Below are 72,089 nucleotides of genomic sequence, written 5' to 3'. Positions count from 1 at the left end.
TAATCTTGGATTATTAATTTTGCGTTTTCAATATTGTAATGCAAATTAATTTGAGGATTAAGGGCATAGTTGCAATTAAAGAATTACCCAAGTGAAACATAAATAAAATTAGAGTTTAAATATGTAATTTTTCTATTATTGATGTAGTATATAATGTTATATATATGTATATATATGGTTGTGCGCGTGTGCATGTGAAGCCATCTTCTTAGCCGAGATTTTGCTGCAAATTGGAAGAAAATGGTAGCAAGATTTGAGAAGATTGAGCATTAATGTGCTATGTACGAGTTCGTGATGGCCCTGCCTGCAAAAATCTTCATGGCCATGCCTCTACAAATCTTCTGCAAATGGGATGAGAGATTGGTGGAATGCAAGAGTGAGGGCCAAGGCAATTACCCCTATAAATTGAGATACATTTTGGCCAATTGAGAGCAACAAGCAAGTGGGAGATCGAGAGAGAGAGAGATTAGAGTGAGAGAGATGGAGATGACCGAAAACGGCCATGGCAGTAGCAGCAAGCTACTGTTTGGAGGCCATGGCCGCTGGCCTCAAGCTCGTCGAAGCTGGGCGACGCATGAACGGACCAAGGAGGCAGCGACGGAGGCCGGTGCAACTGCTGGCCAGGCCGAAGACAACCCAGGTTGGCCGCACAACAAGCGGCCATGGCAGCCACGGTTGTTGCAGCTGCGCGACTGCGTGCAGGCCGCGCACGGGAGGCCAGTGGATGGCCACGGTGGTGATAGTCGGCCGGTGCTTGCGGGCGGCAGCTAGTGAGGCCGGTGGCGACAACGGAGGCCCTGCGATGGTGCGAGGCGGCGGCAGGGCATGGCACAAGGGTCGTTCGTGCAGGAGCGGGGAGGAAGGAGGAAGGAGAAGGAAGGAAAGAAAAGAAGAAGAAGAAGAAGAAGAAGAAGAAGAAGAAGAAGAAGAAGAAGAAGAAGAAGAAGAAAGAATGAATGAAGAAGAAAGAAAGAAAGAAAAAAAAATAAGAAAGAAAAAGATGGAGTTCCAGGAGGAAGAAGAAGGAGGAGGAAGGAGAAGAAAAGAAAAGAAAAGAAAAGGGGAGAAAAGAAAAGAAATAGATAAAAAATAGAGAAAATCCTGAAAAAATCCCAGAAAATAGGAAATTATATTTCGGTAATATCTCAGAGATTTTGGCAAGAAAAACGGCCCAGACAAGCATTTCAAGATCAGGGCACGCATACCAAGGAAGCTGGAGAAGCTAAACTAAGGTAAGTAAAATTTCTTAGAAAATTTTTGAAATTCAAGAATATTATTTTATGAATTTCGTAGTAAAATATTTAAGAAAATATTTGAAAAATATTTAGTTTGGATTTATTGAGATAAAATAGGAAGAAATAGAGGAAAAAATAAAGAAAATGCAAGAAATTATGGAAAATAGGTTTTAATACTTATTTAATCAATTATGATGATTAGGATGCTTTGAGACTTAAAGTTGAAGTGACTTGTGCGAATTTTGAGGTTAGCACGCAAATCGAGACGATGCATGAATTTTGAGGCAATGCACGAATATCGAGGTATCCCGATAAGCTTGAGAAGGTAAGTGGTATTTCCCAACTGGATTTAGTTTTATAAAAAATGGTTGGTTGTAGGTGATTCATGTTTCAAAACCCGATTCTCGGGGATGCTTTCATCATATTGACATGCTTTGATATGTATCCATCACGTAGCTTGCATACATAACATGTTATGAAATGCATATGTACACGTAGATATCATTGATCATGCGCATTATGGCTGTAAGGAGTACGAACTGGCACCGCTGCTTTACCATTGGTGCACCCATACACCCCGGTTTCGAAATAGGTGGTCACAAAAATAGTGAGTAGTATGAAGGGTGCAGTTGACTCTTACGATGAGTAAGACATTACATTCATGCACAAAATATGTTTTCTATACCCTTACTTAGATTATTCATCATCTAACTTAGGTTTTGCCCCTGGAATATTCAAACGTTCCGAATGGAGATTGTAGCAGATACGAGGATAAATAAGGTATGAAATGGCACTTAACAGAGTGCATAAGCAATAAAATCTATGTTATGTAGCCTATGTATTTAAGTTCTGCTACTTTAAATTCTGAACATTTTAAGGAATGATGAAGTATAATCTTATTTAGAATTAATGTTAGTTGAAAACTTATGCTTATGATGTAAGATTTGAATTTCGATTTATGTTAAGATATCAGGTTTGATTCTTGCTTCCACATTTGATGTGTATAATGATTCTCTTTCGAGAAAAATAAATGAAAATTCTGCTACGAATTCGAGGAATGATGTGGTTTAGAATTAGTTTGAAAGAAAAAAAATATATATTATTATTCTAAAATTGTCCCAAGTTATAACGCGCCTGAAAAGCGGGGCGTTATAGGGGAGCAGAACTCTCAACTGTTTAAACTAAATTTTTTTGGCATTACTTAATTACTCCACATCTTTTTAATGTTGGAGGGCATAATAATTTGTCACCGCCATGGTAGTGTGGTACCAATGAATGCTAAAGATAAAAAACCAACACAAAGAAGAGAAAATTCTTGTGGCACCAAGACACCCAACACTACAAAAGATCTTTGTCATGGACAAATGACACTAATCAAATAAAAGTCTCATGATACCAACAACACCTAATTGATGAATGAAATTCTAAAATATATAAATTAATAACAAAAAATTTTCATGCAAATAGAAGGGAAAGAGATCGAAGGATATGTTTTCTTTCAAAGGTTGGGGGCAAATTTTACATCACATTCCACAAGATGTGGGGGTAAATTATTTTTATTTTATTATATATGTAGTTTTTTATAACAAAGAAGCCATACCCACAACCTTTCATTCACGGTTTTAACCATCCAGCTGGTAAATCTCGAGTGCGTGTAGTAGCGTGTACGCTATGCACACTAGAAAAGCCAACTAAAGGATGCAAACAAATAGAGCTAAGACCACATGCATGTCCTCTTTATTATTTTGCGAGTACAATACAAGAAAACAGTTAATTAGAGACTAATTTGGTGTTTGAAATGGACTTCATGCTGTTGAAAATTTGCTGGTCTCAAAATTTGAGATGAAATTTTCAGATAGATTTTAAAATAGATTTTTCCGTCGGTAATTATTATATATTTAATATATTTTTTTAATTTATAAAGTTTAAATTTATATATATTTAATTTTATGCTATATGCACATGAAATATATTTATGTATATATTTAGAATTTAAATAAATATTTATGTAGATTTTAATTTAAATAAATATGTTTAGTTTTGACTATATTTAAAAATAAAAATTTTAACTTTTATAAATTAATATTTTTAATTGATCAAAAGTTTGAGACGAATATAAAAATTTATTTCAAAATCTATCTCAATTTGAGACAAATAATTTTTTGTCTCAAAATTTATCACTAAGCAGAAGGAAATTATTTGTCTTAAAATCCATCTCTAATCTGGGACAAAGAGTTTTCCATCTCTAATTTGAAATAAATAATTTTTCATCTAAAATTTCAGGTAGAAAATTTTTTATTTCAAAATTTGTCTAAAATTTTTGGCTCAAATTAATCCTTGTTTTTTGGTAGATATATAATTTTGGTTGTCTGAATTATGTTTATGCTAGAGCGTATGCGTGTATATATATGTATAAGCATCAATGAATCATGATTGCACCTATGTTCTTGAACCATGATTCACGACAAAAATAAAACAGTACTAGCTAGCATGAAAACATCACATGTAAACTATAGCTTCATAAACGTATGCAATTGATTTTGAAGCAGTTTGAGGATATCAAACCTTGTAGCTTTAGTGCTTTATTACCCTTTAATCTGAGCACTTGAAACCCTCCAATGTGTGTTTCGAAAGCCAATTAGTCTCGACTTTCAGGACCTAATTAATCCAGCGAGTAATTCTCTAGCTAGAAGTTTGAGGATATCAAACCTTGTGGAGTATATATATTTAAAATATATATATATATATATATATAAAAATTTGACTTTTCTTGGTTGTCTGGTCTGCTTTAATTTCATTTCATGACATGATCCAAAAAACCTACAGTTGATAATTAAATGGTGACCGTTAGATGTATACCTTGCCGCGCGCCACTACACTTGCCTTCCAACTAGTTGCAAAGAATTTTACCACACAGAATTAATTAATTAATTTAATTAAAGATAGAGCATCCCTGAAGCAAGGTATCTATACATGCATGTTTAATTATATATATATGTGTGTGTGTGTGTGTGTGTGTATAAAGAGGCTATAATTTTTTTTTTTTTGTTATGTCTTTGGGGGTTGAATAAAACTTATTTTTAAGAGTATGTTTCTATAAGAACATTCCCTTTCGTTTTTTTTTTACAAATCTTTTTCCAAGCATACCATAATTTAAAAAAGAAAAGTTGGGTAGTTGTTATATCAATCAAAATAGTTGTTTTTTTATTGATTTTTTTATATACACGCAATAATATAAATGATAATACTTACAAAAAATTTGCACGTGATATATAAGTATATTCTCCACATATATAAGTATGCATGCAATAATGTGCAATAACTTATGAATTGACCCCTCTAAATGACAACTAAAGTTTCAAATCTTAATTATGTTTTGAAGGAATTAATGGGTCTTAAACGTGTGAATTGGATTGGAAGAGTTTCTAAATTGTAAAGTGTCCTTTAATGTGAGAAAATAATCCCTCATTGTAAATGCCTATTGGTGCGCTTTAGTCATTAAAGTTGACTTCCAAAATGGTGGAGTTGATTGATTGTCATTGAGTGGGAATTGACTGTCCAAAAGAGAGGCTCTCGACTCTACATAATATATAAGCTCTCAACTAGGTTGACTATAACTTTGCTATAATCAACTCTTGTACGCTAGAAGTCAACTCTGGCCACTAGGAGTCGACTCTTGCACACTAGGAGACAACTCTAGCCACTGGGAGTTGACTATGGATTTCAAAGAGTTGACTCCCAATTCAATTTTTGGAGAAAATGCTCCATAAATGCATGGTTAAGTGGTTCAAAGACATAGCAAGTAGACTGATGTGGCGATGATGTGACAAAGGCATCCAAGAGGCATGTTCGTGGCATGCTTTTGTGCAGTGGGGTGCTGAGTGGACACAACCGTTCATACAAATTGTGAATGAGTGGACATGTTCGAATTGAAACGTGCAAAGGAAGAGATACCTTTTATGAGATGATGTAATCTGGACCACTATATCGTAACCAAATCTAATAGGTGCGATCTAAAGATCCAGATTAATTTGGATCAAACAACATGATCTTTCACAGTTGGACACTTGAAAACTATAAATAGAACCCTTCTAGCTAATTCTATTTCAATAATCCAAAATCAATTCGAGTTTATTGATTTCATACATTCATTCTCTAATATACTTTTATAATCCTCTATTATTTTTAAAGAGATTCTAATATCTTTCCTCAAGTCAAAGAAGAGTACAATCAATTTTGGCTTCACCTCACAAATTTAGTATTGTGCTATACTAATTCTTGGAATAAGTGTTTAATCTTAGGAGAAAAATACCCATTGATCATTTAGCATCGTTGAGGGGGCGAAATTTGTCTTAAAAAGATTTACTTTGGCATACCTCACTTCAATTCGATTCTATATTTTTGTTCCAAATCTCCTTTCATTATACAATTGCATTTCAATTTTATTGTTAATGTCCATATTATCGTAGTCATATTCAAATTTAATTCAACATGTTTGTAAGCACACTTATTAGATGCATCAATCTCCATCCACCTATCATACATATTTAATTTAAATGTTACTATGAGGGTCATTTCGTGAATATATTAATTTTTAAGATTAACATATAAATTTAGTTTGATGGTAAATAAGAGCTCCACGCATAGTGCCATAAGATCGAACCTCTAATATGACGGGCTTGTCCCTTCATTCATGGACATATCAACCCCCCAGCAATCTATGCCTAATTAATTGCGACACCCTCTCTAATGGGCAATAGGCTCAAATGCATCACCTCACCACTAATCACTTGTTGAGAACATCTATCACATGTGCAATTTACTTAGAAGATTCGACCTAGCACAAATTAGGAAAATAAAGCAACGTGAAATCATGAAACGAGGAATGAGAGAGAATTGACAAGAATTAATGGTATCAACAATCCTAACAGTTTTGGGTACAATTTAATACTTAAGAGAGACTATCTTTCAAACCCTAGAGACAATTTTCTTTTGGGTTATAGGACTCAATTAACCTCACAAAGGCAATTCAAGTGATCATACATGCATGTCTTAAAGGTGCAATCTCACATCGTCAATATATTTTTGTTTATCACCTTATGCATTGCATGAATTATTTTGTTAGCATAACTCGAAAAAAAAAAAAAATAGAATGGTTAATTAAGGATATGGTTGATAAGAAAATTATCAAGAATCATTCTAGTGATGTATATGATTTTAGGTATATCCGAGAAGATTCTTAACTAATAAGATTGGATTCATTTTTTTTGTTTTAAAAAAATTTGTTATTGGGTCTAATTTTTCATGTTTAATTGGCATGAGATTAGATTCATTTAAATTAGAGGTTTTGAGAACTTGACTATTACCAGTACTAATTTTTTATTACATTGAAACACTAAAACTAAAATAAGAACCAATTTGTCACAGACAACATTTTGTGGAAGCTTTTTCTCTAAGCATTGACAAACAACTTCAGCTAAAATTTTGTTTGTTTGGATGGTGGGTGGGAGATGAAAAGAAGGAAGGGATAAGGGAAAATGTAAAAATTATTTTGGCTAAGAGCATATTTATGCCTCTAAATTTTGTGTGTGTGTGTGTGTGTTTTTTTTTTTTTTTTTTGCATCAATCTAATTTTTTCATAATTCTAAATGTACCTCTGAATTTAGGCCTAAAAGTATATTTATACCCTTGAACTTTTATATTTTTTTTTTCTAGAATTCTAAACCTTTTTGTAGTTTTAAATATATCCCTAAACTACATAAAATCACTCATTTAAACACCTGAACAACAAATGATATACATGCATGGTAATGTGATAGTTTTCAACGTCCCCTCAACACCATCTTTGTCTCTCTCTCTAGAGTCTCCTCAGCTTTCTTTCTTTCTCCGACGACATCTCCTCAGCTTCTTCTCTTTCTCTAGCCTCTCCTCAATTTTCCATCTCTTTGATTACGTCTCTTGCAATAAATGCAACCCCTATACTAGCCCTATCTTCGATCTCCCTAAATGGTAGGGTGATCATTAACTCAGGCAAGTTAATAATTTGTTTAATTCAACTGGCCTACGTAGCCTAATTAGAGGAAACGTAAGAAATGTTGAAAAGAGATGAGACACAGTCGGAGAGAAATAGTTAAAGAGAGAAGGGAAACTGAGGAGATACTAGAGATGGAAAATGGGTGGGCTGGGCTAGCCCGCATCCCGCTTGGACCACCCATTTGGTGGGCCGGGCCGAATTTGGCCCACGAGAGAGACGGGCCGGGCCGAGCCAAGGAAATGGAAACTTGGGCCCGGCACGGCCCTGTGGCCCTTAATAAATGGGCCAAAGTGGGACGGGCCGGCCCGTGGGCCTAGCTATTTGGCCCAGCCCTTGAGCCATTTATTTTTAATTTTTTATATATAATTTTGTAAATATATTTTTTTTATTTTTTTTCAAATATAATTAATATTTTTTAAAATATGTTTATTAATATTTACTTATAATTTTGATGTTTGTAAAATTATTATGTTTACTGTAAACATTATGTTTACAAAAATTACACTAAATTTATGTTTACAAACATAATAAACATTATGTTTATAAACATAATTATGTTTACAAACATTACAATAAAATTATGTTAACAAAAAAACATAATTTTTAAAATATTTTTTTATTTTTTGATGAGCCGGGCCAGGCCATTTTAGCGGGCCAGTTGGTGGGCGGCCCACGGGTCATTTTGGTGGGCCGGGCCCCGGGTCACATATTGTTGGCCCGACACAGCCCCCATTTTTCTAGGCGGGCTAGCCCGGCCCGTTTGCTACAGTAACGGGCCGGGCTATGAGGCGGGCCGGCCCATTTCCCATCTCTAGGAGATACTAAAAATTTTCAACTATATTTTTAGTCAAAATATTTTAATTGTTGTTAATACAATGTTTTCATTATGAAATTTTAAAATTTTGAATTTATTTATTTATTTTAAAAGTAATAAAATATAATTATTATTTTATTTTTTACTCTCTTATTTCTTCCCATTTTTCATTTAAACAAAGTCATATTATTCTGATTTATTAAGTTTTATTTTTCTCAAATAATAGAAAAATAAAAAGCTTACTTTATTTCCAACTATCCGGGCATAGATAGATACAAGGATTAAAGGCGATTGCAGTGGGCCGGGACCGGGAGGGAAGAAGATTGATTGGGCAGTGGGCGGGCGCTATATGATAGGGATACGGTGTTCACTCATCTGTGCTATCAAAGGGATACGAAGTTGATGTTTGCCGCCTCCTTCCGTACGCTACTGAGAAAGCTCAACTCCATTTTGTGCGTCCCAGTTCCATTTCCCTTCCGTATAAACGACCGCTCCCTCACTTCTAGTTTTAGCTGCCTTTTGAACTCCTGTTCTTCTCTCTCAGACCTTGAACGAATCCACGCTCTCATCCTTGTAAATGGGTCCCACCGTAACCTTCTGTTATCGACCAAACTCATCACCTTGGCTTCTTCTTTAGCTCCTTCGAAGGACTATGCCCGCAAACTGTTTGATTTAATGCCTGACAGGGATGTGTTCATCTGGAACACCGTGATTCGGGGTTATGCTAATCTGGGTCCTTGTGAAGATGCCATAAATTTATTCAGAGACATGCATCAAGCTGGAATGTTGCCCCACAGCTATACTTTTCCTGCCGTTGTTCGATCTTGTGCTGTCCTCTCAGTCTGAGGGTAGGGCGACAAGTCCACTGTAAGTCTGTAACATAATTAAGACTGGGTTTACTTTGGATGTTTTTACGCAGAGTTCTTTGGTTACAATGTACTCTCAGAGTGGTGAAATTTTGTGTTCCGAATTAGTTTTTGGTGAAATCGAGGTCAGGAACATAGTTTCTTGGACTTCAATGATCACGGGGTATGTACAAAATGGATTTTTTGAACGAGGCTTGGGTACTTTTCTACAGATGGTAGCACTAGGGACTCAACCGAATGCAGTTACACTTGTGACTATTCTTCCTGCCTGCGCTCATTTGGAGTTTTTGACCTTGGGAAAGTTGTTCGTGGTTATGCTGTTAAATTGGGGGTGGATTCTATTATTTCACTAGCTAACGCTTTGATTGCTTTGTATGGTGAGTGTGGAAATGTTGATACTGCCAGATCTTTGTTCGGTAAGATGTCAGTCCGAAACCTGGTGTCATGGAATGCCACGTTTGCTGCTTATGAGCAGAACAGTGATGGTGAAAATGCTATTAAGCTCTTCCGTAGAATGCAAGCTGAAAAGGTAGAATTTGATTACATCACTATGGTTAGTGTTATATCAGCTTGTGCTAATCTGGGCTCACTCAATAACGGGAAATGGATAAATGATATTGTGAGAAGCAAAGGTCTTGAAACCAACAGTTCAATTGCAAATGCTTTAATTGACATGTATGCAAAATCTGGTAACCTGGATTTGGCGAGGGATGCTTTCAATAGGTTGCCATATAAAAGTGTTGTGTCATGGACTTCAATTATGGGAGCTTGTGCATCCCATGGTCATGTGGATGAAGCTCTGGATCTCTTCTCAGAGATGAAAAAAGAAGAAGTAAGGCCAAATAGTTTTACCTTCATTGCTGTCTTGACAGCAGCTTGTAGACATTCTGGTTTAGTAGAAGAAGGAAGGAATCACTTTGAGAGCATGACAAAAGAGTACTCAATAATGCCTCGTTTAGAGCACTGTGCTTGTGTGGTGGATCTTCTTTGTCCAGTAGGCCAACTTGTGGAGGCTTTTGAGTTTATTGAGAGCATGCCAGTTGAATCAGATGCCAGTGTTTGGGGAGCTCTACTCAGTTCTTGCAGAATCCATGGTAATGTTGAGCTAGCTGAGCTTGTTGCTGAAAGATGGTATCAATTTGATTCACAAACTGTTAGTTCCTGTGTGTGTCCTTATGGCAAATATCTATGCTGAAGCTGGTAAGTGGGATAATGTAACTAGACTGAGAGAGTTAATGGAAGCAAAAGAGTTGAAAAAGATTCCTGGCCATAGCGTGGTGGAGGTAAATCGAAGATTTCATACATTTTTATCAGGTTCAAAATCACGGCGTCCCTGAGGGGCATATTTAATCTCATTAATCTCAAGAACTGTAGTTCATGCTTCATAATCACGGTATTCCTAAGAGCATATTAGATTGCATTAGTCTCAAACAGTGCACTTCAAGCATTTCTCAATGCTAATATGCTCCTATTATGCTAGAAGCACTCTTGTCCTGGTAAAAATACAATAAGAATTCTCCTTTGCATATTTCTAAATATGGATACCTGCCTCTTGTGTGGGAAGATTGAAAAGTTGCTCGCCAAAAAGATTGACCTAGCTTAGTGGATTGACTTATTATACTCTACACGAGAATTGAGAAGGATGTCAAAGGAATGTTATTCAGATGGTCAAGTTTTTGGAGAAAATATATGTATATATATATATATTGGAGGGAAAAAATTCCGGTTGCTGGTGGGTAAATACTTGAAGTGGCAATAGCCAGTAAACTGTCAAACAAGTGGAGATTTCTAAGTTTTTGTCTTAACGATGATTCTCTGTACCTGTATCACTGAATAACATCAGAAAGTTGCTACCTCAAAAGATCGAGCTGGTTGCAGTTGACTTACTCTCTATTCAAGAATTGAGGTATGGCCTGATGAATGTTATCCTGAATCGCAATGGTCAAGATGAAGTTGTAATACAAAACATTTATTCCGAGGAGTAAAATTCCTGTTGCTCGCGGCTACATACAATAGCCAATTAAGATGTCAATCAAGTGAAGATTTCTTGGTCTTTTTTGGTGTCTCAAAGATGATTCTCAGTGCTTTTATCACTGCATAAGATGATTCTGGTAGTAACCAAGGATCATTTTTATGTAAAATAGATAGCTATCATTCATAGCATATTACGGAATTTTATGATGTATTTTAAATAGTTTTCAGAGCTACAAAAACTTGTTGCTAAAATTCGGACAGCTAAAAAATATAATCGCATAACTATTTCCTTTATTGCACCAGGTATGTCCAGCCAGGGGTGCTAGAACACCATTGTGTGTAAATAAAAATACAATAACAAATAAGTTGTTCCAGTTGTGCTGAAGCTGAGAATGCAGTATTCCTTCTTCCTGGATGAGATATAATTTGATCTTGATTTAAATATCTTTTGTCTTCTGGGTGGTTCCATATCACCCATACCTTACAACTTCTATTCATTAGTTCAAGGCATATTTTACTCTTTACTGGATATAGTGTTTTTTCTCTCTTAATTTGAGATGAGTAGAAAATAAAAGTATTTTACTTTTTAAAAAAAAAAAATGAAGAATTTGACTAAAACCATTTTGTTATATATCCTTCAATGTTTGGAGCAATCTGGTTTTTGCTACATTTTTTTTAATTGGAATATTAATCTGCCAATGTTCAGGAATCTGAACCTTTCGAATTTGTTCTTTACAAGTTATTAACAGTAAGTAGCGAAAGCTCCCTGTTTGTACCTATAAACTCTCAGTAAATTAGTAAACAGGCTTGGACAGTCTTGGCTAAAGTTTATGGATCAGGGATTAATATTTAAGTTCTATTAGTGATGTATTTATTTCTTTCTCTCTTTTTTAGTTTCTTTTGACAATCAGTTCTGCCTAGAATTTGAGTAGAAATCTGAAGTACATTACATTGTTTCTCTTGATGTGCCATTTTGGTTTGTTTCCGTAACTCCTCACAGGGTTGGTTTGCAACTTATATTTTCTTAATATTGCTGTTCTTTCTGCAACAACATTCAAAAGCCTTAATCCCACAAAGCATCGGATTACTATTGTAATCTAGGAAAATACTGCTTGTCAATGGCGTTCCTTGACTGCATCCTTTTCATTCTGATTGAAGAATCGCTATTTACAAATGAATTCATGTCACTTTTTCTTTTGGGGCTCCAAACCTGTGATACTTTCTGTTGTAGTTCTTCCTTCCCACATTCTCTCTCTATCTGGCATTCATCTGTACTTTATGAATACCAATGCACAAGGTTCTGACAAGGAAACCAGCCATACTTTGTTGCATTTTTGCTCACACTTTCAGTTTTTTCATTGCCATCGTAGGATTAAAGGGTGGTGATCAGGGGCGGATCTCTGGGGGGGGGGGCAGCCCGTGCCTGCTCCAGTCCTCCCCCAAATCTGTCATGGGATTTGGACCATTGGAGGCCGAAATGGCTTCTGGATCTGGGGGCCAGCCCTCCCCCAGATCCATCACTGGATCCGCCCCTGGTGGTGATTACTTCTTTTGATGACTGACATCATTGGCCCACGAGGTATTGTGTTTGGAACTTGTTCTTAGAGTTTACTATTCCAACAAGGAACCTTTTTCTGGAGAAGTTAAGGGCCTATTTAGTTGTAGCAAACATTTTCTGTTTTCAAACTCCAATTTTCTATTGAAAGAATTGAACCTCCCATTAGAAAAGAGAAAAGTCAGTTTTCTAGTTGTTCAACTTTATACTATGAATTAGAAAACATCCTTTTTGATGTTTTCTTAAATTTTCTGAAATGAATGCTATGACTTTCTGGAACAGAAAATGTTAGGACATCTTTAGTTATAAAATTGGAGTATAAAACTAAAAAAAGTTTTCTGAAACTGAACGGGACCTAACCTTTTTTTTTTTTTTGGGCTTAGTGAAAAGTTAACATTCTGTAAATCTTGTCAAATCTATTTTCTATAACACTTCTAATAATTAATGCATCAGATAATTTTTTCTTCATAAGTTATACTTTCTAGATACTTTCCAGAAATTTGTTTGCACTTGTATGATATCTTCTGAATTTACATTTAACTTATTCTCCATTTCTTAATAATCTATGGTGCAACTTTAATTTGATTTTTTTCACTCGTACACGTTGCTACTCCATCTATATTACACTCTTGGTCTCCTCATTTTTCCTTCACATAATCTCCTGTCTTCATGCTGGGGACTTTACATAGTTTTATGTCTCTTTTCTGTTTTTTTTTCAATGCATAATTCTGTCATACATCAGCATTTATTCATATCCAATGATACAGATTGTAGTTTTTCTATCGCTATCTATCTTCCTGAAAACTTAAATAAATAAATATGCTCTGGTTCTTCTACTGACTCTGTGTAGTTGACCCCATCTAGCAGGAATAAGGGTTGATATGTTTTTATTTTTTATTTTTTATGTTTTATTTTTTATTTCTAGAGAAGAAAAACAAAATTGCACCTGAGGTCAATTCCCTTGTTATACATAAATTACCTGCAGGTATTGGTTGGAATTTTTATTTGTGGATCACAACAGTTGGACCTGCCAAAACGCTAATATGTATTAACCTTTTCTTCCTTTTTCTTTTTTTCTGGAAGCTGTCCTTTGTTCATTCAGTATCGGCCTTCCTTGATAGTTACTTTGGAGTGCAAGAATTTCTGGTATGCTTTCACAAAATTTAGAGATAATCTTTTGTCTTCATCATGCCCTGTTCTGGGGTGAGCTACTGAGCTGTTATGGTCTCTGAGCATGACAGATTTCTTTCCATGTAATCAATAAAGTTAAACCATATACGTTTACAATCCTAAGCAAAGCAAGTAAGTTTGCTCTTTTGACAATTGGGAGGTTGCCATTTCAACGACCTGATCATGTAGAGGGTAAAAGTTGCATCAGCTCTCAATGATTAAGCACAAGCCTGCAGGTGCAGTCAGAAATGCACGGTTAACTACATTGTGCTTACCTGAAAGCCCATCTTTCTGTAAAGTCCCAATGCAGGTATGTTCTTTTTATGTACATGCACAAATACCTGTTCTGCACCTGCCATTGAAATTCCCAGATTCAGGATGGATGTTATGCTGTTAGTCAATAGAAACCCTGTAACGAATGCACGTATGATCTTACCATTTGATTTAGCTAATTTTACAGCAAAATACAACATGTTGGTTCCAATGCCCTGGCGGCGGGCAGTTTTGGCAACACACAGGTTTGCAATGTAACCATATCTGCTTTGGCTTGTCCTGTCAATGCTGCAAAAGAGAGGGGCTTTCACCCTTTCCTGAGAGATGACACATTTCCAATTGAGGCAAGAGAAGCATATAATTATACTTATTTACTGGTTTGACACTAGAAATCCAAATTTGGCAATCATAACACATACCCCAGGACAGGTTTCTCTAGGCAACAAGCAGCGGATGCTCAAATCTAGGGTCCCCACTACACTCTTCAGTACAGTACTGTTATGAATAAATAGATAGCAAATCTTCTTAAATAGTCAAAATCAAACACTGATGATATTATTATTAACTAAAACTGGCCGAGAGAATATAAACACAGCACAACAAATATTAAAACCATAAACGAATCAAGAGGCACACGATTTATAGTGGTTCACCCCCAAATAGGGGTTATGTCCACTTGAGATTCGGTGAGAAGAGTTCACTCTACTATATATAATCAATCCGATCACAACCATACACGAAATCAAAAAACAGAAACAACTTTGGTTCTCTATACAAAATGCTCACAGCCACTAAACAGATTAGGAGCTTACCTAGAATAAAAAAAATCAGAGAATACAAGAGGAAGACGAAAACTGTACAGATTTACACAGAGAGAGAGAGTAAAAACCCTAAAATGAATGTCTCTCGGCCAAACCCCTCTATTTTCTTTCGCCTATCTCGATCCCTTCATCAATCTCGAGGCGAGGATAAATAAGGCAACTGGATGGTTGTGATGACACGCGATAAAGGAAGCAGCAATGGCTCAGATGAAATCATGCAAGAGAGATCAGATGCAGACTACACGACAAAAGCAAAAAGCCAAAGGGCTTGGGCTGGGCCAATGGTGGCTGCTAAATGGCCCCCCAGTGGGCGCCCAAAGGCAGCCCATGGTTGCCAAGTGGCCCCCAAACCATTGGGCCTCTTTTGATGTTTCACAAAATATAACAAACTCCACCTTGAAGCATCAAAAGACTAAGTAATTAGATATGATATATATAAGTGCAGCATGCTACAATTCTCACATTCACTGCTCTAGATGACTAAAGTAATTTAGCCATCATCAATATGCAACAAATTCAGCAATGCTTGAATTTGGTTGCAGTCAATATCTTGGTGCTCATGTTAGCAGGATTATTAGCTGTAGAAACTTTCTGGATGCCCACAGTTTCATTGGCTATCATTTCCCTTACATAATGATATTTCACATCCACATGTTTGGTTCTATCATGATACACAGAATTTTTGGACAGGTGGATAGCACTTTGGCTATCTGAGAAAATCACCACTTTGCTTTGAAGCAAATGGATTTTCTTGAGAATATCTTGAAGCCATATGGCTTCCTTGAAGGTATCAGTTATAGCCACGTACTCTGCCTCAGTAAAGGACAGAGCAACAAGTGGCTGCAGCTGAGACTTCCAGCTAATACAATTTCCACCCAAGGTAAAATAAAAGGCAGTGGTGGATTTTTTGGAGTCTCTATCCCCTGCAAAATCAGAGTCAACATACCCAACAAGATCAAGTGTATTAAACCTTTTCTTAAAATTTAAACCTATGCATACAGAACCATTTATGTACCTAAGCAAATATTTTAAAGCATCCTAATGTATTTTCCCAGGGTTTGACATATATCGACTGAGTAATGAAATTGAATATGCAAGGTCGGGCTTGGTACTTATCATTGAATACATAATTGTTCCTATTACATTTGCATAAGAGACATTTTTCATTTCTACAATTTCAGAATTGGATGTGCGATACTGTAATTTAGATAAAATAAAATGTCAAACCAAGGGAACTATAACAGTTTTACAATTTTGTATTCCAAATTTATGAACAGCTTTTACCAGATAATCATGTTGATGTATTTTGAGGCTATTGTTGCTTCTATTTCTCTCAATTTTCATTCCTAAAATTTTCTTAGCAGGGCCTAAGTCTTTCATATCAAATGTTGCATTTAACATTGATTTTAGCTCCTTAATCTTTGACTTAGACTTGCTAATAAGTAGGATATCATCTACATACAACAATAGATAAATAAGAATATCGGTGAACATAAAATAAAAGCAATTGTTATATTGACTTTCAACAAAACCAACCCTTAGAACAAAATTATCAAATTTTTTGTACCATTGTTTTTGGGCTTGTTTTAAGCTATATAAAGATTTTTTCAACAAACTGACATGATCAAATTTTTTAGAAACAAGATAACCAGTGGGCTGAACCATGTAAATGTGTTCATTAAGATCTCCATGCAGAAATGTAGTTTTAACATCTAACTGTTCAAGTTCTAAATCAAATTGAACTACAACTGCAAGCATCATGCGAATTGTCTTAAATTTAACCATAGGAGAGAAAATTTCAGTATAATCTATTCCTTCCCTTTGTGTAAATCCCTTAGCTATTAGTCTTGCTTTATATCTAATAGGGTCATTAGAAGACATACCTTCTTTTAATTTGAACAGTCACTTACATTGGATCAACTTCTGATTTCTTGGATGAGGGACAAGAACCTAAGTTCTATTGGCCATCAGAGAGGCCATTTCTTCGTCCATGGCTTGCTACCATTTTTGAATTTCCTTTGAGCTAGCAGCCTCCTCATAAGAGGAAGGCTCACTGCATCTCATTTCAACACCTGTCACCAAGGCACAAAATACTAAATCTGAAAAAGCATACCTAGCAGGTGATCTTACAGTCCTCCTGCTTCTATCTCGGGCAAGTTGGCAGTCACCAAGATCATGTTGAGGGAAGTCATGTTGCTCCACCTCAATCTCAGTTTCACCATTTTGTTCCTCATGATCAATTTCATGATCAAAGGTCTGGTTTAAGTTTGATATGGGTGAGGGATCACCTCTGGTTGAGGTTTTGGTATAACTGGAGCACTAGGAGGGTTATCATTTATAACTGGGTGCTCCACCTCTATTTGAGTTCCTCCTAAGCTGATAAAATTATCTAGGTTACTATGTTGGTTTGATTATTCAGTGTTAGATAATTTGCAAGGGAAGACAGTTTCATTAAATATAACATCATGGCTAATGATAATTTTTACACCCTTAAACTGTCTTTCCCATAGCCTATATCCATTGGTTCCTTCCTAATACCCAACAAAAACACACGTTGTGGATCTAGGTTCCAACTTACCTTCTGACTAGTGAGCATAGGCTTCACAGCCAAAAGTTCTCAAGTAATTTAAGTTTAATTTTCTTTTAGTCCACTTTTCTTCAAGGTACTTAAAATTAAAGGCAGTAGAAGGACTTCGATTTACTAGGTGTGAGGCTATAGCTAAGGCCTCTCCCCAAAAGGATTTAGGCAAACCAGATATGAAGAGAAGGCACCTCATTTTTTCAAGGAGGGTTCGGTTCATTCTTTCAGCTACCCCATTTTGTTAGGGTATGTTCCTAACAGTTTTATGCCTAATTATACCATGGGAGTTGCAATATTCATCAAATTCTTTGTTATAGAATTCTAACCTATTATCTGTTTTAAGAGTTTTAATTTTCCTGTCAGCTTGGTTTTCTATTAAGATCTTCCATATTTTGAATTTCTCTAATGTTTGATTTTTAGTTTTTAATAGAAAAACCCACACCTTCCTAGTAAAATCATCTATAATGGAGAGAAAATATCTGTTACCGCCATGGGTGGAAACCTGGGAAGGTCCTCACAGATTTACATGTAAGTACTCAATGCATGCCTTCGCCAGGTGAGTTCCCTTATGGAAACTCATCATGTGTTGCTTGCCTAGCACACATGGTTCACAAAAATCGAGGGTTTCAGCAGACACGAAACCAAGGTATCCTTGGTTTGACAGTGCCTGCAAACCTTTCAGGCTCATGTGACCAAGTCTCAAGTGCCATAGTTCTGTCTTATCAGTGGTAACATAGCATGCAGAGTTTGATATAACAGAGGAGTGAAAACAACCATTTAAAACATATAAATCATTTTTCTTTAAACCAGTTAGGATTAAATCTTCTTCTTTAAAAACATTCATAAAACCATTTTCAACTTTGTAAGAAAATCATAACTCATCAAAAGTACTGAGAGAAATCAAATTTCTTTTAAGACTAGGTACATATCTTACATCAATGAGTGTTCTTACTTTGTTATCATGCAACTTAAGAGTTATATCACCTTTCCCCTAAACACTACATGAATGGTTGTTACCCATATATACTATTCCACTTTCTTTGTTATTAAAGTTATGAAACCAGTCAATATTATGGCACATATGAAAAGAGCAGCCAGAGTCCATGATCCATTCATTTTTAACAGAATTAGTAGATACATTTAGCACCTCAGCTAAACAGTTAGAACTACTAGCTGCTACTGTTGCATTGCTCCATTGTTTTTGTTTTTTCAAATAATCATAACAGTATTTTTTTATATGTCCCTCTTTCCCATAGTGGTAACACTTCCATTTTTGTTTTTGTTTTCCCTTTTTATCTTTCTTTTTTCCCTTCTGCCATGACCTATTAAGTTGTTCAGTATTCATAGTATAATTTCTTTTATCAGCATTTCCTTTTACAAACAAATTATTGCCCATTTTATTAGTTGTACTAAGTTCTAGTTCTCTAGCCTTAATACCAAAAATAACAAATTCCATATTAGGGACTATACCTGTATAACGTAAAGCATGCTTCACTACATCATAATCATCAGGTAATGAATTTAACAAAATCATGGCTTCACTAGTATCACCTAAAGCCTGATCAGTACCTCTTAATAGCAAAATAAGTCTAGTAAATTCATCTATGTTTTCATCCATAGGCTTAGAGGTATTCATCTTAAATTTAAACAACATGCCTTTTAAATAAACCAAATTTGGAGCAGACATTACAGAATATAAAGATTCTAATCTATTCCAAATATCAAGGGATAGAGATATACCGTTAACCTTACGAATTATAGAATCACCGAGATGAAAAAATATCAAATTAAAAGCCTCTTCTCTGATTTCATCAGTTCAAGCTAGCTGCTTAGGTGACTAATTGATGTCATCTGGCTCGAGTGCTGTAAGCACTTTGTGATGAGAGAGAAAAACCCCCATCTTCTTTTTCCAACTTCTGAAATCCCCCTTTCCATCAAATGTACTAATTTCAAATCGAGTTGTTATCATTCTCGAGTTGCATGAAAAATGCCCAAAAATAAACCCTAGATTATTGACTAAGAATTGTACAGCAAACTCCCGCTGATAGAGTCTCTTCAGAAAATCCTAGGATTTTTTAAAAACAACATCGACATAGAGAAAGAAAGGAAACCTTAGATTTTGGGGAAAAGAATTGAACACGATTTTGACTCAACAACTTTGGATATGCAAACTAGAGGCTGTGATTCCACTGTTACGAATAAACAGGGATATCAAATCTCCTTAAATAGTCAAAATCAAACACTAATGATATCAACTAAAACTGACCGAGAGAATATAAACACAACACAATAGATATTAAAACCATAAACGAATCAAGAGGCACACGATTTATAGTGGTTTACCCCAAATAGGGGCTACGTCCACTTGAGCTCCGGTGAGAAGAGCTTACTCCGCTATATATAATCAATCTGATTACAACCATACACGAAATCAAAAAACAGAAACAACTCTGGTTCTCTATACAAAATGCTCACAACCACTAAATAGATTAGGAGCTTACCTAGAATCAAAAACCCTAAAATGAATGTCTCTCGGCCAAACCCCTCTATTTTCTTTCGCCTATCTCGATCCCTTCATCAATCTCGAGGCGAGGATAAATAAGGCAACTGGACGGCTGCAATGACATGCGATAAAGGAAGCAACAATGGCTTAGATGAAATCGTGCAAGAGAGATCAAATGTAGACTACGCGACAAAAGCCAAAAAGCCAAAGGGCTTGGGCTAGGCCAATGGTGGCTGCCAAATGGCCCTCTAGTGGGCCCCCAAAGGCAGCCCACGGTTGCCAAGTAGCCCCCAAACCTTTGGGCCTCTTTTGATGTTTCACAAAATATAACAACATTTCACACTCTTGTCTTCCTTCTTGACCTATAAATTTAGAGAATATTGTATTAGAATGTAAAGATAAAAAAAAAAAAAAAAACTAAATTAATTAATTTAATTAAATTATATATATAATAATTAATTAAAAAAAACGAAAATATAAAAAGAAAAGGGGGAGGCGCTCGGCAGCCCCCCCCAAATCAGAAAAATATCTCTCTCTCTCTCTTTTATTCTCGCTTGCTCCCTCTTGGATTTCCTTCGATTTCAAACGATCGAACCGTTCGATCGACGATCCGACTTCGTTTTCACCATCAAAGTGCCCCCGATCTTCAAGGAGGTAAGTGTTTTGTCTTCATTTTTTTTCTGTTTTGCTTGTGTTTTCGTGAAATGAGGGTTGAGGAGCGATGGGGTTTGTTGGCCGAATGTTTGAGGTTAGATCTACGAAGATCCAACCGTTGGATTTCTATGATTTTTGGATATGATGGTCGGTTTGCTTGAGGGAGTTGGGTGGCGGTCTTGGATCGCCAGAAATCACCGGCCACGGTGGCCGGCGACGTTGGCAGTGTTTTGTCCCATTTTGGCCGAGACTTTGACTCTAGATCTACAAAGATCTAGCCGTCCGATCTTTCTCATTTTTGGGTATGTTGCTCTCCTTAGCGCACCTCGGGGTAGTTTCTGATCGTCGAAAAAATGGCCGGCGGCCGGCGAACAGCGACGGCCAGATTTGCCCCTATTTTCGGACGAAAATTAATTTTCAGATCTATTAAGATCTGACCGTTCGATGGGTTTCATTTTAATATATGTTGTTATTCGTGGCGAGGGCTTTGTATCGGTATATTGGTCGGCCGTTTTTGGCTGGCCGGTGGCAGTCGCCGGCGGCGGCAGTTTGATGGCAAGGAAAAAAAAAGAAAGAAAAGAAAAGAAAAAGAAAGAAAAGAAGAAAATAAAATAAAAATAAAAATAAATAAAATATAAGGAAAAAAAAAAATGAGGGCTTTTGGGGTTGGGCATGTCGGGTTAGGTTTTAGCCTAGGATGGCGGGGCCCGATTGGGTTTTAGGATGGCCCAATGTGTTGGGAATGACTGACCCAGTTGTGGCAGCCCTTGGGCTAGCCCACTCGGCTTGTTCTCCCTTGTCGCTTGTCCGTGGACCTAGGATGACTTGGTTAGGTTGGTCTTACTTAGAATATCGAGATTGGTCTAATTTGGGTTCTCTTTAGGTCTCCTAGAATTGGCGATATGATTGGCGAGTCATTTTGTTGATCGGAGTCCTAAGGACGAAGCCCTATTAGATGACTCGAGACCGAGTAAGATTGACCCCGAGTGCGTTCTAGGCTAGCCTATGATGATGACGTGAGTTTATTTCGAATCTTGATTTCTAATGGATTCCTTTTATTCTGAGGCTAGAATATTGCAATTTATTCCTTTTAAACCATTTATTAAATTATTAATTAATTATTAAGTTTTTAAGAAAATTTATCAATTTAGTTATAAATATATATATATGTATGTATTTTTGATAAAGGAGGAATTTAGATAAAAAAATATATTATCTATATTAAAAGAAAACTAGTTTATGGGTAAATATATATATATATTATGTTATTGCAGCCTATAAGTGGGTGTGTAGTTCCACTATACACTTACGCGTAGCATGCAAGGCGAGGCATGATGACATAGTCGATGGCTTAGCTCGATGAATTCTATGACGCCAGATTTGAATATTGCGCGAGCCAAGGTATTAAATAATCAATTCAAGGTGTTAGGTAATGGTTAGGGTAATTCCATTTCATCATTACTCTTGTTACCTAAATGTGACCACCCCATTCTATTTATTGTAGGCTCAGATTCTCAGGATTTTGTTCGGTCTTCTCCCCAAACTCGGACTTGAGTCATCATTTCCCAGGCGAGTAGATAGGATATGTTATGTTTACCTTATATTATGCACGTATATATTGTTTCATTCATAAATATTATAAACTTGTATAAATTTTTATATGCATAACTCGTACATGATTTTTATATGCGGATCATAGAAAAATACCCTTAAATGTTTCTAACTTGCATGAAATATTTTCATCCTATTGGGAGAGACATAAACTGAAAGATACTCTAATTGATTTCTTGTTTTGAGAATGTGAAATATTGAATGATATGGTGTATTTTAGGCACCACATGAAATGATGAATGATTATGACTTGTGCATAAATTAGGGTATCATTTGTATTATTATTAGAGAACTATCTAGTAGATTCCCTGGTGACTCACAGCAGGAAAAGATCATGGTACTGTGAGGCTTGGCATGCCAAGGCCATGAGAGACACGGATAGTATGTTTCAGCACTACTATCACGTGGGCCTTTATGATGATATTGTGTGATGATGATGTATGTGCCGATATATATACTTGTGTGCATGTGTATATAGGCGTTAGTTTCTACTAGTGTGTCCTCAGAAATCAGTGCATGCATCTCATACAAAAGTTTGGGGGATTTAGGTGGTTAGGGAACAACTTATGGGGGTTGTCTTTAGGCACCTATTTTTCCTACACTATGTTTTCCTTTGAAACCTCAAATTATTTAAACTTATGGTTCATATATCCACTGTTTATACTGTTATTACGTTATTATACTCATGATGATCATCCTAGCATTTTATTGTATACTCTCTTAGTGGGCATGATATACCTTATACTCGCGAGTCCACAAGACTCACCCCGTTTTATTAAAAATATTTTCAGGGAATTCTCCCTTTAATTATTGGTCCAGCAAATCTTCTGGTATAATATCATACCCTCTTTTGATTCCGGATGTATTATAGGATGCTCTGTGGAGACATACACGTGTTGTAGAGTCTGATGTTTTGTCTTTATTTTTGTTAGCACATAATTGTGCCAAGGGCCCGAGATACGGGATCGGGTACGTATTATTGACAGCAGTGTGATAGATATTCTTATTTTGTATAGCTGCTGTATATGAAATATTGAGATATTATGTTAAAAGGTGAATTGGTATTTTATTCATGTTCTATATCTTGTCAGTAATATTGTTTTATTCAAATCGAGCTAGAGAAGAGGCTTACTAGTCCATTTTGGGACTGCTGGGCCTAGGGATTAGTGCCGGTCATGACATACCAAATTTCGGGTCGTGACATAGAATGCTATCCAGGAGTATGTTTTGTGAAAATGAAAATCATACCACAACAATACAGGTGCATTTATGCTTATCTTGCTTTTTGCACCGCCTTTTCAAAGCATTGAATTCCTGTAAATATAGGGCATTAAATTTTATTGATGATAAGCGTGTTAGTTGTGTTTTCTCAATTAAGCAATAATGGAATTTAGCCCTACCTGCTCTGTGAATTTAGCCGCTATCGTTGCTGCCATCAAAGCTTCCATCGCCATTCTCCTCTCTTGTGCCTTTCTTCTTCTTCTTCTACACATTTACAGCAATTGTATGGGCGACAGATCTAGTTGCCGGAGGCATGAGAGGCGAGCGATTGATCAATCGCCTACCTTCCTCGTGCTACTGTCGCCACCATGAAGGTACATTGACGTAGGTTTCTATGACTTGCACTGTTCAAGCGTCATCGATGGCCAGTGGGATGGTCCAATCTTTCATGGAGTTATGGGTTTCTACTGCTGTAGATCGATTGGTCTTCTCTACCATGGTCGATATGGTTGCCTCTTTACTGCCATTGTCGATCAATTTGCTTCTTTTTGGCCATGGCGATTAAGCTTCTTCTTCCTTCTTCCTCTCTATCAGTAGCCCTAATGGCCGCCATTAAGGAAGATGGTCATCACCACCAGCACCAGGAAGGTGAGAGGTCGTCGGCAACAAGGAAGGCGAGAAATCGTCGACATTGGGAATAAGGAAGAAAAAGATGATGGTGTTGCCTTTATTCACTTCAACCACTCGTGTAATTCACGCACGATACTGACTGAATAGTGAGGTGTATGATGGGTCCAAAATTGAAACTTGAGGTGTCTAATAGGTCCCAAATTGAAACTTGAGGGACACAATAGATCCCCTTTTTAAGTTCAGGGGCATAATTGGTTAAACGGGCAAAGTTGTGTCTTTAGTTGTAAATTAATTGCGACAACCTCTCCAATGGGTAATAGGTTCAAATGCATCACCACTAATCACTTGTTGAGAGCATCTTCGCATGTGTAATTTACTTAGAAAATTCAACCAAGCACAAATTAAGATTTAGCTAGCGAATCTATTGAGTACAGATTAGGAAAATCAAGCAACTTGAAATCATGAAATGAGGAATGAGTGAGAATAGATTTTGGGCAAGAATGATATGAACAATCCCAAACTCATTCTTTCAATTTTCATTTTTAAGCTTTCCTAACAATCAAGGGATACGATTTAATATTTAGAGAGACTATCTTTCAAATCCTAGAGACAGTTTTTCTTTTGGGTTATAGGACTCAATTAACCTCACAAAGGCAATTCAAGTGTTACATGCATGTCTTAAAGGTGCAATCTCACATCATCAATATATTTTGTTTATCACCTTATGCATTGCATGGATTATTTTGTTAGCATAACTTAAAAAAAAAAAAAATAGAATGGCTATAACTAAGGATATTGTTGATTATTATAGCATTTTGTTAGTATACAATTTTAGGTATATTCCAGAATATTCTTAACTAATAAGATTGGATTCATTTTTTTATTTTTTTTTGTTTCAAAAAAATTTGTTATGGGTCTAGTTTTCCAAGTTTAATTGGTGGCATCAGATTAGATTCATTTAAATCACAGTCTGAGAACTCGACTATCATCAGCATTAATTTTTTATTCCATTAAAGCATTAAAACTAAAATAAGAACCAATTTGTCACAGACAACATTTTGTGGAAGCTTTTTATCTAAGCATTGACAAACTTCAGCAATAGTTGCTGAAATTTAGTTTGTTTGGATGGTGGGTGGGAGATGAAAGGACGAAAGGGATAAGAGGGGAATATGTAAAAAATATTTTAGCTAAAAGTATATTTATCTCTCTAAACTTTTGTGTTTTTTTTTTTTTGAATCTTAAAGGCTTGTTCTCTTTGTTATTTTTAATCCGTTTTGAGTTTTCAATTTTTTAAAACATTGAAAATGCGTTCTCTTTTCTGTTTTCAAAAACACGTTTTCGAAAATAAGAAAAAAAATTGTAAAGCAAGCCCAAAAATGTTACACACTCAAAATACCAAAACATGAAAAACGCATGCAACACCCCCACCCCCACCCACCCACTTTGCAGACCCATAGAACTAGAGCTCTCATCTCTCTTCTCTCTTCTCCACTTTTTCCTCTCTCCTCTTTTGATTGTCAACCGCCACTATCATCGCCATCGCCATCGTCGACTGCTTCCACCACCACCATCGCAACCGTCGCCGTCAACGACCCCTCATCGCAAACCCTTGTATTGCGTTCGTCGTCGACCGCCCCTCGTCTCATTTCTCCTCTCTGAGCTTCTGGCCTGCCATTGCCATCCCCGCTGCCACCACCACCACAACCACCACTGTCAACCACCCCCCATCGCAAACCCTCGCATCGCGAGTGATGTCATTGCCCCCCGCTATTGATCGCCCTCCGTCTCCTTTCTCCTCTTTTTTCTTCTGGCCCCCCACCGCCCACCACCATTGATCGAATCCCAAGCATTGCGCTCGCCACTACCCACTGCAGAGCTGCTGAGCATCGCCTCCCCTTCACCATGGTTTCTTCCTGCTTGTTGCGACTCTTCTCCTTTATGTGATTTGATTTTTTTTATTTTTTTAATATTAAATTAAATATGTAATATAATTTTTTTGTATTAATTTTTTTTAAAATTTTGGATTATAACTGTGATGATGTTATGTTATTTTGTAATTTATAATTATTTTCTTTTGTTTCTAAAATTAGATTATCAATTATCTCTTGAATTATTGTTTAAAGTCTTTGAATCAAATTTATAATGTATTTATAAATGTTTATAATTTATTTTAAATCAAATTTATTTAATAAAATATTATAAAATAAATTTTCTTAAAATTTTAAAGTAAACGTGTTTTCCAGCCTTCTATTTTAAGAAACAGTTTTTCAAAATAATAAAAAGAACGATTTCTTAAAAATCTTAAAATAGATACTCAAAACACAAAATTAAAAATGAATTCAAAACTCAAAACTCAAAATTGAAATACAAAGAGAGCACCACCTAAGTTTTTTATGGTTCCAAATGTACCCTTGAAATTAGGCCCAAAAGTATATTTATATCTCTGAGCTTGTTTTTTATGGTTCCAAATGTACCCTTGAAATTAAGCCAAAAGTAGATTTATATCTCTGAACTTTTGTATTTTTTCTTGTAAAACTTTAAACTTTTTTGTAATTTTAAATATGTCCCTAAACTATATAAAATCATTCATTTAAACACCTGCCCAATAAGTGATATGCATTCATGCTGTCGTGGTAGTTTTTTAGCATCTCCTCAGTTTTATTTATGTTTCTCTTTCTAGAGTCTCCCCAGCTCTCTTTATCTCTCTAACGACATCTCCTCAACTTCATTTCTCTCTCTCTCTGGCGTCTCCTCAACTCTACATCTCTCATTGACTATGTCTTTTGCAAGAAATGCTACCCCTAAATTGGTCCCATCTTTGATCACCCTAAATGACAAGGTAATTATTGACTTGGGCACATCAGTGACTCGTCTAACCCAACCAACTTACGTAGCCCAATTAGAGGAAATGTAAGAGATTTTGAAGAGAGAGGAGACACGGCCAGAGGATGCATAGTTGGAGAGAGAGAAAGAAGGAACTGAGAAGATACTGAAAAACTGTAACATTAGTGTGCATGTGTATCACTTGTTAGTTAGATATTTAAATATGTGATTTTGCACAATTCTTGAACATATTCGAAATCACAAAAAGTTTATAACATAAATATACTTTTAGTCTAAATTTAGGCGCACATTTGAAACTAAGAAACGTGTAAACTTTCACAAAAAAAAAAAAACAAAAATGTAAAAGTTAAGGAATATAAATATACTTTTGGCTCAAATATTTTTATTATTGTTAATGATATGTTTTTATTATGAAATTTTAAATTTTGGAATTTTTTTATTTATTTTAAAAGTAATAAAATATAATTATTATTTTATTTTTTCATTTTTTACTCTTATGTTTCTTTCTATTTTTTATTACAAAAAACTCATAATATTCTCATTTATTAAGTTTTGTTTTTCACAAATAATAGAAAAATAACAAGCTTACTTTATTTCCAAGTTCCAACTATCAGCAGATAGATAGATACACGGATGTTGGCGCCTCCTTTTGGCCATCGATAAAGGCGAGTGCAGTGGGCCGGCGCCGGGAAGGAAGAAGATTGATTGGGCAGTGGGCGGGCGCTATATGATCAAAGGGATACGGTGTGCACTCATCCGTGCTATCAAACGGGTCCGGAGTTGATGTTTGCCGCCTCCTTCCGTACGCTACTGAGAAAGCTCGACACCATTTTGTGTGTCCCAGTTCCATTTCCCTTCCGTCTAAACGACCACTCCCTCACTTTTAGCTGCCTTTTGAATTCCTGTTCTTCTCTCTCAGACCTTGAACGAATCCACGCTCTCATTCTCGTAAATGGGTCCCACCGTAACCTTCTGTTATCGACCAAACTCATCACCTTGGCTTCTTCTTTATCTCCTTCGATGGACTATGCCCGCAAACTGTTTGATTTACTGCCTGACAGGGATGTGTTCGTCTGGAACACCGTGATTCGGGGTTATGCTAATCTGGGTCCTTGTGAAGATGCGATAGATTTATTCAGAGACATGCATCAAGCTGGAATGTTGCCCGACAGCTATACTTTTCCTGCCGTTGTTCGATCTTGTGCTGTCCTCGCAGCTCTGAGGGAAGGGCGACAAGTCCACTGTAACGTAGTTAAGACTGGGTTTAATTTGGATGTTTTTACGTAGAGTTCTTTGGTTACAATGTACTCTCAGAGTGGTGAAATTTTGTGTTCCGAATTAGTTTTTGGTGAAATCGAGGTCGGGAACATAGTTTCTTGGACTTCAATGATTGCGGGGTATGTACTGTTGGAAATTAAAAGATAGGGGAAGTGGGTCACTGCTAATGAGCCTTGTTTCGATCACCGTCAAATCAAAAGTAAAAACAACAGCCTATTATATAGGCTTAGAAAGTAACAAACAGTCCTAATTTTAAACAAATAATTAAAGATAATAGACTACTAACTCACTCAATAAATCTTAATAAAAAAAATTAATAATTAAATCCTAAAATATGAAACCACGTCCACAATTTTGGAGCACTACTAACACTCCCCTTTGCTTCAAAATTTATTACTCCTATCTACAACCTGAAGTAACCATGTTTGACACTTGAAAGAGACTTTGTGAGAACATCTGCCACTTGCTCATTTGTGCCACAATGCTTCAAGACTATTTCTCGCTTGCAATCAGATTACGAATGTAATGATATCGGATGTTAATGTGTTTTGTCCGGCTGTGAAATGCTGGATTCTTTGTCATTGCAATTGTTGCTTTGTTGTCACAAAAGATTTATGTTGCAACTGCCTGCTCTTGTAGAAGATCAGTCAATAACCTTCTTAGCCAAACTGCTTGACAAGCTGATGCCGTTGCAGCAACATATTCAGCTTCTGATGATGACAGGGCTACAATTTCTTACTTCTTTGAACTCCATGAAATAGCACTTGAACCAAGGGAGAAAATATAACCGAAAGTGCTCTTTCTATCATTCAAACAACCTACCCAATCACTGTCAGTAAAACCAAATAGTCTGAAATCTGATACTTTTGTGTACCAAAGTCCAAATTCAACAGTTCCGACAACATATTGCAGGATCCGTTTTACTGCACCAAGATGATGCTTCGTTGGGTTATGCATGAATCTTGAAACCACACTAACAGAAAATGCTATGTCAAGTCTTGTATGAGATAAATAATTCAGCCCACCAACCATGCTTCTATAACATTTTGCATTTGCCATACCCGTACCATCATCAACAACAAGCTTCTCATTCACATTCATTGGAGTCAAAGCTGGTTTACAATTCAGCATGTTAAACCTTTTAAGTAAATCAATTGCATATTTTTTTTTGTGAAATGAAAATTCCATCTACACTTTGGTTCACCTCAAGTCCAAGAAAATAATATAGCAGACCCAAGTTTGACATCTCAAACTTGTCCATCATAGAAGACTTAAATTCAGCAACAAAATATTCACAAGACCCCATATAAATCATATCATCAACACAAAGACATACCACCAAAATATCAGAGGTACCTTGCCTCTTCATATAAAGGGTTGGCTCATTGGGACTTCTTTCAAATCCATTTTGTTGAAAATATGAGTTGATTTTACTGTACTAGGCTCGCGAGGCTTGCTTTAGGCCATATAAAGCCTTCTTTAGCTTGTAAACCTTGCTACCATCAGCACTAAAAAAACCTTCAGGTTGAGCTACATACACCTATTCTTTCAACTCACCATTCAAAAAGGCAGATTTAACATCAAATTGATACACAAACCAATTTAATTGTACAGCCAAGGCCAAAAAAGTCCTTACTGTTTCAAAGCGTGCCACCAGAGAAAAAGTTTCTTCGAAATCAATGCCTTGCTGTTGCGAGTACCCTTTCGCCACCAACTGAGCTTTGTGTTTCTGTATAGTACCATCAGCATGATACTTTGTTCTATAAACCCACTTGAGCCCAATAACATTCTTGCCTTCCGGTAGATCAACCAACTCCCAAGTCTCATTTTTTTGTATGGCTGAAATTTCCTCATGCATTGCATCTTGCCACACTTGACTTTCTGTTGCTTCATCATAACAAGTGGGGTCAGAAACATATAAAGCAAAACTACAAGAAGCGTATACCTCTCTCAAGGAGCGGGTTTTGTGTGGAGAAGTATCTGAAGAAGAGCTTGAGGGGGATTGAGGACTTGCTAGAGTGGATGGGCTACTAGATAGAGTAGAGTGGCTAGATGTTGTGCTGCTATCACCCTGTACATCAAGAGGTTGTGCTGTAGGAATTTCAGGATCTTCAAGAATTAAAGCTGCTGATGTTGCGTTACTACTGCTCCATGTCCACTTTTCTTCCTCATTAAACTTCACATCCCTGCTAATAATCACCTTGCCACTTATGGGGTTATACAACCTATATGCTTTGGATTGAGGGCTGTAGCCAACAAAAACACATTTTTCTGATTTTTTATCAAGTTTATGACGTGATGGAGAAGTATCCAACGCAGAGGCTATACAACCAAAAATTTTTAAGTGGCTTACTCGTGGCTTCCTACCTTTCCAAGCTTCATATGGAGTTCTGTTCATGACTACCTTTGTAGGTGAAATGTTGAGAAGATACACTGCTGTTGCTACTCCTTCTGCCCAAAACTCTGTAGGAACATCATTTGCTGTCATTATGCTTCTAGCCATTTCAACCACAGTTCTATTTTTTCGTTCAACCACTCCGTTTTGCTCTGGTGTGTGTGGTGCTGATAGTTCCCTATGAATACCATTTTCCTCACAAAAAACATTAAATTCGTTAGAGGTAAATTCACCACCCCTATCTGAACGTAGAGCCTTTATGTTGCTTCCACTCTGCTTCTCTACTAATGCCTTGATTTTCTTGAATTTCTCAAAAGTTTCTGACTTGTTTTTCAAGAAGTAAACCCAACTCATGCGACTATAATCATCGATAAACAACAAAAAATATCTACTCCCACCAAAGGATTCAACAGACATTGGACCACAAACATCAGCATGAATTAATTCAAGACATGTAGAATCCCTCCAAGACTTGTTTATAGGAAATGTGTTTCTACTTTGTTTCCCATATACACACCCTTCACAAAAGTCAAGTGCATCAATTTTTGGCAAGCCAACAACCATATTTTTCTGACTCAAAAATTTCAGCCCATTCACATTCAAATGCCCATAACGCAAATGCCATATTTTTGCATCACTAGCTCTAGTAATCAAAGCACACTTTTTCACATCAGAAACTTCTAAAGGAAACATTCTATTTTGTGCCATAGGAATGCTAACAATTATCTGACCTGATTTCTTATCTTGAACGAAGCAAGAATTATCATCAAACAAAATAGAGTATCCACCATCCATCAATTGCCCAACACTCAACAAATTATGAGCTAGATTAGGGGCATATTGCACATCATGGAGAAGTTTTACATTACCCTGTGAGATTTTGATGGCAATTGTACCTTTCCCTTCAACTTGCATCTGGTTGTTGTCACCAAGTCGAACTTCACTTCTTTGTGACTCGTCAAGTTCTCTAAATAGCGACTTTGTGCCGGACATATGATTAGAGCATCCACTGTCCAAAAACCACACACTACTGAGAGTATCAACAATAGGAGAATTTGCCATAAAAAGCTTACTTTCTTCATCAATTTTCTCGGTAAAATTGGCTTGCTTCTGCTCATCCCTCTGCTTGGCCCAACAATCAGCTTCTTTGTGGCCAAACTTCTTGCAGTAACGACACTGAATGTTACTTTTATGCTGGCGTTGATCACCAGATTGGCCTCTTCTTCTACCTCCACCACGACCTCGACCACGAAAGCCACCTCTGCTCTGTCCGCGGCCTCCTGAATTTTCTGACTTTCCTTTGTAAGGAGACTCCCCCTTCACCTGAAACGCCTTCTCCTCAACCTTTTCATGGGACCTGTTAAGCCTACCTTCATGGGCTAACAAAGAACCCATTAATTCATCAAAAGTATAAGTTGTCAAGTCCTTAATTCTTCAATTGCAGCAACAACATGATCAAATTTGGAGGTTAAACTCCTCAAAACCTTGCTGACAACAGTCTCATTACTAATATTTTCACCATAAGACTTCATCTGATTAACAATTCCAGACACACGGGACAGAAACTCTTGCACAGATTCTTTCTCTTTCATAGCTAGCGTTTCAAAATCACGACGAAAGGTTTGTAGTTTTACTGCAATTACCTTTTTGTCACCCAAATATTCTTTTTTCAGAATCTCCCATGCCTGATTGGAGGTGCTAGCTGATGCGATTCGGGAGAATAGATCATCATCCAATGCCGATTGAATAAGAAACAAGGCCTTCGCATCTTTCTTCCGAGTGTCCCGCAACTGTTGGTTGGGCTGTGCCGGATTTGGATCTACAAACCCTTTTTCCACCAAGTCCCAAAGCTCCTGAGACTTGAACATGGTCGTCATTTTGAGACTCCAGAGGTGATACTTTTCCCCTTTGAAGATTGGAATTAGGGGCTGCTACAATGATGAGTTTGCTCCGTTGCTTGCCATCAACACTCTGTTACTGCCCTGCTTTTTGTTTTTTTTTTTGTGCTGTACACTTTGCCCAGTTTTAACCGTCCCTGGGTGGTTTTGTGTTTGAGTGAGGAAATAAAAAAGCTCTGATACCAAGATTTTGTTGGAAATTAAAAGATAGGGGAAGTGGATCACTGCTAATGAGCCTTGTTTCGATCACCGTCAAATCAAAAGAAAAAACAACAGCCTATTATATAGGCTTACAAAGTAACAAACAGTCCTAATTTTAAGCAAATAACTAAAGATAATGGACCACTAACTCAATGAATCTTAACAGAAAAAATCAATAATTAAATCCTAAAATATGAAACCACGTCCACAATTTTGGAGCACTACTCAACATGTACAAAATGGATTTTTTGAACAAGGCTTGGGTACTTTTCAACAGATGGTAGCACTAGGGACTCAACCGAATGCAGTTACACTTGTGACTATTCTTCCTGCCTGCGCTCATTTGGAGTTTTTGACCTTGGGAAAGTTCTTCGTGGCTATGCTGTTAAATTGGGGGTGGATTCTATTATTTCACTAGCTAACGCTTTGATTGCTTTGTATGGTGAGTGTGGAAATGTTGATACTGCCAGATCTTTGTTCGGTAAGATGTCAGTCCGAAACCTGGTGTCATGGAATGCCACGTTTGCTGCTTATGAGCAGAACAGTGATGGTGAAAATGCTATTAAGCTCTTCCGTAGAATGCAAGCTGAAAAGGTAGAATTTGATTACATCACTATGGTTAGTGTTATATCAGCTTGTGCTAATCTGGGCTCACTCAATAACGGGAAATGGATAAATGATATTGTGAGAAGCAAAGGTCTTGAAACCAACAGTTCAATTGCAAATGCTTTAATTGACATGTATGCAAAATCTGGTAACCTGGATTTGGCGAGGGATGTTTTCAGTAGGTTGCCATATAAAAGTGTTGTGTCATGGACTTCAATTATAGGAGCTTGTGCATCCCATGGGCATGTGGATGAAGCTCTGGATCTCTTCTCAGAGATGAAAAAAGAAGTAAGGCCAAATAGCTTTACCTTCATTGCTGTCTTGACAGCTTGTAGACATTCCGGTTTAGTAGAAGAAGGAAGGAATCACTTTGAGAGCATGACAAAAGAGTACTCAATAATGCCTCGTTTAGAGCACTGTGTTTGTGTAGTGGATCTTCTTGGTAGAGTATGCCAACTTGTGGAGGCTTTTGAGTTTATTGAGAACATGCCAGTTGAGCCAGATGCTAGTGTTTGGGGAGCTCTACTCAGTGCTTGCAGAATCCATGGTAATGTTGAGCTAGCTGAGCTTGTTGCCGAAAAATGGTATCATTTTGATCCACAGACGGTTAGGTCCTGTGCCCTTATGGCAAATATCTATGCTGAAGCTGGAAAGTGGGATGATGTAACAAGACTGAGAGAGTTGATGGAAGAGAAAGAGTTGAAAAAGATTCCTGGCCATAGTGTGGTGGAGATAAATCTAAGATTTCATACATTTTTATCAGGTTCAAAATCACGGCGTCCCTAAGGGGCATATTTAATCGCATTAATCACAAAAACTGTAGTTCATGCTTCATAATCATGGTATTCCTAAGAGCATATTAGATTGCATTAGTCTCAAACAGTTGCTAATATGCTCGTATTATGCTAGAAGCACTCTTGTCCTGGTAAAAATTCAATAAGTATTCTCCTTTGCATATTTCTAAATATGGATACCTGCCTCTTGTGTGGGAAGATAGGAAAGTTGCTCGCCAAAAAGATTGACCTAGCTTAGTGGATTGACTTGTACTCTACACGAGAATTGAGAAGGATGTCAAAGGAATGTTATTCTATGGTCATGTTTTTGGAGAATATATATATTTATATATTGGAGGGGAAAAATTCCGGTTGCTGGTGGCTAAATACTTGAAGTGGCAATAGCCAGTAAACTGTCAAACAAGTGGAGATTTCTAAGTTTGTCTTAACGATGATTCTCTGTATCTGTATCACTGAATAACATCAGAAAGTTGCTGCCTCAGAAGATAGAACTGGCTGAATCAGTTGACTTACTCTTTATTCAAGAATTGAGGTATGGCCTGATGAATGTTATCCTGAATCGCGATGGTCAAGATGAAGTTGTACAAAACATTTATTCTGAGGAGCAAAATTCCTGTTGCTGGCGGCTACATACAATAGCCAGTTAAGATGTCAATCAAGTGAAGAATTTTTAGTCTTTTTTGGTGTCTCAAAGATGATTCTCTGTGCTATCATTCATAGGATATTGTGGAATTTTATGATGTATTTTTTTATAGTTTTCAGAGCTACAAAAACTTGTAGCCAAAATTTGGGCAGCTAAAAAAATATAATCACATAATTATTTCCTTTATTACACCAGGTATGTCCAGCCAGGGGTGCTAGAACACCATTGTGGGTAAATAAAAATACAACACCAAATAAGTTGTTCCAGTTGTGCTGAAGCTTAGAATGCAGTATTCCTTCTTCCTGGATGAGATATAATTTGATCTTGATTTAACTAGCTTTTGTCTTCTAGGTGGTTTCAGATCACCCATACCTTACAACTTCTATTCATTAGTTCAAGGCATATTTTACTCTTTATTGGATATAGTGGTTTTTCTTTCTTATTTTGAGATGAGTAGAAAATAAAAGTATTTTCCTTTTTAAAAAAAAATTAAGAATATGACAAAAACCATTTTGTTATACATCCTTCAATGTTTGGAGCAATCTGGTTGTTGCTACATTTGTTTTAATTGGAATATTAATCTGCCCATGTTCAGGAATCTGGACCTCTAGAATTTGTTCTTTAGAAGTTATAACAGTAAGTTATAACAGGAATATAAATCTTGTCAAATCTTTTTTCTGTAACACTTCTAATAATTAATGCATCAGATAATTTTTTCTTCATAAGTTATACTTTCCAGAAATTTGTTTGCACTTGTATGATATCTTCTGAATTTACATTTAATTTGTTCTACATTTCTTAACAATCTATGGTGCAACTTTAATTTGTTTTTTTTTACACTTGGTACACATTGCTACTCCATCTATATGACACTCTTAGTGTCATCATTTTTCCTTCACATAATCTCCTATCTTCATTCAGGGGACTTTACAAAGTTTTATGTCTCTTTTCAATTTTTTTTTTCTCAATGCATAATTCTGTCATATGTCAGAATTTATTCATATCTAACTATCTATTTTCCTGAAAACTTAAATAAATAAATATGCATTGATTCTTCAAAAGTGAAGTCCTTCACCTTAAGGGCCCCTTCTCCGCCAGCGCCACAGAGAGAAGGGGAGGTCAATCATAGAACCCAACGGCCAATGATCGAACATGAACCCCTCATCGGCTATATAGCGATTACAGTCTAAATCTTTTTAACTCGTGTCCGTCTTCAACTGTTGGGGTATGTCCGCGGAGGCTATTCTAGTTCTTCTACTGAATCTGTGTAGTTGACCCCATTTAATAGGAATAAGGGTTGATAGGTTTTTATTTTTTATTTTTTATTTTTTATTTCTAGAGAAGAAAAACAAAATTGCACCTGAGGTCAATTCCCTTGTTATGCATAAATTGCCTGCAGGTATTGGTTGGAATTTTTATTTGTGGATGACAATAGTTGGACCTGCCCAAACGCTAATATGTATTATCTTTTTCTTCCTTCTCCTTGTTTCTGAAAGCTGTCTTTTGTTCATTCAGTATCTGCCTTCCTATTTCTGGTATGCTTTCACAAAACTTAACTAATAGGAGTACAAAACTTAACTAATATGAGTACAAGAAAAAGGATTAGCCGTTTTCATAAATATATATATTCTCCGGCCAAGACAATTGTGATATTTGAACAATTATGAATATGTATATATATATGAAGTAATAATTTCTCATATAGGACATGAAATAATATTAAGTTGAGGTACAGTGAGATGTTTCATCATATTGAAACTAAAGACTCTCTTATGAATATTTTGCTCCTATTTTTTCTCAATTATACCTCACAGACCACATGGCCCATTTTATCGTATAAAACTCTACTCTAATAAGAGAGGTTATACTCATACTTAGGGTATTAGTTGACTCATCATACTCGAGTGAGAGATGTAGATAAATATTATAATTAATATTCAAAAGCAATGAAGATGAGTGAATCTAATCAGGATTAAAGCAAGATGATATGAGTTTCATCCTAAAATAAAATTATCCCTAAGTGAGATAATTTTAAAATTTGAATTCTAGTTGATTTTCATCTCATAAACCTTATCAGATAAGATTTTATAGAAATTCACTGAGTATCATATTTTATGAGTGTTTTTATTAGAAGAGTGGGTATTTGAGTTGCGAGTAGAGTGCACTTTTCGTCCTGCGAGTGTGCACCTGATCTGAAAGTCTGATGAGGTTTGTGGCAAAATAAATTTTAAATATTTGAAATTTTTCACTGCTAATTAGGTATTTATCTTTATGATATTTATCATTTATGTATAAATTAACTAACATTTCATAGTATACAAACTAACATGAAGCCATACAAATTTCATGATCTTGTTTATGTTTAATGTCTATGAAACATAGAAATTTTCGATTACAAAACAGACCCAACCTTATCAATGCCCCTGCCAAACAGTGACCATATCTAATGGAGGAGGTATGAATACTAGGACTATTTGCCAAAAATGGTACCATATGTGGAATAGATTAGATCCAAGAGGAGGGGGAACTGCAAGGACGTGAAAATATAGATTGGAACACTAGCTACTACTGTTGCAGGAATTAGTATCCTTTCCTCGTATTTGCCCACCACAAGATAGAGAGTAGCAGTGAAGGCTACCATCATGGTTGTTATGGAGAGAAACAAGGTGACAAGACCAATTATCAGTCTCTTGGGAAGAACATAAAGAAAATCGTCTTCTTGATATCGTGAAGTCAAGATGGACAAGAACATCAATAGAGAAGAGGCGGAAGTGAATAAAGATAATGCATTTGAAATGGAAAAGATGGTGAATGCACCTTCTTTAGAGAAAATCGGGAGGCCAGTACTATCCTCATTGCCGCCAGGACAAGTGATTGCAGCTGCAAACGCTATAGTGGCAATCAGGGATGCCACAATTGTGCATGAATTTGCTGCATTTTTCATCCATTTCTCCCCTTCACGTACTAGGTCCTTGTGTTCTGTAGTAAATAGTATTGCGGGAATTTTTCCATCCCTGTTTCTCTGCAGTCTATATTTGGGTGGCACAAATTTCTCGATTTCCTGATTGAGAAGTGTAATTAAAAAAGTGTTTTGTCTTCTTTAATCATCAGTAAGCTCAAATTTAAGATTGATCGTCGTGCATGTAAGATTCTAAGTCATGCTTTCCTAAATAATCATTAAACCAAATTAAAATGAGTTAATTACCTTATACCATTGCAACTCACGTTGCATTTGAAGTGCTGCGCCAGGAATACGATTTAGTTTGCTTGGAGGTGCCAGTCTCGCCGCCAAGTGCAGCATATTGTTGTTTTCATTGTCAACTTCGTGGAACAGGACATGTTTACATTGATCCATCTGATATATGATGTTGAAAACTTTTTCCTGACGATGTAAAATTGCCAATTGGAATACAGAATGAGATTCATCATCGGAAAACCAAACTGCATTCGGAAACGAATCCAACATTTCTTCCACCACCTCTTTAACTCCTAATTTTGCTGCGAGAAGCAATGAACCTATCACAATTGATTCGTAAGTCTTGTAGTCATTTAGAGTTGAAATTTGCTGGCACGACAATTTCACGAGCCGAGCTGCCTGATAATGCGCTTGTTTTTTCTCCCCGATGTGTTTAATGTGAGGGACTAGAGTTGCAAAATTAAGTCAAGAATGAATGCGGTAATTAAATTTCAGCCAAAATCAATTGTTACAACTAATTAAACTAGAAATTAATCCATGTGTAAGTTGAATTAATAACGTTACCTAAGAACGCCAAGACTTTGTAAAGCATGGCTTGGAATCTTTGGCTCACTGCAAGTTATCATCAAAGCAATTAAATCAATTAGGAAAACTAATTTATCTGAGCAGAATTTGAAACGTGCCCTTGCACAAACTAGTTTAATTTTTTGTACAATTAAAAAACCTGGAATGTAGAAACTTCGCACAAAAGTTTGAGCCAAATTATGTTTTGGTAGTGGGTTCTCAATGTCAGTTCTGCTACCTTCTTTAGCATACTTGTCCAACTTCACTGGAACACCTTGAATAAAAGCACATAATTTAATTAATTAAGCTTCTTGCACAAACAGCTGAAAGAAGAGGATTTATTGAAAAAGTGATATCCTTACAAGAATAGATAGCATTTTCCCAAAAGGATAAATGACTCCCACTTTTGAACGCCGACTCCATCAAAGCAATTGCTGATAAAACACCATCACCGCTGGGAAGTTTTACTTTTGCCAGTTCGGGATACCGATCAATCAATTTTAGGGCCTCGTCTACTTGATTAAACAAATTAAATTAACAAGCATTACAAGAGATGATATATATATATAGTTAAACAAATAAATCAGTTGTAAGAGTAACATTATACATATATTTATTTGTTTGACTATTTATTTATATATATATATATATATATATATACAAATAGATAGATGCATGTGAGAGTACTGTTGTAGGTTCTCACCGTAGTATCCGGAAAATATTACTTGTCTAACAAGCTCAACCCCGGATTCACCTGCAAAGGGCCTAACACCATCATTCTCGTCTTGAGTCTTTGACAACAAGTATTGAAAAGTATCCTTGCGATCATATGAGGCGGCCATGTGGACCGGTAGAGTCCCATCGTCGTCGCAAATATACAACAATCGGGGATGTTTTTCCACCAGAATAACCGCAGCACGCGTGTTACCAGCACCAGCAGCGTACATAAGTACAGTTTGGCGAGAAACATTTTTATGTTCGAGGTCCTCAATTGTCATTTCTTCCACCAAATTCTTCACGAAATCGATTGCCTTGTTTCCTCCTGCTTGGATTGCTACGTGTAGGGCATTCTCCAGGTCCGAGTTGATATTGGCAGTGACTGCTTCTTGGTTTTTCTCGAAGAATTTCTTGGCCTTCTCCCAATCGCCTTCCACAGCAGCTTTGTGCAATGCTATGTATTTACAGTACTCATCCTTCTTGTCATCTGCATTTTTATGTGTTCATGGATCAAATAATATTTTAAAGTTTTTTTATAGGAAAAATGATTCGTTTTTCTTTCTTGGGGTAATTAAACTGCATCGTCATTTTGTAGTGTCTAACCAAAGAATAAAGTAATAAAGAAAAATTCTTAACTTGTTGGGATAATTAATTAATTGTTAGGAATAAAGTAAAACAAAGAAATCTAAATAATTGACTAAAACTATACATATTTAAATAAAGTAATATATTATACTCATCATTTATCTTAAATAAATGACGACTATAATATGCATAGTTTTAATTCTAAACTATGCATATTTAAATAAAGTAATAAAGTAATACTATAATAGAATAAGGATTCGTCTATCCTCGTCATTTATCTTAAATAAAGTAATATATTATATGCTAAATAATTAGATCATTGTTATCAAAAATCTATTTGTAATTGAGAAAACTATGCATATTTAAATTGACAATCTTATCTCATTAAAGATAATTAATAATAATATTCACAGTTATCATTGAAATCAAATTTCTAAAATTGTCTGCCTTCTTTATTTTTGCTTAGTATTTTCTTCATTCTTCAAATTGATAAAAATGTACCTTGTGTCAATGAGATTTTGAATACCAACCACTGTGTAATAATCACATCTATCTAGGATTGTAACTGTGAGATCTTTATCCTTTCCAACAAAAAACCAAGCAATATCAAGGAATAAATCTTTGTCGTGGTTATCTTGTAAAGAGTTACAACTTAGTTTGAGTTTTTCAAAAATTTTAGAGTCAGGAATTGTTTTCAATTTTTGTAGTTGGCTTCTCCAAACATCTTTGCTTGTCTGAATAGCTAACGAAAGCCCTTTGCAAAACACTACTACCTTTTCTTAGTCCACCAAATAACCATCAATAGGATGGTTTTGTCCAAAGACATACCAACTGAAAAGCTCTAAGGATTAATGGTGGTCCAACTCCTCTACCCTGTATACTTTGCAATATTCACGAGTTTTTAGCAAACCTCATGTCTAGTGATTATGACCATTTTACTACCTAGAGAAAGCCACTACTGCATTCCAAAGACTGCATCTAATTGCTCTGTTTATTTACATCATCAAGAACTATAAAAACCTTTTAGAACCAATAATCTCTTTAATCTTAACAATCCATTCATCAACACTGTTTATTTTTTGCTTTCTGCCTCTTAAAATATCTGAAAGAAGTTGCATTTGTAAACGAATTAAGCCATTCTGTTGTCTGAAAATTTCTCTTATATCTGCCAAGAAGCTGCTACCTTCAAAATATCTTAAAGAAGTTGCCTTTGTAAATGAATTAACCCATTCTGCTGTCTGGAAATTTCTCTTGTATCTGCCAAGAAGTTGCTACAATCAAATTTTGAGAAATTTAAGTTGTATATAAATTTGGCAATGATTGTCTTGCCAATTCCACCCATCCCAGAAATGATGACAATTCTAACATCACTCTCTCCATCTTGTAACCAAAAATTAATACTTCAAATTGATGAAGATGTACCTTGAATAGGAGAAATGCATATTCCTTTATTTTTGCTTGATACTTCAAATTTCTCTTAATACTTCAAATTTCTAAAATTATCCGCCTTCTTTATTTTTGCTTAGTATTTTCCATATTCTTCAAATTGATGAAGATGTACCTTGAATAGGAGGCGCAGGTTGATGATTCTCTTCAGTGAAGATTTGCATCGATATTTGAGGCTCTCTGTAGTCTGGGTCAGCTACAAAAATTAAGAAAGGTAAACAATAATTAATTAGGAGAAATGCATGATGCTGCAAATTAGTTAACCAGCTAATTATTAATCACTTGAGAGCTTAATTACCAAAACGAGTGACCATCAAGTCTATGTAATCGAGCTCAGCATCATAAGGAGCTTGTACTGATGCCATGCTTAATTACGTTGCCACAACCAACTAATTATGTAGTCTGCCTTCTTTGTTTTTGTTTAGTATTTTTCACATTCTTCAAATTGATGAAAATGTACCTTGAACGGGAGGCTCAGGTTGAAGATTCCCTTCAGAGCAGAATTGGTTCAATGCGTCCCGCTTAATGTAGCCTCGGTCAACTACAAAAATTAAGAAAGGTAAATAATAATCAAGGAGAAAATACATGGTGATGCAAATTAACTAACCAACTAATTATTAATGACTTTGAGAGCTTAATTACCAAGACGAGTGACCATGCAGTCTATGAAATCGAGCTCGGCATCATAATTAGCTTGTAATGAATTAGTTGATGCCATGCTTTATTACGTTGCCACAATCTGCACTCCAATCAAAGCCACTTCTCTGAATTATGCATCTATTTAATTGGAAAAGTTTGGTTAGATATCTTATAATTTGAATTTGAGTCACATACATAGCACCCCACATAATTTATTTTGTTTTTGAATTTTTTTTTTTAATTTTTAACACAGACAACATCAATCAACTTAGCCAAATAGGAGTAGAGTTAATTGGATTTCCCCTCTCCTGTCAAGGCCACCCCTATTGTTAAAAAAATTCTCAATGTAAATTGATTATTTTTTTTCCTTAAGAGTTCACTTCTCTCTTTATCTAAACTTTATACATAATGGAAGTAATTGTCTATTGGAGACCTAATGGAAGTGGGGGTGACAAGTAGAAATAGGAGATGCTTGATAAGCACTTTTATTGGAGATGTAGCTTTTGTCTGGAGATGTTGAACCTTTTGCCGGAGAATGAGCTTTGGATCGCTTTAGAAGTGTTTATTCATTTTGATTGATTTTAAATTGAGACAATTTAGGATCGAACTTTCTAAAAATTTTGGATCCAATATTAGAGTAATTGACCAGACTAGTTTGGCCCTAACTTGTCCAAACTCTTTTTCTTCTTTGTTTTTAATATAAAATTTAATAAAAATGTATACATATTTAAATATATATATATATATATTGTCCAAACAACATTTTTTATAAAACAAAATACAAATAAGAATCAATATAATGCAACATTCTAAATTTAACTTTTAACTCCATAAAGTGAATTAAAAAATAAATAAATTAGACATTCTTATTAATAACTCTTAACCAATTTATTAATATTCAGTATTATTTATTATTATAAACAATAGTTTAAAATTATTTATACTCATAATCAATTTTTAGTTCTGGACTGGTATTGGATCGAAAACTAGTTATCTCCAACACTAGGACTAAGGACTTAATCAAGGTCCACCCAATATTGGACTGGATCAATTATAGTGCAAATCAATTTTTTTGGTTTGGATCAAAATTTAAACACCATTGGATGTCATTTACAAGAGAAAGAAGAGGCATTAGAGAATTTAGGAGAGAGAAGAAAAAGTATGGAAAAGGAAGAAGTGAAAAAAAAAACACACAAATTTGCATATTAAGGAAAGGGAAAAGTAGAATTAGTGATGAAGAAAAATGAAGAAGATTTGTAACATTCTGGAATTTTTGGAATAAATAATAATTATTAATTTTAGTATTTGAGGATTTAAGGGAAAATTTTAATTCATATTATTTTGAGAAAATTGACAAATATTTGATAAAATCAGAGCATAAATGTAATTATTAATATGGAGTGTAAGTGATAGTCTTCAGAAATTGTGGGGTTAAAAAGTACATTTGAGGAAGTGGAAGTTAGTTTTAAGTATTAACAGGTTGCTTATATATAAAATAAGCAGGGATGTGGCTGAATTTTTTGGAGGGATTATGCTACATGAACTAACAACTAGACAAACAGGTGGACAACTCTAAATTATTGCGATATTTTGAAAGTCAAATTATCGCGATAATTTGAAAGTAAAATAATTTGAATCCCCGCCCACTTATTCCCTCCACCCTCTTTCTTTCTCTTCAAACGACCCAATTTGTTCCTCTCACTCTCTCCATCGAAAATCTCTTTCTCTATATCTCCACTGCTTGAAAACCTCTAGCATGACATTATGGTGTTGCCGCCGTCAGTCCTCACTAGCAAGATGGTCCCATTCACCCGCCCCTTCACCTACTCTGTCTCTCTCACTCTGTTTCTCCACAACGTATCCATCTCTAGCGTGACGTTGCGGTGTTGCCGTTGTCGGTCCCCTTTTATCTCTTTCTTCTCGTTTTTGTTGGCGTCTGCTACGCTCCATCTGACAGAAACGCCCTGAAATTTGGAGAAGTCGAAGGTTCGAAAGCGATTTCGACTTCTAATGTCTCTTGCGTTCAAACGCTTCTTGGTAAATTTTCTAGGAAAATTTTTTAGTCCAAAAGAGAAAAAACAAGGGATGAGGAAGATTTACTCGAGATTAACTTGAAAAATGTTGTTCCTAGAGTCGAACAACCTAGAAATTCCACCGAGGAACCTAGTTTCGCAATACCAAATTCAGAATCAACGTTAGAATAGAAGCCAGAATTGTTTGCAGATGGATCTAATCTTGCTTGTTCTAAGCATCTCTGTCTCAGAAAATTTATCAGATTACTCTACATTTTTTGATCTCTAGTCGAAGATATTTTAGGGAAGCTCATAATCGATAATGTCCGATTCTAGAAGCGAGTTTTTAGAACGATTAACAGTATACAAAAATGCAACGAATTGAATATTTCTTGCTTGTTCTGAGCATCTTTGTCTCAGAAAATTTATCAGATTACTCTACATTTTTTGATCTTTAGTCAGAGATATTTTAAGGAAGCTCAGAATCAATAATGTCCGATTCTCGAAGCGAGTTTTCAGAATGATTAACAGTATACAAAAATGCTACGAATTGAATATTTCAATGGTTGCCATGAATAATGAATTGAATATTTCAATGGGTTTATTTGGGTTGTTCTTGTGCTGCTGCTGCTGTTGATGATGATGGATGGTTCCTTTTAATCTTTGTTTTTAATGAGGAGCTTATTATATAAGTTGTAAATAAAATCTCTATGAAAGTTAAAAATAAATACTAAGTTTTATCAAGATATATTCATACTAAGTTGTATATAAAATCACTGCAATGGCGACGGACGGCAGGAAACAATGAACATGGATAGGAAAGGAGAAGTCACGGGCGAGAGAGAGAGAAGGAGGTGGAGACGTCGGTGGTGGCTGAAATGGCAAAGGCGGATGGTGATAGAGGCTGCAATAGAGGCGAACAACGATAAAAACCGTTGATGGCGGAAGCTTCAACGATGGCAAATGTGATGGAGGCACAGCAAGTACGACTGCGTCGAAGGTGAATGGTGACCATAAGAAGCGTAGTAGACGAGAGAAAAGGGGGAAGGAAAAATAGAAAGAAAGAGAGAGAGAGAAGAAGAAGAAGAAGAAGAAGAAGAAGAAGAAACTGGGCGGCCATATATAGATGACGTAATGCAGTGGGGGAGAGAAAGAGAGAGAGAAAAGAAGAAGAAGAAGAAACTGGGCGGCCATATATAAATGACAGAATGCAGTGGGGGAGAGAAAGAGAGAGAAGGAAAAAGTAGTTGAGGAAGAAGAACCTGGGTATTCAATTTGAGCTGAAAAGTTAAGGATATATTTGTAATTTAAATTGAGGATACATCTGTAATTTTGTTGCAGTTGTCCACCCGTTTGTCTAGCTGTTAGTTCGTGTAGCATAATCCTGTTTGGAGAAAGGCTGCTAGAATCTTTCAGCAGCCAGGCACCAAAACGGCGCCGTTTAGGCGCCCAATTAAGCAGCCAAGCGGCTGCTTCAGCCGACAGCTTCCAGCAGCTTCTTTTGGTGATTTTGTACTCCAAATCTCACTACTTTTTCCTTGGAAAATCAGCTAAATAAATCAAGTAATATTATTTGACTTTGGGCAGAAATTGTGGTCTAAAATGGGCCAAGTAGTTGGGGCCATATGAAGCTAATGATGATGGTTTAAGAGAGTTGAAAATTGATTAACTTGGGAAGGAAGGAAGCTTAGTGGCCAAGGCACATTAGAAACATAAATAGGAAGCAAGAATTGGGTTGCAAACAGGGAGGAGAAGGGGGAGCTCGAGCGGAAGCAACGCGAAGATGAGCAAATTAAGGAGTGGAGGAAATTTTTATGCAATTGAAAGCTAAGACAGTTAGGTAAATGAAAAAATTACATGAAGTTTTGTGTGGTTAAATTACAAATTTTACACGATTAGATTTAATTATTTTGGACTATAATTTTATTATTTTTTATAAAAAATATTACTTTACTGCGAGAGTGTAGGGAAGATTGAAATCGACTATTTCAAGGTAAGTTTCTAATCTTCTCTTGGTGTTCTTTAATCCCTACGCAAGTTCCTGTTGTTTACATATTTTATTCCCTCTCTTACCCTGACTCGATTTTGTATACTAAACTTGTGAGTTATTGACGAGATGTTGTCGGTAGTTCAATTTAAGTGACCCTCTGCAATACTTATTTTTGTCCGTCATGAGCCTTCGTATCGCCTCTATTTTTTGGGAATGATGCCATACCTGGTTGGGTTAGGTTCCAGATAGGTGAGTGTGTGGCCGTTGTGGGCCTTGGATCTTTCGTATGTGAATTTAATATTTATTTAATTACAATCTCATGTTGATAATGTGTGTTGGGATTCGGGAATTGCATTAATGGGGCCATATTACATGAATGCTTGGGCACGTGCATTTTAGAGTGTCTAGGTGCACGAGCACTACATTAAATGTGTATTACTATGTGAGTGAAGCATGGCCTGGTGCCTGGCTTATGGGGTTTTTTCTATCACGTTTATGCTTACAACGTCATGCATTTTATGTGTTGCATTGCATGGTTCTATGGCGAGCGATGACTCTAATTTCCTATTGTACATCTTTTAGACAAGAGTACCGATCCGAGACTATTATCACGAACAAGAAGACTGAAACGATTCAAGCGAGAGTACCAACCTAAGGTTGGCATCATGCACAGAAGCATCGTTATGGTTGTTGTCAGCCCAAGCTTGATCCTCAAGCATCCCCAACCAACCCTCGTACGACCCCCATGGCCGAAATGCCCGGTCGGCGACCGCCAGTGGCCTGGTTGGTTTCTCATTGCTACCATTTTTGAGTTTTTGCAATTTTGCCCCACTGATTTTGGTTTTCCCACTTTGGTCATTTTTCACATAACCCCTCAACTTTTGATAACTTCTATTGAATCCCTCAAGTCTTAATCCTTTCATTTCTCCTTTGAAACTTTCAGAAGAATGACATTTTGACCCTCATTGGGTAATTTTGGAAAATTGCATTTAGGCTAAAATATCTATTTTAGCTGTAAACCCATTCATTTCTTCTAAAAATTATTGAAGGGTTGCTCTACTCGATGAATCGAAGCTTCTTGAGGCTTTCATTTTCATTTCGGGAGTCTCTTACGATTATTCGATTTTACAACCTAACTCATAGTTGTATTTTAGTTGTACCGAAAATTATTTCTGATCCATTTTCTTTCGATGCCATAAATCATTTCTCGTAATACTCGACAATACCATATCATTTCTTTTAGGCATCTCGGTTCTAGGGTACTCCTTGTAGTGTCTATTTAGTCAATTTCTCGAACTATTCTAATATCTATTTTCCCTCCAATTCATTTTTTTAATAAAATACTCATTTCTTAAATAACCTAAAGTTCTTGGGTATTACAGCGGATGACGGAAAGAGAGAGAGAAAGAGAGAGAGAGGGAGAAAGATGAGCAAAGGACACCGGAAGCGGAGGAAATGCGGTCACGCCCTCACGTGGGAGAGAAAGAGAGAGAAAAGATGCTGAATGACCGAAAACAGGAGGGATGAGACCAAGGGATGCCCGACACCGGAGATGGTGAAGAATTGAGAACGAGAGGAACAAGCCAAGGGATGCTAAATGGCTAGAGGTGGAGGAGACATGGTTAGTCGATCACGCACTCACGCGGAAGAGAAAGAGAGAGAGATGTTGTTAAAGGATTGAGGACAGAGGGAATGAAACCAAGGGACGCCTGACGGTGGAGGTAGTGGAGGACCAAGAACGGCAGGAACACCACCAAGGGATGCTAGATGGCCAGAGGTGGAGGAGACATGGTCAGTCTGTCACGCACTCACGTGGAAGAGAAAGAGAAAGAAATTTGTCATGCACTAACGCAGAAGAGAAAGAGAAAGAGAGAAGATGGCCAAGGGGTTACAATTTACGTTCAACCATGTTGTAAAAAAAATTAAGTAAATTAATTATATTGACAATTAAAAAATATTTACTTTTTAAACATGAATATAAAATTTTAATTAGTAATTTTACATTTTAAAAAACAAAAAAAGTAAATTTTAAATAATTTTTAATATTTATTTATATTATTAAAGGATCACCAAACAAATTCTAGGGCCACAAATGCAGTTGAGTTGCCCTAAAAAAGCCATACCCACAACCTTTCTTTCACAGTTCTGAGCATCACGCTGGTAAACCTCAAGTGCATGTAGTAGCTTGTAGGCTATGTGTAACACCCTGTGTTACCAGTGTTAGAAAAATGAAAGGAAAGCCCAAGAAGGCCCTTGAGATGGAAGGGCTTAGGCCGGTATCATAATATCGAGGCAGGAGTATTTTGGTAATTTGGGCAGTAAGACCCGATAAGAGGTTGGGTATAGACCTTAGGTATTGCCTAGTGCTGGGAGTAAGAATTTTAGCTACATTTAATAGGCCCTTGAATGGTGTGAGAAGCCAAGGGTGGTTGTGAGCAGCGGGGTAGCAATAAAAATGGCCGAATCGACTGCAGGGAAGGCCTCGGGACTCGGATGACCTGGAATAAAGGCATGGGACGAGTGAGCGTCCCGAGATATGATTTTTGGTGTCAAGAGAAGTTGGACTAGAGACAATTTTCGGTATCGCTATAATACAGCGAAAAATACCGAATGGGCCATAGGTTTTGCCGATAGCCTCCGACAAAGTGCTGGAGCCTGAAAGGTGGTCAGGTGTTGTGAGGCTAGCATGATGGAAGCGGCTTTGGTATGGACAGAAGTCCCAACTAGGTGTTGGGATGAATCTGACCTTGAAGTGAAAAGTTAGAAATTAATTTTGGTAAATAAATCGAGCAAGGGAGTCTTAATGGTGATTTTGACAAGGTTTTGGTCATGGGAGACATGCATGTATATATGTGCATGTGTAAAGGGTTGTGCATAAGTGTATCTATGGGCATGTGTATTGTGTAGATATTTTGGGAATATATGAGTGATTAAAGAAATTTTAAAGGAAAAAGATTATTAGTCACTAAAGCATTTAATGAGGCAATGATGGTGGCTTTTCTTTAATTCCAAAAGAAAATATTTATGTCTCTCATCATTAGTGAAGGCCTTTATGATGTTGGAAGAGAAAAGAAATTAATTGGAAAAGAAAAATTGTGTCTTGTGATGGAAGACATGATCTAATGGCCAAGATTAAGGATTGGAGGCCAAGTAGGTGTCTAGTGATGACACTTGGCATAGTCTTGGGAAGAAAGATCATGTATGTATGTGTATGTGCATGGGTGGAGCCATACATGATCATATATATGTGGATGTTGGGAGAAGATAAAGTGAATTAAGATAATTCAAAAAGGAAAGTAAAGTGGTCTTTCAAGCATTTATTAAGGGCAATCATTATGTTGCCTAAAAGAAAAATGCAAAAAGAAAAGAAAATGGTCAAGCATTTATGAGTGAAAATGAGGGATTAATTTAAAGAGATATTATGTGATTTTAGTCACTCAAGCCATTAAAGAGTGTGATGATGGTGTTGGGAGGCTTGACTTTCAAGATATATATGCATACATATATATGTGGTATGTTATGTAAATGGAAGAATAAGGATTTTAATGAGAGGTGGGGATTAATTCTCCCATTTCAAGAGAGATCCAAAGGTTCATATTAAACCTTGGAGGTTGGGAGAAAAGTGTAAGATATATATATATATATATATGAGAGAGGTATAGGGATGGGAGAGTTCTCCCATTCAAGCAAAAGAAGAAGAGAGGAAGAAGAAGAAAAAGGAGAAGAAGAAGAAGTCCAAGAAGCCTAGAGGTAAAAGTTATATAATTTTCTTGTATTTCTCATTTTTAAAGGATCTCTTTATGATCCTAGGCTTGTTTTTCATGAAGGAGTTTCAGGAAATTAAGGGAAGTGATTTTGGAGGCTTGAAGTTGTTGGAAACTTGAAGATCCATGAAGTATTGAGGTAAGGGGAAAGCCCCAAGTTAGACATGGCCAAAATTGAACCGGACCCGGAACCGGCTGAACCGGAACCGGACTGAACCGGCGAAATTCGGTCCGGTTCCGGTTCAAGGTTCCGGGGAACCGGAACAAGCCCCCCTCCCCCCCACCCCAACGGTCCAAATTGGACCGTTGGCTGCCAATTTTATTAATTTTTTTTTAATTTTATAATTCCTATCTATATATACCCCTCCCTCCCCCACTCATTTTTCACACTTTCTCTCTCTCTCTCTCTCTCAAGTCTCAAGCTATTATTCTCTCAATTTTGTCTCTCATTTAATATTTCAATTTCAATTTCTTCAATCTTCTCATTTTGTTATTTATCAATTTATTCAATTATATTGTTAATTATTTATTACTTGTTACTATATTATTTTATCATTATTATATTTTTTTATTATCATACTTTTTTCAAAAAAATGGCAAGTGAAGGTAGAAATTTTGAAAATGTTGAAAATGTTGAGTTTGAAGCTCAAAATTTTCAAACACAAGAGAGTGAAACTCAACAAAAGGGAGGTGGAAAAATTTCTACTTCTGATATTTTTAATATTCATTTCAAGAAAACACCAAAAGGAGATGGTAAATTTGATGTATCTTGTAATTATTGTAATCAGGTATACAAATTCAAGCAAGGAGGTGGATATGGTACTTTCGCCCGACATTTGCAAACAAAGCACCCGCTCAAGGTTGGATTGAGCCGCGATCAAACACAAATATCCGGGTTTGCTACCTCTTCAAACTCTCCTCAATTATTTCATTATAATGAAGCTAATTGTAGGTCTGGTTTAGCTGAAATGGTAGCAATTGATCATTTATCTTTTAGTTTTGGTGAAAAATTAGGTTTTACTCGATTTTGTCAAAACTTTGTTAATCCTAGTTTTAAATCAATTCCTAGAAATACTTTGAAAAGGAATTTGTTAAAATTGTTTAAAAACTCAAAAATTGAATTGATAACATATTTTCAAAACAATAATATTAATGTTTCTATTTGTAGTGATATTTGGAGTGATCATTGGCAAACTCATTCATATATGGGTATTACTTGTCATTGGGTTGATGAAAATTATGTTTTACAAAAAAGAATTCTTGCGTATCGATGTTTTGATGAAAGTCATAATGCTGAAAATATTTGTAGATTAATTCAACAAATTTTACAAGAATATAGATTAGTTAATAGAATTTTTTCAATTTCTTTTGATAATGCATCGGCTAATACTGCTTCTATTAATGAATTGAAAAGAATTTGCCAACCAAATTTTGATGGAAGATTTTTTCATGTTAGATGTGCATGCCATGTTTTAAATTTATGTGTTCAAGATGGTATTAAGTCACTTAATTCTTATTTAGATCCAATTAGAAATGTTATTTCTTATATTTGGGTACACCCTCGAACTGCAAAAGCATGGGCACATTTTTGCACCTCCAATGGTCAAACCCCAAAACGTTTTTCAAAAGATGTCCCTACTCGTTGGAACTCAACTTTTAAATTACTTAATCAATCTTTTGAATATAAAGATTTATTGTGTTCTTTTGCAGCAAATTATATTCCACAATATCCTATTTTTCCAACTATGTGGAATGTTTGTAGTTCAATTTTGAATATTTTACGAATTTTTAATGATGCTACTCATACACTTAGTAGTGTTTATAAACCAACTTCACATCAATTTTTAATAGAAGCAATGAATGTGGCCGGTGTATTAATGGAAGGAATTAATGTTGAAGAAATTTGTCATGCTGTTTTAGAAATGAGAGAAAAATGGTTACGTTATTATCAATTTATTCCTGAAATTTCTCTTGTTACTATGGTATTTGATCCTAGGTGTAAATTTGATGGTTTAATTGAGTGTTTGTCTAACTATTATTCGTTGTTAGGATTAGAAAATAATGAAGAAATTGATGTGAATATTATAATTTCTAAGGTTAGAACTTTATGCAATCAATTATATGAAGCATATGTTATTGCTCCTAGTAGTGAAGAATCATTTCCATCCATGGCTTCGCATTCCTCTTCCTCCCAACCAATGAAATGGGGTCATAAATTTTTAGATCAAAGGAGGAAAAAACCTAGATCGAGCTCACATTCGGAGCTCGAAACTTATCTAATCACAGTTTTTGAGTTTGGTAATGATACAGGTTTAAATTTTGAAATTTTGGAGTGGTGGAAAAGGCACAAGGAGACATTTCCAACTCTTGCAATTATTGCAAGTCAACTTCTTGCAGTTCCAGCTTCAACTGTAGCCGTTGAACAAACATTCAGTAGTGGAGGCAATATTTTGGACGAAAGAAGATCAAGATTGTCTCCAGAATCATTGGAAGCTCAAGTTTGCCTCGATGATTGGGAAAGAGCTAACATGCGACGTCAAGAAGAACTTATCCATTCATCATCATCTGACGAATGGGTTAATGATGGTTCAACAACGGCGACTTCCGACTCCAATGAAGATGCGTAGGATCCAACTCATCCAAGTCCATATTTTATTTTTTTTTACATTTGTAAAAATTAATTACTTGTATTACATTTTTGTTGTAATTATTTTTTAATGAAATTAAGTCTAATTCTATTTTTTATTTTTTATTTTTCACATTTGTAAAAATTAATTACTTGTATTACATACTTGTTTAGTTGTTTTAATTATTTTTAATGAAATTATTACTTATATTTCTTCAATTTTTAGTAGTATTTTTTTATTAAAAATATGGTTAAGAATATTTATATTTACAATTACATTTAACAATTAAAAATCGAAACCAAACCGAACCGAACAATGGAACAAGGACCAAAATTGAATACAACAATATTTAAAAAAAATTAAAAAAATTCGGTTTGAACCGGAACAGAAACCGTTGACCGAACCGGCTCAAACCGTTGACCGAACCGGTCCAAACCGTTGACCGAACCGGCACGAACCGGAACCGGAACCGAACCGTCCCAAACCGCCCTTGGGCGATTCGATTCAGGTTCAAAGATTTCTTGAACCGGAACCGGCGGTTCATGAACCGGAACCGGCGGTTCATGAACCGTGGCCATGTCTACCCCAAGTGGATGGTGGCTAGCAAGACCCTTGTATGCATTTTAACATTTTTGTTCTTGCTTTGCATATGCTTGTGTGTATGAGACTCATGGCCATGAAGTTGTGTGTTGGGGTGGGTATGTTGAAGCCTTTAACCTTAATGGTTAAGGTATTAGAACCCTAGGCACTTGCATATGGTATTGGCATCTATATTGTTAATTTTCATACTTTATGTCATTGCACCCTTACTGAGTTCTTGGAGCTCATGAGGTTTATTTTGACCTCTTGTAGGTATTGAAGCATGCTATGGAAGGGTTTGGCAAGAGAAAGAGGCTTGAGCATGAAGAAATTCAAATAATTTTTTTCAAATGGTGTAATTTTTGCTTAATTTGTATATGCCTTGTGTAAGGGTATCTTTAAGCCCAAATGGTACATTTTGATGTGTATATATGGAAAGGAAAATCTGGAGAATTTGGGCATTTTGGGGTGTTGGAAATTTGGAAAAAAAACAAAGAAGGAGGCTGCTGGATTTTTTTTTGGAGCAGCAGGCCGGGCAGCAGCAGGGGGGGCGTGCGCGCGGGCGCGCAGGTGCGGGCGGTCAGGCCCGCACAGCTGCGCGGCCACTGCTGGGGCCAGCCCGCGCGGGTGCGAGGGCGGGGTGCGGCCGCCCCAAGCAGCGCGCGGCCGGGCCTAGGGAGGGCCCAGCCGGCCGCAGGGCCCGCGCGAAAAAAAAAAAAAGGGAAAAAATTTCAAAATTCAGGGGAATAAAATGGGGAACAATAGGGCCCAATTTTGGGAGATTTTGGGCTATAGGAAAATTTATAAAATTCCCCGAAGGAATCCCCGAGTGATGAAATGTTGGAAATTTGGAGGATTTTCTGAGTATGAATTTCCCCTTAGTCTAGCCCGATGTTAAGAAGCATCTTGAAGCCCTTGGGCGGTGTAGCGGGTTATTTCTTCGTTTATAAGAAACTCGCGAGGTCCTAGGGTGTTTATGGATCCTGGGTAAGCGAAGGGTCAGACGAAGCCTAGTTCCCACCTAGGGCGTTTCGTCATGAAACATAGTCTACCCTTCAAATTCGGGCTTTGGGACGAGGAATCCAAAAGATTATCGTCGGTAACACCCGTGAGTGAGAACGGGGCGTTATACTATGCACACTAGAAAAGCCAACTAAAGGATGCAAACAAATAGAACTAAGACGACATGAATGCCCTCTTTACTTTTGCCCAAGTAGAGCTCAGACGGCATGCATGTCGGAATTACGTTTATGTGAGTGTGTATGTATATATATATAAGCTTCAATGAATCATGATTGCCCGTATTTTCTTGAACCATGATTCATGACAAAAATAAAAGAGTAGCTATAGCATGAAAACATCACATGTAAACTGTAGCATTTCAGACGAAGAAGAGAGAGTGCACAAGAAGCTTGAATATGTACCTTATGTCAAAGCAACATATCTATCCACATATATATATATATATAGCTTCAGAAACGTATGCAATTGATTTTAAAGCAGTTTGAGGATATCAAACCTTGTAGCTTTAGTGCTTTACCCTTTACTTTGAAAACTTGAAACCCTTCGATGTGTGCTTCAAAAGCCAATTATTCCCGACTTTCAGGACCTAACCCAACGATGGATCGGAGTACTTCTCCAGCTCTCTCAGCCAATTTCTTGACCCTCCTTTCTTATAATCTCTTTGGAGGAGGGCTGAAATTCAGAGTAAATTTGACTTTTCTTAGTTGTCTGGCCTGCTTTAACTTCATGTCATAATTCAAAAAACCTACCCGTGTCTTTCGCGCATGCTTCGGCTGAGAGGCTCTCCACAATATTTAATTTGGTGCAGTGAGAAAATAAGGAGACGGGGTGCAGCATTCATAATACCAAAAAATATATCGTATATCAATAAAGAGTGTGATATATTAGAAAAAGAAAAAAAAAAAAGATACGAGTACCCAAACGAGACCCTAGCTGTATGGATGCTCGTGCATGACCCATCTATTATTTTCTGACCCCGTCAGTGGTGGTACAATTTTCTCATCCCAATGGATCTATTCATGTCAACATGACTGGTGGATGGCTTTTCTTCAGCTGTCATGTAGAATTATAGGCACGCACTCGTAATGGAATCCACGTGAAATAGCAAGTCGTAGCTAGGTCCCAAATTATTGGTTTTTTTAAACGTCGGTAAAAATAAAACAAATAAATTGCAGTCCGATAATTATTTTTGTGCAGTCCTCGACGTTTATATTTTTGATTAAATTAGAGAAAATAAATTGCAAGTTGAATATTTGACCATTGTATAGAATGGAAACGAACTCACAAATTACTAAATTGATACTAATATATTACTCGTTCAATCATCCGATTTATGCTTTGGAGACATTCTTGCTCTAAGTTACTTTGTTCTACTTAGGTGTAGCCAGCTGTAAATTGCCTTTGAATGTCATGATTAGTACAAAACACTTGCTCTCAGTTACATTTTGGCCATAGACATTAATTTTATGTTCGAGGGCCTCAATCGGCATTTCTTCCACCAAATTCTTCAAGAAATTGATTGCCTTGTTTCGTGCTTGGAGTGCTACGTGCAGTGCATTCTCTAGGTTCGAAGTGATATTGGCAGTGACTGCATCTTGGTTTTTCTCAAAGAATTTCTTGGCGCTCTCCCAATTGTCTTCGCAGCAGCTCTGCCCAATGCCATGTATTTCCAGTACTCCGTCTGCATTTTTATGTGTTCATGGATCAAATAATATTTTTAAGTTTTTTTTTACTCCATTATGGATTAGGTCCAACACAATTTAGATTATGACAACAATATTCTTTCTAAGATCATTTTGATAATGATACATGAATAATAAATATCAAATTAATTAGAGTTAATCGAATATCTTAATTGATTAGTATGTAATCAATACAATTAGAGACAAAATAACTTGTATGACTTTGTCCAAGACAAGTGACCATGCAGTCTATGAAATTGAGCTCGGCATCGTAATGAGGTTGTAATGGATTAGTTGATGTCATGCTTTATTTAGTTGCCACAACTTACACTATAATCAAAGTCACATCTCTTAATTATGTATTTATTTAATTTGAATGGCATACATAGCACCCCATATAATTTATTTTGTTTCTGGAAATTTTTTTAATTTTTATTTCTTAGGCGGCACAACTAATCCATTAATTTTTAAGAAAAACAACATCGATCAATTTACCCAAATAGGAGTTAGAGTTAATTGGATTTCCTCTGTCCTCTCAAGGCCACCCCTATTGTTAAAAATTCTCAATGTAAATTGATTACTTTTTTCCTTAGGAGTTCTCTTCTCTCTTTATCTAAACTCTATATATATATTTTTTTAAAATTTGAAATCTAGTTATAAACTAAAAAACATTTTTTTTCCAAATATATAACAATTATAAAAAATATATTTTTAAATTACAAAAATAGATTTTCTAGTATGTAACTAATATATACATAAATTTGATACAATTATGGATAGAAAATCCATTTTTTCCTAAAAATATATTTTAGGAAAATATTATATATATATATATATACAAATTATTTTACATGCAAATATTACATATATTAATTTATATAAATTTAAAATAAAAAAAAAAGTCTTCCCAAGGTCTTGTTACTGCCTTTTCACACAAAAAAACAAGTGGCCATGTTTATGTATCCTTTTCCCAAGATCCCTTACCCAAATCAGTGATCGATCTATTGGTGACCTATTAAAGTGGGGGCAACGTAGATGGGTAGAAATAGGGATTGCTTGATAAGTTCTACTGAGATGTTGTAGCTTTTGTCTGGAGGTATTGTAGCTTTTGGCTGGGTGTGAGTTTTGGATCGCTTTAGAAGTGTTTATTCATTCTAATTGATTTTAAATTGAGATAGGACTTTGGGTCAGGGAGCAGAACTTTAAGTGTTTATATTAAATATTTTTGATATTATTTAATTATTCTATCTTTTTTATTTCAAGAAAGATAAGTGTTAGGTGATATAATAATTTATTACCGTCATAACAGTGCGGCACCCAAAATATTAAAGATAAAAAACCAACACGAAGAAGAGAAAACTCCCATGGCACCAAGACGAGCAAAAGATCTATGTCATGGACATCAATAAAAACCTCAAGACACCAACACTTATTTTTAAAATATATAAATTAATAACAAAAATTGTTCATGCAGGAGAAGAGAAAGAGAAGCAAATTTGCATCGCATTCCACAAAACATGTGGGTAAATTATTTTTATTTTATTATATATGTATTTTTTTATGATAAAGAAGATATACTCACAACCTTTCTTTTACAGTTTTGAGCATCATGCTAGTAAACCTCGGGTGCATGTAGTAGCTTGTAGGCTATGTACATGCACTAGAAAAGCCAACTAAAGGATGCAAACAAATACAGCAAAGACGACATGCATGTCGTCTTTACTTTTTCGCAAGTAGATATACGCTATACACGTATGTTCTTGAACCATGATTCACGACAAAAATAAAAGAGTAGCTATAATGAAAACATCACATGTAATGTAATATCCCGAAATTTGAAAATAAATAATGATTATAAATATCGGTGTTTGAGGATATTAGGAATTTAAGTGAAAATATTGATTTATGTGGTTTTGAGGAAAATAAAGAATTAAAGGTAATTAATTAAATTATTTGAGAATGATTAATAATTATTAATTATTGTAATTAAGGTGATTATTAAATTATTTGTATTTGAGAAGTGGGAAATTAATTGTTGGAAATCTGGGGGTATAAGTGAAATAAAAAATAAAAGGAACGTGGGAGTGTGTGTGTGATTAAAGGAAACAGTGGGGGGTTTTGCTGATTTTTATTAAGCTTCAGGCGCCCAAAACGGCGCCATTTCATGTAAGGCGGTGGGCAGCCCTTGGCTGCCACGTGGCACGCGCTGATGCGCCCCTGCTGCAGCTTCCACGTGCCTCTGTTTTTGCTAATTTTAAGGCCAAATTGGCCATGCTTTCTGTCGAAATTTTGCTGCTTTAAATTGCTTCAATTGAAGCTAAAATTGAGATTAAATTGGGGTTAAACCAGAGAGCAAGCAGAGGGCTTCCGGAAGAAGAAGAAGGCGCTTTGAGGCTGGAAATTAGGAGAAATTTTTGTGGTTTAAATAGCCAGGTAAGTGCATATGTGTGTGTCCGTGGGTGCCGATATATATATATATATATATAATTATACGTGTGTGTGCCTTGAACAGGCCAAGTGGGTTACTGTGTGTTTATATATGTAACGGAGATATATATATGAAGTGGCAGTGGGTTTCGGTGGCCATATCTGTATGCATATATGATTTTTTACAGCTTTCCTACATGTGATTGTGAGGGGTACTGAGGTGTTTAAAGGTTGGGAATGGAAGTTTTGATAGGTTCAAGTGGCTGCCATGGCGTGTAGTGATATATATATATATATATATTTTGAGCTAAGTGAGTTCACTGTGTGTACGTGTGTGTGTGTTCACTAGGGAAGCTTAAGATAATTAATAGGTGTGCTCATTAGGTGTGTTCACGAGGGAGAAATTGAAGTGATATATTTATATGTATATATATAAATGAAGGATATTATTGTTGTTATTTAATTTAAAATAAATATGAGATTTATTGGGATTTTATTCGAAGTGCACCTATGTAAGATTTTAGACTGTAAATTTATTTAATTAAAGCTACAATTTAATTGCCAGCAAATGCTCTACTTCGCAGCGGGTGTGCAAGAAAAGTAAGGAACGACCGTATAAAGGCAAGTTCTTAACCCTCTCTTCCTGATCTTTAATTCCCGTGGAAGATCCCATGATTTCTTGTATTTTATCACCTCCCTTACTTTCATTCGGCACCTTGCCTTATTGGTTGAATTATTATTCATTTGTTTTAATTTAAATTAAATCCGAGCCTTCTATAATTTTATTCGTTGTGAGCCTACGGGGGTTTGTACCACCCCCATTCCTTTCGGGAATGATGCTGAACCAGTTTGGGGAACTAGGTTCCTAGTCGTGCGGGTTTTATTTACGGTTTTTTCCGGATTTACTTATGATTTGGTTAGAGCTATTGAGTAGTGGGGCAGGGGTCAACCGTTTGGTGACGTTGGGGTAGACTATGGTACGGCCCTGATGTGGACCGTCGGGTGGACACCCCTAGTCACTGGCCGTTGACCGGTGCCGGGTATTGCTGACTAGCTCTGCCGGTATGTGATTTACTTCATGAGTAGATGTATTGTATTACTGTTCATGATTTGATATGCACATGGGTACGGGATACATGTTGGGATATTCATTTGTTGAGTATGCTTGGACACAGACATTTTAGTTTGGTTAGGTTGCATCCAGCGCGGCATATGCATGGCGTGTGGTTTACTATGTGGGCGGAGCATGGCTTGATGTCTGGATGTATGGGCGTCTTGTATCACGTTGATGCTCATTACGCCATTGCATTTTTATGTGCATTGCATGGATACTGGTAGTATTTAGTTCTCGGACGGGAGTACCGTTCTGAGGGAGCCTATGGCTCGGTTGTCGGGAGTACCGACGGATACAGGTGACGGGAGTACCAGCCTAGGACAGCGCGCGCAGGTTTGATGCAGATATTTGTTGCCTTTCAGGGCAGCGACAGGTTGGTATGGGACTTGGGTGCCAAGTGTCTTATGTGGGCCCCAAGAACCGGTATGTGCTTTTATTTTGTTATGCTATTGAGCTGTTGTGTTGCAGCGTCTCATGGCTTGTGTGTACCTGGGGGTTTATTCTGGGGTGAGATTTTTGATTTTGTGTAGCCTTCAGCCTTTTCTTCCTTATGCTTGTTGAGTCTCTCGACTCACCTTGCTTTCCATCATTCCAGGTAGTGGCGGCGTGGGCTATGGCAAGGGAGTCAGCTTTAACGGCAGAGTCGGTGTGGTGTACAGGCAGTCTCGTCAATCCCTATCCACTCTGATGTCTAAGTAGAATTTGATCTATTATTTCGTACTGTGCTAGGTGTTTTCTCGAGTTTTGTGTATGTCGGCACAGGAGTTTGTGTGTATTTATTTATCTTGTGACCGCTGTGTTAGCGGGGTACCCATAGTGCATGCATGTTTTGAGCTTTGCTTCCGCTGTTCTTATTTTCGTGTATGCATGCCGGGGTGGTCTTTGTCTCGTGTTTCATTATTTTTCTCCTCCCGTAGGTGCTCCCGTTCGGATAGTCCGGGTGGTTGGGGATATCTAGGCGAGAGTGCTTACATGTAAACTGTAGCATTTTAGACCAAGAAAAGAGAACACACAAGAAGCTTGAGAGAGAATGCTATTTGGGAGTGCTAAATTATCTATTTATAATTTTGAATAGTGTTATAGTACTTCTAAAAAATAAATCTACTCCAATAGTAAGTGCCAAAATAGAGGTATCATTAATATTTTAATATTTTTTATTAAATTATAAATTTAAAATAATTAATATTTTATAATAAAAGTTAAAATAGACCAATTAGAAATGACTGTTATTGGAGTTTGCACCTCCTTTTTTCTCTCTCTCTCCAGAGATTATAAAAATGGCACCCTAAAAGGGTTGTTGTCATTTTACAATCCCATATCCTATCTCCATTGAAGTAGTTAATTTTTAATCTAAGATATTATTTTGACGATTATGGAAATGACATTTCAAATGTCACTCCCCATTAAAATGCTCTTGCTGAACGCTTGAAACCCTCCAATGTGTGCTTCAAATTCCAATTATTCCTGACTTTCAGAACCTAACCCAACGAGGACATCTCCAGCTCTCTCAGCCAATTTGTTGGCCCTCCTTTCTTATCTCTTTGGAGGAGGGCTCAAAGTTGCACATGCTTCAGCTGAGAGGCTTTCTACAATATCTAATTTGGTACCAACATGTAAAGAATATAAAATAATTAAAACAAAACAAAAAAGAGTGCAGTGAGAAAATAAGGAGACGGGGTGCAGCATTCGTAATACCAAAAAATATATTAGCGACACCTTATGTAGAAGTATTTACCTAGAGAAGATTAAAGAGCACCCAACAAATTTTATTTTTTATATTTTTTAAATACATGTGTATGTTAATTTAACACTTTCACATAAATTAACACATTATTATTGTTTATCTCTATTACTCTTAAAAAAAATAATACATGATATAATTTTGTTTATATGAACTTAAATGTATAAACCTATTGAGATAGTACAAATAATCTATCTTAAATGTTCGGAAGCTTGGGATACTCTGAAGTCTTGGATTCTATTTTTTTTTTTTTTTTATGACTCAAGTGTTCGGACTTTGCCTATCTAGTCTAGAAAGAGATTGTCCTTCTCCCTAATTCGGCCTTCAAGTAAATTAAATGAGATCATAAACTTATACACTTTTAAATGGAGACGAGATCAATCCCCACTAAAATGAGGTGTTTTTGCCTTCATTACAAGTTAATTCCCTATCACTCTTAAAAAAACTTAAAAACTTAATTATTTGTGCTATGCTTTTGAGAGTTTCTTTGAGTTCTATTTTATCTTTATATGAGAATGTACAATTAATTTTATTTATTTGAAAAGATAGCCACTAAAATTTTAACTCATAAAAAATTTATTTGTTCATTTAAGGTAGTGGAGCAAACAAACTCGAAGGCTTAGAAAAAGTAAGATGGGTTTGGATCGGATATTAATTGTGATTGAATGGGCTTTCAAGTTTTTCACATTGATAATATTAAAAAAAAATAATTATATGGTATATTAATATTTAATATAGACAGATTAATTTAGAGTGGATATCTGGGTGTATATTTAATTTATAAAATAAATGTCCGTACTCTGACAACGACCACTGAATGGATGGAGGCACATGCCTGCCTGTCATATCATACCAATAAAGAGTGTGATATATTAAAAAACAAAAAAAAAAAAAGAAAGAAAAGATTCGAGTATCCAAACGAGACCCTAGTCACATGCATGCCCCATCTATTATTTTCTGACCCCCTCAGTGGTGGTACAATTTTCTCATCCCAATTCTATTCATGTCAGCATGACTGGTGGATGGCTTTTCTTCAGTTGTTATGTAGAATTATAGGCATGCACTCGCTAGGGTGTGAAAAAAAATCGTCAAATCGTGAAAATTGCCCGCACCAAATCGCACCGCACCAAATCGTGCGATTTTTTGAGGGTGTGGTTTGGCACGGTTTGAGAAATTCTCAAACCGTGCGGTTTGCGGTTTGTGGTTTTTTTGGTTTGGTTAAAATCAAATCGGCCAAGTAGTATATTAATAAAAAAATTAAAAATATCTAATAATTTAAAAATTAAAAAAATAAATTAAAAATATATACTTTCTTGATCATGAATTATATTGTGGATTTTTGTGTTATTTTTATATTATGAGCATGTGGTTATGTTGTAGATTTAAAACTTTTAAATTTGTATTTTTTATTAGATAGTAACTTATTTTAGTTTTAAACTCCAAGATACTATAAAAATTTAAAAATTATGATTTTATGCATTGATTTTTATGTTTTAATTAAAAATTTATAAGTTAGTGAAGGAAACACCAAATGAAACAATAAAGAAGCATCAAACCGCGAAAACCGCACCAGACCGCACCGCAAATGCGGTGCGGTTTGTGCACACCAAACCAGACCGCGTGGTCTGGTTTAATGCCAAACCGCACATGCGGTTTAGCTTATTAAATCCTTTCCAAACCGTCCAAACCGCACCGTGCACACCCCTAGCACTCGCAATGGAATCCACGTGAAATAGCAAGTCGTAGCTATGGTGTTTTTAAACGTCGGTAAAAATAAAACAAAACTCCATAAATCGGCTATGGAGTTTACAAGAGCATCATTAATATAATTAAAAATGTGAGTGTCAGTAAAAATTATTGGCGTTTTATGGTTTTATCGATGTTTTCAAATGTAAGCAAAAATTTTTAAAAAAATAATTTAAGTGTATAAACAGTTGTTGCCAGTATTTCATCCCTCTAAATCTTAAGAAACCCTTCTCACTCAACATACTTACTAAGTGCGTCAAATACCATTTTTTAATCTTAGTTAGTTGGGATAATCATTTTTATGTGGTATTGGATATTTATATCCTCAATCACATTAAAGAAAATAAATCATAAATTGATTCTTTAACACTTATGTAAAATAATGATTGAATTCATAATTAATTAAATTAACATTAATATATTATTCATTTGACCGCTCAATTTATATTTTAGAGGAATTATTGCCCTTAGTTACTTCCTTCTACTAAGGGTATAGTCAGCTGTAAATTGCCTTTGAATGTCATGATTCCTACAAAACATTTGAAATTCGGTGGATGAAAACTCCTCATCTACTCAATTAATCCATAGTTTCAAAAGGAAACAACCACTCTCTTTTTCAACTACAGCCTTTAATTGCTTGAAACATTCAAAGACTTATGTCCTTCCTTTCAAGAAATAAACCCAAATCATCTTAGAAAAATTATCCACAAAAAATAAGAAATACTTACTAAGGAGGAAGTTTGCATTGGCTCATAAATATTAGAATGTACCAGCATTATCTCTCTACCACTTCTTAAAATAAAAAAAACAAAAACCATATCTTTCTTTTGCAACAATTGTAAGTCCCCAAAATTAAGATGATATATCTATGCCAAACCATGAAATCATCACATGACGCACTAAAAGCATTTGACATTTATTTTTGAAAGACTTATGGGGAAGATTTTATTTTTGTTGTCATTTTAACCAAGTAAATCAAGCTCGTGCTCCTTTTGTCATAAATCTTGCATCCATTAACATCGCACACAGCATAATATCCTTTTTTAATTAACTGACCCAAAACTAAGAAGATTTTGACCTAATCTCGGAGTAAATATGACACCATCAATGGGCTTCCTCCCAAATTTTAACATCATAGTAATAGTTCTCACTCCGCTTACCTAACATATTTGTTATCACCCAATTTCCCCTATGTCTTCACAGAATCATCTATCTTCACAAAGAATTTATTGCATCCAGTCATCATCTGATTACTACAACCACTATCAAGATACCAAACATCATGGGTGTACATTAGTATGAACAACTAAACAACTAATAAATAAATTTTCTCCACTGTCTTTTTCTTCATGGAATCAGCTTTCTTATGACAGATCTTTTCAACATAGTCATATCTCTTGCAGTGATAGCATCGAGGAGCACTTTTGTTTTGCCGAGACCTTTCTCTATACCTGTAACAGAGAGAATGAATTTATGTGTTTTTATAATTTATAAGAGATTTATAGATTTGAGTAATTTAATTTTTGTATTTAAAGTGATTATTGAATATATTTAATTTGGAGGAATTTAAAAGAAAATAATAAATTTATTATGATTTATATATAAGGGGTTTAAGGAATTTAATTCAATATATTTTTGTTATGGCTCGTTCCCAAATTACCCGCTAATATAAAAAATTCGTTAGAAAATTCATTCAAAATGGATACAGAACAAGACATTAATCAAAAAAAATTTGTCAAAAATTCTTTTCATTTCCATATTTGCTCACTATCAAAAGGAGTCATAACAAATATTACATCATTCATTTAGAGCTTACCACTCATACACTTTCAAAATGAAAGGCTCTAATACTATAAATACAAAATGAAGCCCTCCAAATTACACTCATAGATATTTGAGGTCGGGACATTTTTGTACACATCTATTTGGAATTCACCTCAAATAATTATTTTCCTTTTCCCTAGAATAACAAAAGAAGTAAGGGTAAGCCACAAGTCTCAGCAAGTATATAGCAAAAGGAAAGCATCAATAGGTCTATATATGAAGGAATGAATAACTTGAAGTCAAAAGAAAATCATTACCCGACATATAACATTTATTGGGTTCATGCCTTTTACACTTGACAACAATAATCTCACAGAAATACCATTTCTAATTTATTTTATCAAAACATATTTTCCAAGATAAGCTATAAGACTTGGCAAGTGTATTAAGAACAATGAAAACTATACATGACCAGACTTCCATGAACATCATTCATATCATGTCAGATATGGACACACATAGTCCCAAAAGTATAGATGACACATAATCCATGCAATGTAGCTATATCACACGTTACCCAACCATAACATCAATGCATGGATGCACACATATGGTCCGTATGGTCTACATAAGAAAATGAACATAATGGCTCCCAAGACCTTGTATACAAATCTGTTGCAGCCAAGGGTAGGCTACCAAAACAAGAACATGAGCCTAAGGCTTTCATCTCACATCCATCACTATCGTCATCATGTGTCACGTCACTCACAATTTCATCAAGGTCACAAACTGTTGTGAGCCTCTATCCACTATCTTATGCATTACAGAATCTAGTTGTTGTAGGCCTCCACCCATAGTGTTATGCATCACAAGCACAAGCCAATTCCCACCACCATCACTACTGCACACAAATGAACTATGCAATACAGCATATAAAGAATGCAGTAACTTTTACAGCATTAACGTGATGACCAAGCCCCCATAAGCCAAGCATTAGGCCATGCTATACCAACGTAAGAATCCACACTCACAAATACTCTAATGCATATACTCGCCTAACATACACAAGTCAGCACTCATAGGCCAACCGTATCGTGTCAATGCTCACGCTCCAATCACATACAAAGCATGACCCCCCAATGAATGCAGCCCATGATCCAACATCACAATGTGAGGCAAGATAGAAACACAATGACATGCAATCGAGCCACAAACAATGCTATGATAAATGGCATTCACACATCCTCACTTGATTTCCCATTAAAGGTCTTGACTCGTCCAAACAATTCACATTGATTAGGTTTCACCATCTCAATTAAGGGAAATTATTCTTATAATGATAGTCATGAATCACACATGAGTTATCATGGATATGCCAACTAAGAACATTTCTTATTAACTTTCCAAATGATTATCATGCTTCCTCATGCAACTCGTTTATGCTATTATCACATGAATCCCATGTATATACGTATAGGTGTTTTCAACCACATCCTATCATTTTAGAGGATTGAGGGACATCAAAGGAAACATTTAAAAATAATTTACTTTAACAATCTTATTTGATTTGGAATAAAAAAAAAGCCTTAACCAACTCAAATCATAATTAAAATATATTACATTATATATCAAATCGAATCCCTCTAACTCTAGTTTATGTCGCTTCAAACGAATCACAATTCTGATTTCTACATCAAAAGTTATGAGCAAAATAGTGAAGTATGAGCAGTGTAGTTAAGTTGCGATCGAGTTGACTTGAGAGAAAATTTGAGTCAACTTGGCTCGACTCAACTTACCCGAAACTGAGTCGATTTGATCTAAGTTAACTTGACCTCTTAGATGAGTCAACTTGGCAGAGAACAAAGAAAACTCATTAGAAACGCATCGAAAACACAAAATAGACACCAATCACCCAAAAACTCTCATTCTAGCTTCCTAACCCACAATGTCATTCTATGAAAGAAAAATAGGATAAAATATACCCTATGGAGAATTCCAAAGGGACTTCAAAACCATCCCAAATGGAAAATCCATCAGTTAAGAAATTAATACAACAATTATCACTAAGGGTGAGAAGCTATTTACTGAATATGATTCCAACTATATGGAGAAGACAACATTTTGCATCAAATGAAGAAGGGAGAGAAAAAGAAACTTGCACAAAATAAAATTTAAGTGCAAGTAGAACTTGCCTTGAAGTTGGAACCGAAAGAGATCAAAACTACAAATCCTCACACTCTTGAAGCTCCAATCACACCATGAATAATGGAAGAAGAAGAAGAAGAAGAAGATGGAGCAGTCATCAAGAGAATGAGAAGAATGAAGAAGGGACAAGAAAAGATGGGGAGAAAAAATGAAGGATGGACTGCCAACCACCCCCTTGAGAAATTATCATTTTGCCCTCCACTCACACACATAACCCAAAATATTCTCATGCCCCTTATAGTCATTTTGCATTTTCTTATTTCTTTCTCATTTCTTTCTATTTTCATTATTAAACTAATTATGCAAATTCCTCTTTTTCCCTCACCTTTATTCATAAAGCATGCCCATTTTTTACTTTTTGTCATTTTTCTTTCTTTTTTCATTTATTTCATTACTCATTAATACAATTTAGACTTTTAGGTTTATTTTATTTTTTTTTATCTCTTTTTCTATATTCACAAATTTTGCACACACAATATAATGCACATATATAATACCAAGCCTCACCTTACTCATGCCCCAAACCCAATCAAAAGACCAATTCAAAGGCCCGAGCCCCACCACTTTTATTGGCCTTAAACTGATTCAAATCCACTTTCATTTAATTTAAACACGTCACAAAATATGTGACTTAGACCCAATCAAAATCTTTTCCATTTAATTAAACCACAACCCACTAATACATGGCCTTAGGCTCATATGGGCAATCCAATCCATTAATTTAAATACATACATTTTGACATATAAAATATTTCTCATATTTATTGTGGTAGGGAAAAATTTTTAATGCTCAAAAATAAAATATCATAATGTCTAGCTCACTAACGGATGGTTATAATTTTTGAATGTGGGGAAAAGTGTGAGAATTTTTGGAAACTTATGAGTATAAAAGGGAAGGTAGGCATTTAATTAATATAAAAATTAAATGTTGTGCAAAGACGTAACAAGGAGGGTGGTAGCCAAGTGGTTGACTAAAGGAGAGATGGAGGGGTGACGAGGGTGTCCGCTGGAAAATTCTTGTTTTAAAATGAGGTAGCCTAATATAACAAGTTAAAAAATGAGGCAGCCTAGTGTAATAAGTTAAAATTATTATGGTACACAGTAAGATTCATGAAGCAGCTGGCCGAGATGGGTGGCCCGCGTTGAGGGATCTTGCAGGTCATGTGATCAATCCTTGGGGGCAGCAACATGCAAGGAGAAGGTGGTTGATTAATTTGGAGAAAATATTGGAATATTCCAGTAGCTACAAGGCGCCAAACTAAGCAACCACGCGTCCAGCTCCACTCCTTTTTCAATTTTATAATTTGCTTTGCAGCCAAGTAAAGTAAGCAAGTGGAGATTATGATGGGAGAGTGCGATTTTGTGCACCTGCTTTAACGCAGGCGCACATCACCTCCGTTGATTTGGAGGGCAAAATCATCATTTCCTATGAAATTCTATCCCCAGCCCCCATTAATCACTCCTAGGAAAATTCTATTCATAGCGGGAATTTTATTTTTGCAGCCTTTCCTCGTCAAAATTTTTTATCATTTTTCAAAATTCTTATTTTACCCTTCTATCACCCAATCATATCATTTTCCTTCCCTTTTTACTCTGTAAAACCACTCTATCTCTCTTTCTCTCTCATTATACTTATTTTTCTCTCTCACACCCATCTCTCCATCTCTCTCTCCCAACGAGCACACACACAAATATGTATATATATATATATACAAACACACACAGATAATTTATTATAATAAAAATAAAATTAAAAAAATATAAATAAATAAATTATTTTTAAATATCTATATTTTAAATAATTATAAATTAACTAATTATAAATTTTTTTAACTAATTTTAAATTTTAAATTATCGTGAGTTAAATTTTTGATACTCAAAAAAATTTTAAATTAGTTAATTTATCTTATTAAATTACTTAAAGATACATATACTTAAAATTAGTTATTCAATCTACTAATTTAATAAGATATATATCTTTAAAAATAATTTATTAAATAAATTCAACTAATCTATTTTTAAAAAGAATTAACTAATTTATTTATTAAATAAATTCAACTAATAAGATATATGTATCTTTTTAAAAAGAATTTATTTATTTATATTTTTTATTTTTTTATTTTATTTTATTATAATAAAAAATTAATTAAAATAAAAAAAATTCCCCAAAAGCCAACTTTCGGGAAACATCGGGTTCCCCGAAAGCTGGCTTTCGGGGAACAATTTGATAGTCAAAAAAAAATTAAAATTAGTTATTTTATTTTATTAAATTACTTAAAAATACATATATTTAAAATTAGTTATTCAATCAACTAATTTAATAAGATATATATCTTTGCACAACATTTAATTTTTATTATAAGCTGGGGGTCGGGGAATGGTGGGTTCCCCGAAAGCTGGAGGTCGAGGCACGCTGGGTTCCCCGAAAGCCAGTTTTCGGGAAAGTTTTTTTTTATTTTAATTACTTTTTTATTATAATAAAATAAAATAAAAAATACAAATAAATAAATTAGTTAATTCTTTTAAAAAGATACATCCATCTTTAAATAAATTAAATTAGTTAATTTTTTTAAAATTAAATTAGTTAAATTTATTTAATAAATTATTTTTAAAAAGATACATATATCTTTAAATAAATTCAATTAATTTTTAAAGATATATATCTTATTAAATTAGTTGATTGAATAACTAATTTTAAATATATATATTTTTAAGTAATTTAATAAAATAAAATAACTAATTTTAATTTTTTTTTTACTATCAAATTGTTCCTCGAAAGCCAGCTTTTGGGGAACCTAATGTTTCTCGAAAGTTGGCTTTTGGGGAATTTTTTTTTTTATTTTAATTATTTTTTTATTATAATAAAATCAAATAAAAAAACAAAAAATATAAATAAATAAATTCTTTTTAAAAAGATAGATATATCTTATTAGTTGAATTTATTTAATAAATAAATTAGTTAATTCTTTTTAAAAATAAATTAGTTGAATTTATTTAATAAATTATTTTTAAAGATATATATCTTATTAAATTAGTTGATTGAATAACTAATTTTAAGTATATGTATCTTTAAATAATTTAATAAGATAAATTAACTAATTTTAAATTTTTTTGAGTATCAAAAATTTAACTCACGATAATTTAAAATTTAAAATTAGTTAAAAAATTTATAATTAGTTAATTTATAATTATTTAAAATACAGATATTTAAAAATAATTTATTTATTTATATTTTTTAATTTTATTTTATTATAATAAATTATTTGTGTGTGTGTTTGTATATATATATATATATACATATTTGTGTGTGTACTCGTTGGGAGAGAGAGATGGAGAGATGGGTGTGAGAGAGAGAAAAATAAGTATAATGAGAGAGAAAGAGAGATGGAGTGACTGTGCAGAGTAAAAAGGGAAGGAAGATGATATGGTGGGGCGACAGAAGGGTAAAATAGGAATTTTGAAAAATGATGAAAAATTTTGGCAGGGAAAGGCTGCGAAGAGTAAAACCCTCGTTGTGAATAGAATTTCCCTGACTCTTATAGCCTGCATCAATTCAATTTATATTTTTATTTTTTACAAATACCATCAATCACTCATTATAGCCCACATATCCCAAATTTACCCTTTTCTTCTACAAATTCATCCCTTTCACTATCTCTTCTCTTGCCATCACAGTGAGGGATATATGTAGAATTCATCACAATAAGAGAATCTCTTGACAACGAAACTTTAGAAAAATAGAAGAATGCAAAATTAATGGGTGTTTTTCTGGCTATAATGAGTGTGATTGGGTTGGATCACTGGAGGTTCTGAGGTCTGCCGTGGCTAGAGCCAACCCACCGCCCGACGATGATGGGGGTTGCAGAATCCCCAATAAGCGACGATTGGGGGTTGTAGAGCTCATACAGTGGGCGATTAGGGAAGCCTAAGTTCCCCGACAGTCCACGGTCGGGGAAGCTTGGCTTCCCAACTACTCGCAGTAGGGGAAGGTTGGCTTCCCCGACCGCCCACAATCGGGAAAGCCTGTAAGCACCCCTGCCCGGATATCCCAACCACCCGGTCTATCCGAACGAAAGCGCTTACGTAGAGGAGAGAAACAAACACAAGACAAAAATACCCTGGTATGCATACATACGAAAAATACAACAGCAGAAGCAAAACAATATACATGCACGCCTACAAGTACCCTACTGGAACAGCAGTCAAGGAGTATATAAAAATATACAGACACCTGTGCCAACGATAAAAGATACAAGAAATAACCGGGCACAGTCAAAAATGAGAGTTAGAACTCTTAACAAAACATCAGAGAAAACGGGGGCAGCTAACTGTACACCCTACCGACACGGCTGGCTACTAGGTAGCGCAGTCCTCGCCCTCGACTTTTGCTTTACCCTTACCTGGAATGATGGAAAGCAAGGTGAGTCGCAAGACTCAGCAAGTTTATATGAAAAGGAAGGCTGTAAACGAAACAGAAGAGGAGATCACCCCAAATATAAACCCACATGTACACACAAGTCATGTGACACAACAACGCAACAGTGCCGCATAAAAAAGCATATACCGGTCCTTGGGGCGCACATAAAACACTTGGCACCCAAGTCCCATACCAACCTGCCGCTGCCCTGAAAGGCAACATAAATCTCCACAAACCTGTGCGCACTGTCCCGGGTCGGTACTCCCGTCACCCGTATCACTGCCGATACTCCCGACAGCCGAGCCAAAGGCTCCCTCGAAATGGTACTCCCGTCCGAGAACTAATAACTATCAGTAACCATGCAATGCATATAAAATGCAAGGCGTAATAAGCATCAACGTGATACAAAGCGCCCATACATCCAGGCATCAGGCCATGCTCCGCCCACGTAGTAAATCACACGCGATGCATATGCCCGTGCTGGATGCAACCTGACCAATCTAAAATGTCCGTGATCAAGCATAACCAAATCATGATGATCCCATCATGCAGCCCGAACCCATGTGCATATCAAACCATGCAACAAAAATAAAATAATCAGGCATGCTATAATCACATAACGGTAGAGTAGGTCAGCAGTGCCTCACACCGGTCAGCGGTCAGTGACCAGGAGAGACCACCTAACGGCCTAAAATAGACCGTATAACAGTCACACCGTCACCGTACAGCTAACCCTTGCCCCCACTGCCTAACCACTCTAGCCAATAAATAACCAAAAATCTAATAATAATACCCAACAGCTAAGAACCTAGCCCCGGGTGAGTACGACATCATTCCCATAGGCTTGGGGGTGATACAAACCCCCATAGGCAACCAACGAATAATACCCTCGAAACCAGGTTAATAAATTAAATTATTAAACACACCGTTTAAATCTCATAATTTATTAACAGCCAAATCCAATGAAGGGAGGTCAAATAAATTGACATCGAAAGAATCAACAATGAGGGTATAAAGAACTTGTCTTTCCGAAGATAGCCTTAAGCTCAATTTGACCAAACGCGATCAAAGTTATACAAACTGCAATATTTCAATTATTGACAAAATTAATAAAATTAGGCTCCAAATAAAATTTCAACCGCAGAGATTATTAATTACTAGCTTAGGCACATACCTGGATAATTAAATCAGGGATTAAACGGAGTTTAATCCAATTTTTGAAGCATCAAATTTCTCAATTTCACGCCGCG

The 72,089-nt window shown here is 35.7% G+C and overlaps 4 protein-coding genes, 1 long non-coding RNA gene and 1 pseudogene across 6 annotated transcripts; 3 read left to right on the top strand and 3 right to left on the bottom strand.

The window, feature by feature from the left end:
• The first annotated feature begins 8,376 nt into the window (after positions 1 to 8,376).
• LOC127805628 (pentatricopeptide repeat-containing protein At1g08070, chloroplastic-like) lies at positions 8,377 to 10,144 on the top strand (annotated as a pseudogene).
• A 3,195-nt stretch (positions 10,145 to 13,339) lies between these two features.
• LOC127805803 (uncharacterized) lies at positions 13,340 to 14,403 on the bottom strand. The gene is made up of 2 exons (XR_008024185.1): positions 14,085 to 14,403; positions 13,340 to 14,000 (listed from the first exon to the last, which is right to left on the bottom strand). It is a non-coding gene; the product is annotated as an uncharacterized LOC127805803 (long non-coding RNA).
• Positions 14,404 to 27,457: 13,054 nt separating this feature from the next.
• LOC127805802 (pentatricopeptide repeat-containing protein At3g12770-like) lies at positions 27,458 to 28,176 on the top strand. The gene has a single exon (XM_052342587.1). It carries the CDS (start codon positions 27,570 to 27,572, stop codon positions 28,071 to 28,073), a length of 504 nt encoding a protein of 167 aa, XP_052198547.1. The 5' UTR covers positions 27,458 to 27,569; the 3' UTR covers positions 28,074 to 28,176.
• A 4,868-nt stretch (positions 28,177 to 33,044) lies between these two features.
• LOC127805627 (pentatricopeptide repeat-containing protein At4g14820-like) lies at positions 33,045 to 33,950 on the top strand. The gene has a single exon (XM_052342378.1). The coding sequence runs from the start codon at positions 33,045 to 33,047 to the stop codon at positions 33,948 to 33,950; it is 906 nt and encodes a 301-aa protein (XP_052198338.1).
• A 3,111-nt stretch (positions 33,951 to 37,061) lies between these two features.
• Positions 37,062 to 38,821, bottom strand: LOC127805944 (ankyrin repeat-containing protein NPR4-like). 2 transcript variants are annotated; one of them, XM_052342798.1, is made up of 5 exons: positions 38,724 to 38,821; positions 38,522 to 38,635; positions 38,362 to 38,409; positions 37,807 to 38,243; positions 37,062 to 37,662 (listed from the first exon to the last, which is right to left on the bottom strand). In XM_052342798.1, the coding sequence occupies exons 1-5, from the start codon at positions 38,782 to 38,784 to the stop codon at positions 37,072 to 37,074; spliced, it is 1,251 nt and encodes a 416-aa protein (XP_052198758.1). In that variant the 5' UTR covers positions 38,785 to 38,821; the 3' UTR covers positions 37,062 to 37,071. The 2 variants fall into 2 exon arrangements, with proteins under 2 accessions (XP_052198758.1, XP_052198760.1); XM_052342800.1 differs by having other exon boundaries at positions 37,807 to 38,099.
• A 40-nt stretch (positions 38,822 to 38,861) lies between these two features.
• On the bottom strand, positions 38,862 to 54,407 carry LOC127805626 (uncharacterized). The gene is made up of 6 exons (XM_052342377.1): positions 54,240 to 54,407; positions 41,752 to 41,848; positions 41,570 to 41,650; positions 41,225 to 41,305; positions 39,087 to 39,565; positions 38,862 to 38,873 (listed from the first exon to the last, which is right to left on the bottom strand). The coding sequence occupies exons 2-6, from the start codon at positions 41,825 to 41,827 to the stop codon at positions 38,862 to 38,864; spliced, it is 729 nt and encodes a 242-aa protein (XP_052198337.1). The 5' UTR covers positions 41,828 to 41,848; positions 54,240 to 54,407.
• Between the last annotated feature and the right edge of the window lie 17,682 nt (positions 54,408 to 72,089).

This window comes from Diospyros lotus, chromosome 7, assembly GCF_014633365.1.
Source record: "Diospyros lotus cultivar Yz01 chromosome 7, ASM1463336v1, whole genome shotgun sequence".
Classification (NCBI taxonomy): Eukaryota; Viridiplantae; Streptophyta; class Magnoliopsida; order Ericales; family Ebenaceae; genus Diospyros; species Diospyros lotus.
Note: the sequence above shows the minus strand (reverse complement) of the source record. Positions and strands in the feature narration are given on the sequence as shown.

Excerpts from the sequence above, each read along its gene's own strand:
- LOC127805944 (XM_052342798.1), bottom strand. The coding sequence starts at position 38,784 with ATGGAGTCGGCGTTCAAAAGTGGGAGTCATTTATCCTTTTGGGAAAAT. Across the intron at positions 38,410-38,521 it reads GCGAAGTTTCTACATTCCAG|TGAGCCAAAGATTCCAAGCC; the intron begins GTTTTTTAATTG and ends GATAACTTGCAG. Across the intron at positions 38,244-38,361 it reads CAAAGTCTTGGCGTTCTTAG|TCCCTCACATTAAACACATC; the intron begins GTAACGTTATTA and ends TTGCAACTCTAG.
- LOC127805802 (XM_052342587.1), top strand. The coding sequence starts at position 27,570 with ATGTTTGCCGCCTCCTTCCGTACGCTACTGAGAAAGCTCGACACCATT.
- LOC127805627 (XM_052342378.1), top strand. The coding sequence starts at position 33,045 with ATGTCAGTCCGAAACCTGGTGTCATGGAATGCCACGTTTGCTGCTTAT.
- LOC127805626 (XM_052342377.1), bottom strand. The coding sequence starts at position 41,827 with ATGGCATCAACTAATTCATTACAAGCTAATTATGATGCCGAGCTCGAT. Across the intron at positions 41,651-41,751 it reads CTGCATGGTCACTCGTCTTG|TTGACCGAGGCTACATTAAG; the intron begins GTAATTAAGCTC and ends TAATTTTTGTAG. Across the intron at positions 41,306-41,569 it reads ACCTGAGCCTCCCGTTCAAG|CTGACCCAGACTACAGAGAG; the intron begins GTACATTTTCAT and ends TAATTTTTGTAG.